This window comes from Triticum aestivum, chromosome 2B (genome assembly GCF_018294505.1).
Source record: "Triticum aestivum cultivar Chinese Spring chromosome 2B, IWGSC CS RefSeq v2.1, whole genome shotgun sequence".
Classification (NCBI taxonomy): domain Eukaryota; kingdom Viridiplantae; phylum Streptophyta; class Magnoliopsida; order Poales; family Poaceae; genus Triticum; species Triticum aestivum.
In genome coordinates this window covers 701,178,140-701,250,228 of record NC_057798.1, presented here as the reverse complement: position 1 = coordinate 701,250,228, position 72,089 = coordinate 701,178,140, and the positions used below count along the sequence as shown (strand labels likewise).

Here is a 72,089-nt window from a genome sequence, read left to right as displayed (position 1 = left end):
AAAATGGAGCCCGTCGTTGGTGCGGCAAAGAAGTCCAAGTTAGCCTCAAACGCGGACGTGATGATGAAGCTCATCATGAAGAGGTGTATGGATTACATACACAGACAAATGAAGGAAATAACAGATCAAGTAGCCGAGGTGACACACCCTTAATTCTGTGTTTACAACATTTTTGAATTTGCAAAATGATACGTCTCCAACATATCTAATTTTCCAAACACTTTTGCCTTGTTTTGGACACTAACTTGCATGATTTGAATGAAACTAACCCGGACTGACGCAGTTTTCAGCAAAACTGCCATGATGTTGTTTTATGTGTAGAAAACATAAGTTCTCGGAATGTCTTGAAAATCCACGGAGGCAATTTTTGGAAAATATAAAAAATACTGGCAAAAGAATCAAGACCAGGGGGCCCACACCCTGTCCACGAGGGTGGGGGCGCTCCCTCCCCCCTGGGCATGCCCCCTGTCTCGTGGGCCCCCTGAGGCTCCGCCGACCTCAACTCCAACTCCATATATTCCGTCTTGCAGAGAAAAAAATCAAAGAGAAAGTTTCATCGCGTTTTAGATACGGAGCCGCCGCCAAGCCCTAATCTCTCTCGGGAGGGCTGATCTGGAGTCTGTTAGGGGCTTCGGAGACGGGGATTCGTTGTCATCGTCATCACCAACCATCCTCCATCACCAATTTCATGATGCTCACCGCCGTGCGTGAGTAATTCCATCGTAGGCTTGCTGGACCGTGATGGGTTGGATGAGATTTACCATGTAATCAAGTTAGTTTTGTTAGGGTTTGATCCCTAGTATCCACTATGTTTTGAGATTCATGTTGCTATGACTTTGCTATGCTTAATGCTTGTCACTAGGGCCCGAGTGCCATGATTTCAGATCTGAACCTATTATGTTTTCATGAATATATGTGTATTCTTGATCCTATCTTGCAAGTCTACAGTCACCTATTATGTGTTATGATTCGACAATCCCGAAGTGACAATAATCGGGATACTTCTCTCATGTATTCACTATGTGCTAATGCTTTGTTCCGGTTCTCTAATAAAAGGAGGCCTTAATATCCCTTAGTTTCCGCTAGGACCCCGCTGCCACGGGAGGGTAGGACAAAAGATGTCATGCAAGTTCTTTTCCATAAGCACGTATGACTATTTACGGAATACATGCCTACATTACATTGATGAACTGGAGCTAGTTCTATGTCACCCTATGTTATAGCTATTACATGAGGAATCGCACCCGATATAATTATCCATCACTGATCCATTGCCTACGAGCTTTTCACATCTGGTGCTTCGCTTATTTACTTTTCCGTTGCTATTGGTACAATCACTACAAAACCCAAAAACATTACTTTTGCTACCTTTACCTTTATTATCATACTACTTTGCTACTAAATACTTTGCTGCAGATACTAAGTTATCCAGGTGTGGTTGAATTGACAACTCAACTGCTAATACTCAAGAATATTCTTTGGCTCCCCTTGTGTTGAATCAATAAATTTGGGTTGAATACTTTACCCTCGAAAGCTGTTGCGATCCCCTACACTTGTGGGTTATCAAGACTAATTTCTGGCGCCGTTGCCGGGGAGCATAGCTCTATTCTCTGAGTCACTTGGGATTTATATTTGTTGATCACTATGAAGAACTTGAAAGACGACAGAACCAAGATTTTGCCCTCAACTACGAGGGGAGGTAAGGAACTGCCATCTAGCTCTTCACTAGATTCTCCTTCTGTTATTAGTAAACTTGCGACACCTAAACTTGCTACTGCTATGAACTCTGATATGTTGCATGTTATTGATGATGCCACTTCTGCTATGCATGATACTTATGATGAAACTACTTCTGTGCGTGATACTACTTTGCCATTAGGTGAATTTTTTGATGAACAACTTGCTAGGGCTAGAGAGAATGAAATTACTGAAGATGCTATTATTGATGATAGTGATGATGAAAATTCTCCCAATGATTATGAGTTGCCTGTTGTTCCTGAGGGTTATGTTATGGAAGAGGAAGCTGCTAGAGCTATCTTTGCGTGTAAAGATAGATATGATCTTAAGAAATTATTAGCTAAATGGAAGCATCAGTCTCTTAATGCTAGAATGCAACTTGACCCTGCTTTTGCTACTTCACCTATCTGTGTTACTGATAAGGATTATGAATTCTTTGTCGATCCTGAAATTATTACTTTAGTTGAATCTGATCCTTTTTATGGCCTTGAATCTAAAACTGTTGTGGCACATCTTACCAAGTTGAATGATATAGCCACCCTGTTTACTCATGATGATAAATCTCGCTATTATTATATCCTTAAGATATTTCCGTTCTCATTAAAGGGTGATGCTAAGACTTGATATAATTCTCTTGCTCCTGGTTGTGTGCGTAGTCCCCAGGATATGATTTATTACTTCTCTGCTAAATATTTCCCTGCTCATAAGAAACAAGCTGCCTTGCGGGAAATATATAATTTTATGCAAATCAAAGAAGAGAGTCTCCCACAAGCTTGGGGGAGGCTTCTCCGATTACTTAATGATTTGCCTGATCATCCTCTCAAGAAAAATGAAATACTTGATATCTTTTATAGTGGACTAACCGATGATTCCAAGGACTACTTGGATAGTTGTGATGGATGTGTTTTCAGGGAAAGAACAGTCGACGAAGCTGAATTACTATTGAATAATATGTTGACTCATGAAAATAATTGGACTCTTCCTGAGCAAATTCCTAAGGCAATTCCTGAACAAATTGAGCCAACTCCTGAGCCTATTCCTAAACCCACTCCGAAGAAGAGAGGTGTTTTATTTCTCAGTCCTGAAGATATGCAAGAGGCAAAGAAATCGATGAAAGAAAAAGGTATTAAAGCTGAAGATGTTAAGAATTTACCACCCATTGAAGAAATACATGGTCTTAATATACCGCCTGTCGGAGAACCACATTGTCTTGATAACCCGACACAGGTAGTAAAGGTAAATTCTCTCTATAGATATGATAAAGTTGAAATCCCCTCTACTAAATTTCATAGCCCATGCTTAGATGAATTTGATGACTTTATGGCTAGGCAAGAAAGTTTTGATGCTTATGTTGGTAGAGAGTTAAAGAGTAATGCTTTTGAGATAGGACGCATGAGCGATAATATGGCTAGAGTTAAAGGTGAACTTAAACTCATTAGCAAATATGCTTCTATGGTTGCTACTCAAGCTGAGCAAGTACTTAAAGCTCAAAATGATTTGCTTGATGAATTAAATAATAAAATGACTTTGCTGTTATAGTGGCTACTAGAACTGGTAGAATGACTCAGGAACCTTTGTATCCTGAAGGCCACCCTAAGAGAATCGAACAAGATTCTCAGAGAAATAATTTAGAGGCACCTAGTTTTTCTAAAAAGAAGAAACAGAAAAACGATAGGACTTTGCATGCTTCTAGTGAACCTACTTTAGACACCTAAGAATCCCAATGATATTTCTATTTCTGATGCTGAAACACAATCAGGTGATGAACATGAACCTAGCGATAATGTTAATGATAATGTTCATGTTGATGCTCAACCTAGCAAAAACAATGAAGTAGAGATTGAACCTGCTATTTATCTTGATAACCCACAATCAAAGAATCAACGTTATGATAAGAGAGATTTTGTTGCTAGGAAGCACAATAGAGAAAGAGAACCATGGGTTCAGAAAACCATGCCCTTTCTTCCTAAACCATCCAAGACAAAGGATGACGAGGATTTTGAGCGCTTTGCTGAAATGATTAGACCTATCTTCTTACGTATGCGCTTAACTGATATGCTTAAAGTAAACCCTTATGCTAAATATATGAAGGATATCATTACAAATAAAAGAAAGATACTGGAAGCTGAAATTTCCACCATGCTTGCTAATTACACTTTTAAGGGTGGAATACTAAAGAAACTTGGAGATCCGGGGGTACCAACTATACCATGCTCCATTAAAAGAAATTACGTTACAACTTCTTTATGTGATCTTGGAGCCGGTGTTAGTGTTATGTCTCTCTCTTTATATCGTAGACTTGAATTGAATAAGTTGACACCTACTGAAATATCTTTGCAAATGGCTGATAAATCAACTGTTGTACTTGTCGGTATTTGTGAGGATGTGCCTGTTGTGGTTGCAAATGTCACTATTTTAACGGACTTTATCATTCTTGATATTCCCGAGGATGATAGTATGTCGATTATCCTTGATAGACCTTTTTTGAATAGTGCAGGGGCTGTTATTGATTGCAACAAAGGCAATGTCACTTTTCATGTTAATGGTAATGAGCATACGGTACACTTTCCGAGTAAACAATCTCAAGTTCATAGCATCAATTCTATTGGAAAAGTTCCAACTATTATTATTGGAGGTTTTGAATTTCATCTCCGTACTATCAAGAAAAAGTATGATATTCTTATTTTTGGGGATTTTCATATCCCCTTTGAGGTAACGTAGTTTTATTCAAAATTTCTCCGATTCCGTGTTATTCGGAATGAGTTTTTTAACAAGACTTGATCAACCTTGTTAGTGGATTCATTTTGATGATCATGAGATGGATGAAACTAGAAGGCACAACCTTCTGTACCCTCTTTTTACTTTCTGTTATTTAGAATAAATAAAGCAAAAATAGTATTATCCGTCTATTTTCTGAATTATCTGTGCATTAAAAAATATGACGAAAATAAAAGTGCTCCAAATGCCCTGCAAATTTAGTATGATTTTTTATGGAATATTTGAGGATTTTAGGCACTGAAATCACTGCAGGAGGGGCAAGCACCAAGCCACGAGAGTGGAGGGGGCGCCCACCTACCCTGGGCGCGCCCCCATATCTCGTGGGCCCCTGGTGGCCCCCCTCCACTTATGCCAGCACCCACACACTCCATCTTCTTCCCAAAAAAATCCCCATCCAGCTCAAGCACGAGTTCTAGCTCATTTTGCCACGATTTTTGATCTCCTTGCTCAAAGCTCCATTCACAAAACTGCTTTTGGAGATTGTTGCTTGGTATGTGACTCCTCCATTGGTCCAATTAGTTTTTGTTCTAGTGCTTTATTCATTGCAAATTTTTGTTGCATAGGTGACAATGTTCTTGAGCTTGCATGTTGAATTTATGAGGTCGCAAGCAATTCTAATGCATGATATAGGCTCTAGGCACTTGTAGGAGTAGTTGCTACCAATCTTGTTTAGTTTTATTCACTTTTATTTTGAAGTTACTAAAATTTCAGAAATTTTTCAGAAAAATAATTATGTCTAGGAGAATGTACCAAGGTGGTTCCTTGGTAAAGAAAGGACCCAGGATTGCTATACGTGAGCAAGATGTTGAATTACCGAGGGACGCTGATGAACGAGCTTGTGAGTGGCCATTTGATGATTTTATGATCGAAGCAGGTTTAAGGAGGAATTTGACGCGTATGTGCGTAATGCTGAGCTGGAGGACTTCCTACAAGATAAGTGTTCTCAGTACTATCAATTGACTCATTCCTTTGTGCGGAGGTTTAAATATAACTGTACGCGTAATTCTCCTAGTGTCCTATTTGATATTTATGATACATTTTATACCATGGACTTAGAGGATTTTACAACTGCTTGCAAACTTCCACAGTGGGGTAATATTAATGATCCTCACAAATCTGAATTTAGAGACTTTATTGCTAGAATTACTATGGGAGAATCTAGGGACATAGCACAAGCTACCATAGGGAGCATTCATTTTCCTGTTATACATTATTTTGCTCTCTTCATTGGTAGATGCATTAACAGTAAAGACGAAGCATGTCATATGTGTGTCCCCGATCTCTGTGTCCTCAAGAGTGTTGTGTTAGGTTATAAAGGTTCTAACTAGCTTGGGGGCAATAGTTGCACGTAGGTTGCAGAATAATGGTAGAGCTGGAGATTTATTTGGAGGAATTTATGCAACCCGTGTGGCTAATTATCTTGGTATAGCCCCACGAGAGGGGGATGTGATGATACCTCCTGCTTATTTAGATTATGACGCTATGGTCAATCATCATTTTCTTAGGAGGAATGAACAATTCCTCCATTATCGACTAATCTATAACAGACGCAACGTCGTCCATGTTACTCTTCCTGCTCCTCTCCTTTTTGATTATCAGGCAAAAGGAAGATATGTTGTTACCAGGGAGGAAGCAGCTGAACACGAGTGGAGAGCGGAGGCAGCTCGCCAACATGCCACTGCTCAGGAGGCGGTTGCTGCTGCATCTCAGTACGATCCCTGCTACAACTACGGATATCAGCCTGGCGGTCCTTGGTATTAGACCAACTTAGGCCAAAAGCCTAAGCTTGGGGGAGTACGTATTTCTCACCGACTTTACATTCATATTCACACACTAGTCGTCGGTGCTCATACTCTTTCATTGTATTATCCATGTTAGTTTAATTTTCTTTTTCGCTTTCTTCTTGTGTGTTTGATAAACCGTAAGAAAAACCAAAAAAATTAGTTAGTTTAATTTCCATGTAGTAGAATTAAAATGAAAACCCAAAAAGATTTATCGTTCTTCTTTTACTTATTGGGAGCTTTCTCGTGTAAATAGTTTTATTTTCTTTTCTTTCCTTTGGGGGTCGAGAAGACCATATTGAAATTGGTTAGTGGCTCTCATATGCATGATTGTTTATTTAACTTAGAGACGATATTATCTTGTCTTCTCTTTTGAGTTGAATGTTTGCAGATTCCAACTTAGTCCAATGCACGTGCACTATTATTATTATACACATCGTTCGGTTGTGCAAGTGAAAGGCAATAATGATGATATATGATGGACTTACTGGGATAAGAAAAGCTGATATGAACTCAACCTCTCTTGCTTTTGTAAATATGATGAGTTCATTGTTCCTGATTCAGCTTATTATGAGGTAAACATATTTGCAATGACATTTAGAGATTATAGTTGCTTGTGTCATGCTTGATTAGCTATGAGTTATAATGTTTTACCTTGCGTGCCAACATGCTATAAGAATGATTATGATGTGGTATGATGGGATGGTATCCTCCTTTGAATGAATTGAGTGACTCGACTTGGCACATGTTCACGCATGTAGTTGAAACAAATCAACATAGCCTTCGTGATATTTATGTTCATGGTAGATTATATCCTACTCATGCTTTTACTCGGTGTAAATTAATTTTAATGCATGTTTATGACTGTTGTCGCTCTCTTAGTTGGTCGCTTCCCAGTATTTTGCTAGCCTTCACCTGTACTAAGCAGGAATACTGCCTGTGCATCCAAACTCCTTAAACCCCAAAGTTGTTCCATATGAGTCCACCATACCTTCCTATATGCGGTATCTACCTGTCGTTCCAAGTAAATTTGTATGTGCCAAACTCTAAACCTTCAAATGAAATTCTGTTTTCTATGCTCGAGTAGCTCATGTTACAACTAGGGCTGCCTATATCTTCCATGCTAGGTGGGTTATTCTCAAGAGGAGTGGACTCCGCTCCTCATTCACGAGAAAGGGCCGGTAACTGGGATGCCCAGTCCCATGATCCAAAAAGATCAAAGCAAATCAAAATAATTAAACAAAACTCCCCCAGGGCTATTGTTAGTTGGAGGCACTCGTTGTTTTGAGCAAGACATGGATTGATGCTTGTTGGTGGTTGGGGGGGTATAAACCTTTACCATTCTGTTTGGGAACTGCCTATAATGCATGTAGTATGGAAGATACAGCCATCTCATGGTTGTTGTGTTGACAGCGAAAGTATGCCGCTCAAAATGTTATTCAATCTCTATTTTAAAATCGAGCTTTGGCACCTCTATGAATCCCTGCTTCCCTCTGCGAAGGGCCTATCTATTTACTTTTATGTTGAGTCATCACCCTTCTTACTAAAAAGCACCAGCTGGAGAGCACACTATCATTTGCATTCATTATTATTTGTTTATATTGGGTATGACTTGACTGGATCTCTTTTACCATGAATTACAATGTTTAGTCAGTCCTTGATCTTTAAAGGTGCTCTGCATTTATGTTTTGCGGTCTCAGAAAGGGCTAGCGAGATACCATTTTGCGGTCTCAGAAAGTGTTGTCATCCGAGTTTTATTATTATGGCTCGCTAGCTGATTATGCTATTGACATGAGTAATTGTGAGACCTAAGTGTTATTGTGAGTATGGTTAGTTCATAATATTTGCTGAAACCTGAATGCTGGCTTCGCATGTTTACAACAACAAGAGCAAACAGAGTTTGTAAAAGTTTTTCTTTATCACTTTCAGTTTATCAACTGAATTGCTTGAGGACAAGCAAATGTTTAAGCTTGGGGGAGTTGATACGTCTCCAACGTATCTACTTTTCCAAACACTTTTGCCCTTGTTTTGGACTCTAACTTGCATGATTTGAATAAAACTAACACGGACTGACGCTGTTTTCAGTAGAACTGCCATCATGCTATTTTATTTTTAGAAAACAAAAGTTCTCGGAATGTCCTGAAAATCCACGGAGGCACTTTTTGGAAAATATAAAAAATACTAGCAAAGAATCAAGACCAGGGGGCCCACACCCTGTCCACGAGGGTGGGGGTGCGCCCCCTGTCTCGTGGGCCCCCTGAGGCTCCACCGACCTCAACTCCAACTCCATATATTCCGTCTCGCGGAGAGAAAAATCAGAGAGAATGTTTCATCGCGTTTTACGATACGGAGCCGCCGCCAAGCCCTAATCTCTCTCGGGAGGGCTGATCTGGAGTCCGTTCGGGGCTCCGCGGAGGGGGATTCGTTGTCGTCGTCATCACCAACCATCCTCCATCACCAATTTCATGATGCTCACCGCCGTGCGTGAGTAATTCCATCATAGGTTTGCTGGACCGTGATGGGTTGGATGAGATTTACCATGTAATCAAGTTAGTTTTGTTAGGGTTTGATCCCTTGTATCCACTATGTTCTGAGATTGATGTTGCTATGACTTTGCTATGCTTAATGCTTGTCACTAGGGCCCGAGTGCCATGATTTCAGATCTGAACCTATTATGTTTTCATGAATATATGTGTGTTCTTGATCCTATCTTGCAAGTCTATAGTCACCTATTATGTGTTATGATCCGACAACCCCGAAGTGACAATAATCGGGATACTTCTCGGTGATGACCTTAGTTTGAGGAGTTCATGTATTCACTATGTGCTAATGCTTTGTTCCGGTTCTCTATTAAAAGGAGGCCTTAATATCCCTTAGTTTCCGCTAGGACCCCGCTGCCACGGGAGGGTAGGACAAAAGATGGCATGCAAGTTCTTTTCCATAAGCACGTATGACTATTTACGGAATACATGCCTACATTATATTGATGAACTGGAGCTAGTTCTATGTCACCCTATGTTATAGCTATTACATGAGGAATCGCATCCGACATAATTATCCATCACTGATCCATTGCCTACGAGCTTTTCACATCTTGTGCTTCGCTTATTTACTTTTGCGTTGCTATTGTTACAATCACTACAAAACCCAAAAACATTACTTTTGCTACCGTTACCTTTATTATCATACTACTTTGCTACTAAATACTTTGCTGCAGATACTAAGTTATCCAGGTGTGGTTGAATTGACAACTCAACTACTAATACTCAAGAATATTCTTTGGCTCCCCTTGTGTCGAATCAATAAATTTGGGTTGAATACTTACCCTCAAAAGCTGTTGCGATCCCCTACACTTGTGGGTTATCATAAAACCATGCCCACATTAATTAATCTTTTTTATGTAATGTAGAGATTGTTAGAGAAGTTGAACCAAAATGGTGTGATGTACAAGCCAGCGGCTTCTGTGGCTTCCAGCAACAATGATACAGACGAAGAAGTGGATTCCTTTCAGAATGGTCCGCCAGAAAAAAAAAGAATTCGTGTACAAGGATGACTCTGACGGTCTAGGGCCGGTGATTGATTTGACACGGCCTGACGAGCCTGTTGGAAACCAGAACAACGATGATGAGGAAGTATGTTTTCATTTATTTGTCTTCATTTATCTCAATTATGCATCTTCATTTTCGTAAACTAAACCTATCACACTATTTCTTTGTTAACCAAAAAACACCAGCCAAGTTAAATGTTGACAAGACAATGAAGCCTACTGATAAGTGCGGCGCAACACCCGAGAACCCTTGGATCATAGGTAATTCTGATCGAGCAGAATTGTCCGACATTGACATTTCTGCAAGTTCTATTGACAGGATGGTGGGTAAGAGCAAGGGGAAAAAGTCTGCAGCAACCGCAAAAGAAGATGATGTTATATCCAGGAAGCGTCTATGAACTGTTCCCAAGAAATTTGAATCCCCCTTTGCACTTGACAAGCCCAATAAGCGAAACGCACGCGGTACTAAGCCATCCGGCAACACTACCGCAACTAGAGGTACCGTTACTAGCTAACTTAGTGCTTAATTTACTACCATTTCATGTACTCACCATTCCTGACGTTCATAATTTATCATGCAGCTCTGTTTAATGACCATGACGTGGAAGGCTCTGTTAAGGATGATTTGACGCCGGAACTCATCGACGCTACTGTTAGGTTTGTGGAGGCAGCTGCTCGGTCTGAGAAGAATATGACAAAAAGACTTTACTACAATCAACGTGGTACCTCTGTGAATGTGGAGAGTATACGACCGGTACTTGAGCATACATGGCTGGCGGATGACGTAAGATCTATTACCATGTCCTGCTATTTAAGTGCATAACCTAGGTGTCACCTATGAACATAAAATGTTCTATTATTTTACGCAGATTATCGATGCTTATCAGACACATTTGGCTCTGCGCGTTGGTCATGATCAACACCTCTGTCCAGCCTGGAGGTCCAAATACCTTGTTGATCGTGCTAAGGCACGAGACAACCCTAAACCGTCAAAATACAACATGGATAGTGCGCTGAGCAGAGCTGGAACAGTACGTAGGGTTCTGGACGAGTATACCGTCCGTGATAAGTTACGATATGATTACAAATTTGTTCCACATTTTAGTCGTTTATCCCGCTGAACGTCGGCAATACACACTGGATCACCATGGTGATGCACAACCGCAAGAAAGAATTTCGGAAAAGGATTCGCTTTATCCTCTCGAGTTCTCTCTCGACACTGTGAAAGCACTGGTACTTTCTCCAACATCGAGCATTCTTCATATGAAATGTCATATGGTTTCTCACTACTACTTTCTTTGAAATAGCAACTAGCAATGGCAATTGATATGGAAGAGGCAAACTGTATTACACCTGGCAAATATCCAGACGTCACTAAGTGGCCTATCACAGCTCAGATGGACATGCCACAACAAGAGGACGGGTGACTTATGGTTCATCATTTTCTACTTACGAAAGACATGTTCGTGTGCACGGTGACTAATGTTTGCATATATATTAGGAACTCTTGTGGCCTTTTTGTGATTGAAGTTATGGAGCATTGGGATGGGGAACGATGGACCGCTGATTTTACCCAGGTAATTTGTCCTCTCTGTCCGTACACTTGAACATGTGTCGTATAATACCAACTTCTATTCATTAAACCTTCTTCTAAAAATTGCACGACACGGTTAATGCAAGGAGAAGGCGTCTAGTCGCCGAGTTGGTTCTCTCACCTACCAACACGCTCGAATGTGTGAAGAACAAAATTCACGACATCGCAAAGAAAAGCAAGGCATGAAGACATCATACATGATTAAAGATTCTAGTTTTAGTCGTATGTTTTAAGTCCGGAAGCACGTTTCCTGGCATGGACAACTTTAATTTTTGATCATTCATGTAATAAGCATGATACCTTGGATTTTGTTTGGATTTTTGGTCGCTTACACATACATGTGTATGTGTAATGCTGTCAGACTATACGTTTCGTACCAATAAATGTTTGCTTCCCTTCATTTGTTCCACCTTAATGTTTTTTGCTGCTGTGTTCATTCTATTCTTCCATGGAAGAGTAATTCATTTCCTTTTTACTTTTGCATATTTTTTTGATTTGATTTGGCATTATTCAACAATAATAAAAAATTCAACAAATTCCTTTTTGCTTGCCTGAGAATCAACCTCGGCTGTCGTGCCATCCGGTGTGGGATCCCGCGCCCGAGACAATGACAGATCCAGTCCCCGCGCGGGCGACCCTGTCGACGAGCGCCAGTTGGCGCGGGGGGACGCGCCAGGTCCGGTCCCGCCCGACCGCTCGGTGGAGACAGCCCGCGTGTCGGACGTAGATGGGCCACCCATGGATCCTACGGTGGGTGGAGTAGGCAGATCCACCTGGGATCCCGTGTGCATGATTGCCGCTGGATCTCTCGGGATCGGCGTCCATAGGTGGATCTTCCTCGTGTCGTGGGCCAGACTCCTTTGGCGTTATGTGTTGCATGAAATCACGTTCATAGTTTTTCTGCTGCATTTTTGTTAGCCTTTTCCTTTTCTGCATCATGAAGATCAGGATCAGTAGCACCATCAATCACATGATCAACTACTCGTTCGCCCCCTTGATCAGTAGGATTTGGAGCTCCGGTGGAAGCAAAGGAATTTCAGTGCTTAGCCGAGAACCCGCATTAGGATGCAGGTCAGACAAGGGCAAACTATTTTGAAAGTGATATAATTTATTAGTTAATATAATATACTTAGGCCTTACAAAATTGAACTGGCCACAATGCAGATAGGACTTGATCATTCAGTTCAACAATGAACCACAAAACATACTTAAAATTCATCACAAATCTCCTTCAGCTTCTTGATCTTATCAACGTACCCATGTTTCTGTTTGAGAAAATCTGCAATAATATACTCAAGTTTTTTCTTCTCTTGCTTCAGCTGGTCCCTCCCTCTAATCACTTGGTCTCTCTAGCACCACCCGATCCCGGTCTTTCTCAGACTTTACCCTCAGGACCTGATGTAGATTGGCACAACCATGGTCTGCCATCTTATTCTTCTCCAGCTCCTCTTTGAGATCGCTAAGTGACAATCTTGCATTGCCCAACTGCGTGAGAGCATCCTCCTTATCAGCCACCAGTTTAGCAAATCCATTTTAAAAAATCGCATCTCTTCCTCTGTCCTCCTCTTTTCTCCAATTAACTTGAATATTTCTTCAGCATTCTTAACATTCTGTCTCAGCTTGTCATCATACATGCTCCATAGTTCTCTGAGGCAGAACTTCGTAGCCACTGACCACTCCGTGTCTACCCATTCCACATAGTTACATTTCACTTCTTCCTACAGTATGAAAAAATATGGTCTGAATCATATATGCACAAATGCACTACAATTACATGCAATGCACTACAAATATGGCCTCGATCATATAAACAAAAAATGTAGCATGCAATGACATATATATATATATATATATATATAGACACACATATATATAGAGTGACACTATTCTAATCCTGGGATTAGAATAACTATTTGGATCACAGTCAGCCCTATAAGAGCCCGACGGAATGTTCCTGAACTTCTGAACCGGGCAACGACAAACAAAAGGAAAAAACACCCGACCTCCCCCGATCCAGATCCCCCACCTCCCTCCCGCACCTCCTGCCCCAAATCGGCCGGTGCCCACCACCCGCCCCCGCCCCAACCGGCGCCGCCGGCCCCGCGCTGTCCGCACCCCGTCCCAGCTGACGCCGCCGCCAGCGCGCCTCCGTGCCAACCCATCCCTGGCCTCCCTCCCCTGCTTCAACCGCGGGGCCGGCCTCCCCCACTGCTTCAACCACGGTGGCCCCCTCCCCCCTGCTTCAACCGCTGCAGCAGCCCTCCCTCCACAAGTGTCGCCGGAAACCACCGGCGCTATCCACCATCGCCTGCTCCTCCATGAGCCGGCTCACCATAGCCTCCCGTCGGCGGAGACCCCGCACTCCACTTGGGCGTGAGCGGCCGCCTACCTCGCGCTCCCCAACAGCTAGCCCCGCCGCGTGCCTCGCGCTCCTGACCGGCTCGCCTCGCTGCCTGCCCCATGCTCCCCACGGGCGCAACCCATCACCGAGCCACCTCTCCACCACTTGCAGATGGAGGAGGCCTCGTCCTGCAGCTAGAGGAGGTCTCGACTTGCATCTACAGATGGATGCAGTGGGAGGTTACTCCTTCAAGCGGTATTCAACAGGCTGGAGCGTTGTTGCCCATCTACGCTCCCGCGTGCCCGTTCTCCCATCAATATCTAATTTTTCTCTCTTGTGTGTGAAACCAATATTTCCTCTACCAACTGAGATTCTAATTGTCTTCTGAACATTTCAGAGGACGTCAATGAATGGATGGTTTCTCAAGACTCCAACTTGAAGGGGTCACCTTTCATACACATGAATGCATGGCGCATATGTCAAGCTTCATTATGTTGTGGATGCTTGTCTTACACAATCTCTGGATAACATGCAGCGATAGTATTCAGAAATACATTTGATAACCAATGGAATATTTCTGCTGTCTAATGGCTCGGTGTTTGGCTTTGGTTTTGTCAATAGTGGTGTATCGGAGAGCCCATCCTACCTACTTGCAGTTTGATGCTTGCCCTGCAATGCTACTACAAATCTGCAGGCGAAAAAACAAACTTCACAAAAAAACAAGAAAAAGATGAGCACGGACGCTCGTCGATGTCCGTTGTGTTACCCTACTGATGAAGTAATTCAAGGAGCAGGTGGTTTCGTTTGCCTGAAGCACCAACATAAAAAAAAATCAGTTTTGGTTTTGTGTAGTTATTTCCCCAAGCTCAAAGGAGCACCAACCATCCAAAAAATGTGTTCTTCTACCTTTTTTCGTTTAGAGTGTGGTGAGGAATGAGAGATACAACATGTATTTTTTTATACAAAAGTACGCCTTTTTCTTCTTGATTGTTTATGTATTTAATGTATTACTTCTCATGGGAAAAAGTTTATCAAAGTTCGCGCAAAAAAGCTTTTCTGGTAAAAAGTATAGAAATTCATGGAAGTTTGATTTGTGTATGCTTGTGAGACTGAAACCTTTTCAGTTGATCTCAGCCAAAAAAATGTGGATATGTTGTGCGTGCGTGTATGTGTGTGTGTAGTACACCGAATTGAAAAGACTATTTTCTGTCATGTAGATCAAAGAAAGAACATAGAAAATTTAAAAATGTGGATACACACATTTTCTATGTATGAGCAAAAAACAAGAAAAAATCATAATTTCTCCTTCTTTATTTTCCTCTTTGTGATTGTGTGCTCTCCCTTTTGATCAAAAGTGTGTGCTCTCCCTGTGTTTTTATAAAATGTCCACAATGAAAGAAAATGTGCCCTCTTCCCTGTGTGGTCTGCGCATTTGGTTGCTTCACAAAATAGGTCAGCGAAGTTCTAGTATTATTGCTACTGAAAAAAGTTCAAAAATAAAAGAACAAGGAGTTCCCAAAGTTTGGTGGATGCATCAACACTAGAAGTTCATAAAAAAGATGCTCGGGAGGAAGTTCAACAAAAAACCCACTAATCCTAGAGTTCAAAAAAGAAGACTATGAAATTCAATTTAAAATAACATAGAAGTTCGAAGTATAAAAAAACTAAATTTATTGCAATAAGTTCACGTGCACCTCCGTGCATGGTTCATAATTTATATCGCGAGACGTCCGACCTCCAGTTACATATTTTCAAATGGCAAAAAATGATGTCCGACCTTCAATTGTGTGTAATTCGACGTATACACAAAAATGTGACATAAGTTCATGGTGAAAACAACGAGAAGTTCAAGTGCTACAAGGAACGCATTTCAGGAGAGAAATAAAAGTTTAGAAAAATAAAAACTTAAAAGGTTTGTTGAAAGAAGTTCAAGTGCTCTGTCCAGGGAAGTTTAAAAATTCTTGCGAGGGAGGTTCACCTTGTATTTCCATGTTTGATTTTTTTCGTATAAAAATCGAATACAATTCTTTACTCGAAATATAAAAAGGTGAAGTTCAAATTGAAATAACACAGAAGTTCGGAGTTTATTAAAACCTAGGATTTACCTTTTCAAAAAATAAAAAGCACAACGCCATTTTTTGCACTTTTGAAAAGAATCTCATAAACGTAAAAATGGTTGCTAGGAGTTCAAGTGCTCGGCGAGGGAAAGTTCAAAGTGTTTAGATGTCCAAAATACATTAAAAAATATGTTGTTTTTTGTGTTTTAAAATAATTCTCTCAAACCAGAGAGAAGTTCAACGTGATAACAATCGGAAGTTCACGTACTACATGGTGTGTATTTCATATAAAAAATACAATAAAGTGAAACAATGTGAAGTTCAAACATGCCCAAGAAGTTCAACTACTTCACATAGTGCAAAAAAAATAACACGTCAAAAATTAGAGTGAAGTTCAAACAGACATGCCCGAGAAGTTTAACTACTTCACGCAATGCATTTCCATTGACGATGAAGGCAGAAATCATGATCTCGTCGTTTTCTAATTTACTTCAAAACGTCAGGAATATCATTTGTGTAAGTTCAAGTCCTCGGTCGGAAAAAGTTAAAAAAATATTGTTAGAGAGGTTTGTACAAAAAGAATATCATTTGTGTAACACTGACGAAAATGGATGGAAAAATTACAAACAAAAATATGTCACATAAGTCCAACGTGAAAACAGCAGAAAGTTCAACTACTACACTGAATGAATACTGGTGTCCACAGCTTTCCAACGGTATATCGCAAGCCCTATTTGGGCAATGTTGACGGAAGTTCAACCTAGCACTAGGGGAAGTTCAGGTCGAACAACTCAGGCAGTAAAATTGCAAAAAATGCAATTTCATCACGACCCGAGAGCAAAATCCGCCAGCGAGCGAGATTTCTATTTAAAACCAATATTTATTTGCTAAAACACGTTTCTAGATTACGCTAACATCATATAGAACACTACTAACCAGAATAATTCGCGGGGGAAGCCACGGTTGCAAAAGATAACCCGAAGGTCGGGTTCGTACAGAAGGAAGTTCAGGCGCGTGTACAAACAAAAATACGTCACAGAAGTTCAACGTGAAAATAGCATGAAGTGCAACTACTACGCTGAATGAATTTCAGATGAAAATCTTTTAAAATCATTGCGAGTATGAAAAAAATGATCAACACGAGAAAGATGCGTGTTTACAGCAGCTTTCCATCGGTATATCACTTGGTCAATTCCAGTGAGTGGATGGAGAGCTAGGAGCAGTGGATAGAGATATACGAGCAAAAAAGCACGTGAAAAATAGAGTGAAGTTCATGTACATGTGCCGAGAAGTTCAGGTTCTTCACGCGGTGCATTTTCGAAGAATCAGTTTCGCGATAAAGGCAGAACGAATGTTCTCGCCATTTTCACAATTACTTGAAAATGGCTAGAAATCAGAGAAAACCATCAACATAAAAAAGTTTCGCATTTTCCGTAGCTTTTCAGCGGTATATTATTTGCTCCATTCCGATAAAGTTTGTAGAAATTATGCCAAAAATACGTTTTTATTCATTTTCCAATTTGACTTAAAACTGTAAGGAATTAGGAGAAACAATATATACAAACAAGTTTCACGTTTGCTCAAGCTTTCCAACGCCGCATCATTTGTTGCATTCGGACGTACGGTTAAAATTATCTCGAAAATACGAACTCGGTGGAACTTATACTGTTTTCTGAATTACTTTTAAACCGTTTCAACTTAGAAAAAACTTTTAACATGAAAAAGTAGCGCATTTTCACAAGCTTTCCAATGCCATATCATTTGCCTCAAATGGATTAGCGTTTTAGAAATTACATTGAAAATACGAACTCGGCTGTTCGGTTTGCGAAACTTTACGATTTTCAAAATTCCTCTTTATCCACAGGGAATTAGAGAAAACTTTGAACATGTCGAAGGAGCGGTTTTGCAGTAGCTTTCCAACGCTATATTATTTACCTCATTCCGATAAATTGTTTAGAAATGCAATCGAAAATACAATTCAGGTTTTTTGTATGAAGAAAAAACGGTTTTCAAAACTGCTCTTAAATAGCTTACATTTTGCCAAAAATTTAACTTGGATCATGATATTGGTGTCCATAGCTTTTCAACGGTATATCGCAAGCCCCATTTGGACACTTTTTAGCTGAAGTTCAACCTAGTACTCGGGGAAGGTCAGGCGCGTTACTCGGGAAGTTCATGTTGTGATCAGAATATTATTCTGATACCGTGATCAGAATAGTCTTTATGCATATATATATATATATATATATATATATATATATATATTAACTACAAGTATATGCTATTATGTGCTAAAACAAATATTAGACCATAAAAAGACAAAATAAATACGGACTTTGCAAATGCACAAATTAATTGAAATTGTATGCAATTTTGGGCAGAACACTGGATTACCGTGAAGTAAATCGAGCATGAGCTAATGTAAACATATTTTACAGTACGGAACAACATACCTTCTGACCACAGGCAAGAAAACGTCTGCCAGTGTCCAAGGAATCAAAAGCAACTAGCCTGGCGCAAGGTTCTCGATGCAGACAACGAGAAGATAGATCATGGGCAGTGCCACTCCATTCATAGCAAGGGATAGTCGTAGGAAGCTAAACAAAACAACAGAGATATTGCACAAATCAACGCCCTGCATTAAATACCGGAAATGAAGAATCCTAACCCTAAGCCTAGCACTATCTGGAGATTATATAGTAGGAGCGTACCTGCAGGCTAGTCACGGATTCGCCGTCCGAAGAAGAGCTCGACTTGTCGCTCCACGAAACCATGGCGCAACACGACCAGCGGGAAGACGTGGATCGGTGGCGGCGTTGGCGGTCGCAGTGGATAGATAGAACACGCATGGAGATCGCGAGGGAAGAACCGTCCCGACCAGGTGGCCAGCGCGGCCCATTTAAACGGGCTGTAATCAAAATAAAAATTTGTTAAATGGGCTCGGCAACGGGAGCGGCCGTGTGTCACGCCGTCTAACGGCATCCGTCGCCCCCCCTCCACGTCATCGTGACAAGCGGCCCGAGTTACACTACAAGCCATAAAATGGTGGGTTTTTCTTTTCTTTATGAGGGGGAAATGGTGGGTTTTTGGGTACGAAGTCTATACTCTAGACCCAAGTGAGCTGGTATCTTCTATATCTAAATGGTGGTGAACCAGAGGAGTGAAAAAAATTAATTATTACCACACATAATTACATCTTCTATATCTAAACAACTAGCCAGCACTAACATATTTCTCTTAACATGCAAGTTTGCCACCTCATCATTCAACATGCATGGAGAAAGGTCCGCCACAACATGCAAACAAAAGATTCCCACAACAACATATACATGTTCCACGTAACCATTTCTCTATGAATATATTGCAAAATATTCCCGCGACAACGTGCCGGGTATCGTCTAGTTTTCTAATATAATATAAATAGAGTGGACAATACAAAAGATGCCATCATTACAATGGCTAAAATGCTATCCATGTTCCATGATTAAAGTCCCTAGTGACCGCTTCCTGTTTAGTCCATATATGCTACAAGCGCTATCTCAAGGTCCTGGCCTCTTGCAAGAGTATATATCATGTATTATGTATGCAGTAACACGTTGTAAACACCTCACTATTAGATCACTGGATTCATCCGAACATAACTCTAGCAAGTGTTCTACTCTTCTTCGCCCACCACGCTTCTGCACATGATAACAGGAAAAGTTAATGAATGACAAGTTAAAAACAATTATGACCTACAATGCGTACAAACACTTACTTCTTATTTAGTTTGCATTTCTTGCTGTGTTTAGTGTGCCCTAGCAATTTGCATGCGCCGCACCTGATTCTGATCTCATCGTACGAAAGTGGCTTGCTATTTTTTGACATAGGGCGGTTCTCATCTACCTTAGTTGCACCTTTCGTTGATACTTTAATAGGATCTTGAACTTCAACTATGTTGCCTTCACCATCATCTACATATTCAATTGCACACCTACCGAGATCAGCCATTTTCTTACTCAAATTTTCCTTTAGCTGATTATACTCTTGGCTCTTAGCTATCATGGTCTTCAAACTCTCCTGTCACTGATCCCACAAAGCTGGGTGTTTGCATGCCGCATGCATAGCTTCTGAAGCCAACACACTGACCTGGCTATATTTCATTCTTTCAGCTGCCCCAGTCCATCCAAATCCCAACAGATCGCTTCTGCGCCTCGCGGGCAGTCCCAACCTTGTGTCTTTCGTGAACCGCACAAGAACTAAACACTTTGGTATTTCAGATATATTCAAGTACTTTAGTACATGGAATATGTGCTTGCAAGGTAGACCCTTTCGAATCATTCTTCTGCAGCCGCACCTTATAGTTTCTGCGGAATTTACTGGAGTGTACTCCACCCAAAAACGGCTCTTCCAGTTATTCTTCCAGGCCACAATGCACTGCTGTGATCCGTCTCCGAGCTTTATTTATACAATCTCCATGCCTCCAATCTTCCTAAGATCAGCTTGCAACATATAGAAGTTTGCTGCAGTGAAGATGTGAGAAGAAGCTATCTCAAGTTCCCTCGAGCTAGTAACTGGCACCGGTAAACTCTGTGAGGCCGTGCAGTCATCTCGTGCCTCATTCTCACGGATACGTACATCAACGGCGTTATCATTGTGCAAAATCATATCCATCAGGGTCATTTCACCGTCTAGGTGGAGGTGAAGGCATGAGTCTAGACTTTCACTTCTCTGGTTGCTTTTCATGCCAAGCCAAAACCCCTCTGTCAGATAAGCCGCCGCCCATAGTCTCCTCTTCTTATACATCCATCTCAACCATGTTACTGTTTTTTCCTACTTCCATATTTTGGAAAATGCGTGCCATCTCTCCTCAAACGTGGTTGTGGACGTGCTGTAGTACAGAAGAGTTCGGAACTCCTTCAAGGACTTGTGACTGAGGTGAATCTTCATTTTTTTGTTCTATATGCCATGTACATATACGGTGCCACACGTCTCGCAAGACTAGGCGAATTGCCTTGATCATCGCAGCGTCGGCGTCCATGATAACACTCTTCGGCATCTTTTGACACATGGACCTCAAAAAAGTCTGCAGCAGCCACACATATGTCTCTTCGGTCTCGTCCGAAAATATGGCACAAGCAAAAACAGTGGTCTTCCGGTGATTGTTAAGACCAACAAAATGTATGAATGGCATACCATACCGGTTCATCTTGTACGTGCTGTCAAATACAAGCATGTCGCCGAAGTCCTCATAGTCATGACGAGACTGGGAGTCACACCAGAACATCCTATTCATATGTCCTTCCTTGTCTAGTTTGTACTCGAAAAATAAGCTAGGATCCCTCTGTTTCCTACTGGCCATGATGCCTATGACTGTGGCAGCATCACCTTTTGAAAGCAGCTTCCTCTTCTCCCTGGCGCAAAGGTTGTATATTTCACGCCTGGTAAAACCAACACCGCCATATCATATATGTTTGCTAATGAACGAATCCATCACTTGGTGAATTCTAATCCCTGCAGCTCCCATGGACAGTATCTCAGCTCTTTGGTACTCTTTGATTTTTCTGTGGGACCAAAGAAAAGGTACCTCATCCGGTCCTGCCAAGATATGGCTATGCTTGTCCTCAAAACTATCAACATACCAAACCCCATGCTTTTGGTCAAGCTTCACGGTCAGGTGCGCTTCACAGTGGCAGCGTGTCTCGGCTCTAAGCCTATGGCTGTGTCCTTCCTCGGTTAGCAACCTGTTGTCATGTTTTCCTTGTCTGAAACAAACAAACCGCCTATAACGCATATGATGTGACTCAGTTTTGCTATACCTGGCCTTATTCTTTCGAATGCTGAAACCATTATCTCCAGCATAGCTGTTGTAGAAATCATACGCAGCATCGTGAGACATAAAAGTCATTTGTATTATCTGCATGAAGACATCCCTCTTATCATCTGCACTGGCAGTATCTTGGACATTCTTTTTCCCCTCATCTTCTGTCACCTACACAATCATAACATAGCCATGAAAAAAGTTTTCTATGGTATAACATTACTTCCATACAACATTGATTACATACATACCTCACTCATGATGAACGACGACTGCGACTCCCCAAAATCAGTTGCAGCTAATGATTCATCATCAAGGCATGTCTCCGCGTCGGATTCACCGTAATAGTCATACGCATTATGACATTCTGAAATGAGCTGAAAAAAATAACACAAATACATAAGTACTTATCATATAATATTCCAGGATTAATTCACTTTGCATGCATGCCAACAAAAAATTCCACTTCCTACCTCACTAATGTAATCTTCATTCGAGATCTCCGAGTTGTTTTCTTCACCACCATCATGCTCATTTTTTTCCTGACAATCATCATGTTCATCCATCTATAAATTTTCAACACAAAAAAAAATATTTTCGGATGCCACCAAAAAATTACAACATGATAATGCCACTCACATTAAGATCTTCGTTCCCATTCTCTGACTTATCTCCACGATCTGAATTTTCATCATCTGACCAATCTTCTATCCAGTCTTTCATCAGTTCTCCAAACTCCATGTCATACATCATACCAGTTAACTCATCGTCCGCCATTTCCTACAACAAATAATATGTATCATCACATGTGCAAACATTATCGATGCTGACATATATAACACCTAGCGCATGATCACGGATGTTAAATAAACTACCCCAACCGAAGAGCGCCCCAACCGAGGGCGTTCAGATCGTGCACACAACCGACGCCAGCGACCTCTGACCACCCATGGAACCTCCCCCCTCTCCACACCGGTCATCGGCGTTAAGGTACGTCAACCCTAGTAAGGAAGATGCCCACGGATCCAGTACGTGATCACTTTGGATCGCGAGAAGCAGCGCTACCCGTGATAGCATGCGCCGCTGGATTCCTAGCCCACGGCACGAGTCGTCGGATACCTAGGTAAGCCGCCGCATCAAATAACGGAGCCGTCGTGCACACAACTGACGGCAACCGACGCTAGGTTAACCCTAGAAAGAAGAAACCCACTTTAGCCCACGTGATCACTGTCTATATCACGATGAGCAGCACTACCAGAACAAGATCTGCGATGGCCTGGACCGCCGGAAAGCTAGGTTACCCGCCCCGCTAGGTTAACCACTACGACAAAAACAGCGGCAGTTCGTTTGATGATGCCGCGAGCGAGACGAACGTGGGGAAACGGGATGCGGTACCTGCAAGCGCTGGAGATTCACGACGGTGCCACGTGCGCTCTCGGACGAGATCGCCGGCAATGAGATCGCCGCCGCCGATAATCTTACAGAACCTCAACAGAATGATGGAGGAGCCGCGTGAATGATGGAGCTACGTGATTGATGGATCGGTCGTCGGCAGGTCGTACCTGGTCGTGGGGTCGTGTCATCCTTTTTTTTCGGGATGTCACTATATACATACGTATGAGTTATACGGGTTATACGGGGCTTGGATATGGGCAGTGGCGGGCTGGAGAAAAAATAGAAGGCGGGGGTCAAGAATACCCCTAGGAAATTGAGTTAGGGGGTGCACCGGAGCAAAGCTCCCTGGGCAAATGACCCTTCCTACCACGAGTATTTGGGTGACCATATAAAACCTACAGTTTTGGCTCTTTACGGTGCCTACCAGGCCGATTCGTACAGGAGTCCTTCAAATTTGATTAATTCCATAATCTGTTCTTCCTTTCCAAGTTAGGAGTATTTATTTGGCTCGATCGTGTTTGCCCGTGAGCCGTGCCCCGTCGTCGTCTACCTTCGCCATGGGTAAAAGCTCGACCACGGCAGTGGTGCGTGTACCGGAAACCATGTCATCGAGCAGCTTCAAGGAGCACACGGACACACTCAGTTTGGAGGTGACCGACTACCACGAGAGTATTTGGGTGACCATACAAAACCTACAGTTTTTGGCTCTTTACGGTGCCTAGCAGACCGATCGTATATATAGGAGTCATTTGATTAATTCCATATAATCTGTGCTTCCTTTCCAAGTTACTATTTACTTGGCTCGATCGTGTTTGCCCGTGTCCCGTCGTCGTCTATCTTCGCCATGGGTAAAAGCTCGACCTCGGTTGGGGTGCGTGTACGGGAGACCATGTCGTCGAGCCGCTTCACGGAGCGCACCGAGACGCTCAGTTTGGAGGTGCCCGACTACCTTCAGATCAAGGACATGGGCCTCGGAGAGTTCGTTACCTCGCGCGTCTTCCCAGTCGGTGGCTACGAGTGGGAGATCAGGTTCTACCCAGGCGGAAAAGACCGGCACTGCGCCGGCAACGCCTCCGCGTACGTGTTCTGCCGCAGCCAAGTCACGGACGTGAGCACCCGGTTCACGTTGAGCATGCTGCACACCAAGGGCCAGGTGCAGGTAGCAAGCTTCGACCCGAGGAAGCGCGTCTTCTCGCCAAAAGCAACGAGATACAATGAGTGGGGCCACCCCAAATTCGTAGAGAGGGCCAAGATGGAATCGCTGTCGCAGCTCGGGGACGGCTGCTTCACGATACTGTGCGTCCTCACCGTCGTCATGGACGAGCCACCGTCTCTGGAGCTGCCCAGCCACCTCGAGCGCATGCTCGAGGACGGGCGGGGCGCCGACGTGACGTTCAGCGTGGCCAACCAGGAGTTCCGCGCTCACAGTTTTCTCCTGGCGGCGCGATCGCCGGTCTTTGCGGCGCAGCTATTTGACCTAATGGAGGGTGTGCGGCGAGTGGAGATTGCGGACGTGGAGCCTGCCATATTCAAGATGATGCTTCAGTACGTCTACACGGAGTCGCTGCCACCGTACGACGACGAAGGCGGAAACAACATCAGGGTGATGCAGCATTTACTAGTGGCAGCAAATAGGTACGATCTAGGAAGGTTGAAGCTGGTGTGCGAAGAAGAACTGCGCAAAAGAATCGACTCAGAGAACATCGCAACCGTGTCGGCGCTGGCAGATCAGCAGCAGTGCAAAGGCCTCAAAGTTGCATGCATGGACTTCAAATCGTCACCCAAGTAATGGCTCATGTCTTGGCGCGACCGAGTGATAAGTTTCTTGGAGCACTTCATCACAAGTGTCTTCACAAGGTTTGCCCGGTTCCGAGCGATGACGGCGGCACGCCTTCAGCACGCTTTAGTACTTGTAATCGTCGCTAGGTGGTCACAGATCTGGATATAATTTTTACTTCTGGTATTTTCTGTACCGCTTTGATAGTTGATGAATAGATTGAATATTTTTCTGTACCGCTTTGGAGGGGGAGATTCAAGGACCAAAGTAATAATCGCGAGGATAAAATTGATTAAAAAGATACCTACAAAATGTTAATGTTAATTGTTCTTTGTTTTGCATAACAATAATTTTGTGCGGAGGTGTTCTTAAAAATAAATTTTGTACCAGATATTTCTAAACCACAAATGTTGAAACACCATCTTCAGCACCATATCTGAAAGGACATGAATCACATATAGCCTTTGTAGAAAGACTCGTGCGAAACAAATTTAAAAGTAATAGAGGTATATGTACGATATTTCTTTTTTGGAACAACATGTATGATTATGGATGACGATAACTGCCACACGTGTGGCATCTAGGGGGTATGTGCCGCATGCCCCGTGTGGCGTCGACACAGGCCCGCCCGCGCGAGCACGTCCGGACGCACCCCGCCACAGCCCGCATGTTCGGTGTGCGGCGCGATTCGCCCGCACAAGCACGCCCGGGCGAGCGACCACGCGGCCCGCACGACCCGTCTCGGCCGTCGCCCCTCCCCACTTGTGAGCCACACGCCCCGCGTGGCAGTAACCACGCGTCCCGCCGTGATTGCCATGGTCCAGACCCTCTTCCATGTTCGTTTAACTGCAGTTGCCATGTTGTTGAACTACAGTTGCCATGGTTGTTCAACTGCAGTTGCCATCTCAGGTCAAGTGTCGGATGCCATTTTTGGGCAACTGCAACTCTTGCCATGTATGGTCTGGTCTACTACAGTTGTCATGATTTAAAAACTTTAGGAGTTGCCACCTACTAACACTAGACAGTTTCCATGTAGCACTACAAAAACATGGCAAAAAACATGTTTCGGGTAAAAAGAGAGTTGCCATCTGCTTACAAGGACACTAGGAAAGTTGCCATGTACCCTGCAAAAACACATGGCAACTAATAGCTTTTGGTGTGTGGGAGGAGACGGGCATGTGGGCGACGGTGGTATCTTTAGGAGTTGCCACCTACTAACATTAGACAGTTGCCATGTAGGGCTACAAAACAGACGTGGCGACAATAACATATTCGGGTAAAATGAGAGTTGACATCTGCTTACAATCAAAAATAGGAAAGTTGCCATGTACCCTGCAAAAAACATGGCAAATGACAGCTTGGGTGTGGGAGAGTGGGAAAATGGGCAGTCGTGGGAGATGGGGATAAGAAGTCGTGCGCGGCGTGCGGGCGCAATAGCAGTTCCACCGCACGCCCCGACTCGCAACCGGTCCCGTCCGAGGGAGAAACAGCATGCGGGCGAGCTACCTACACACCACACACCGAGCTTGTCCTACGTAGCATATCAAGTCCATCTTTCGGTGTCAAGATTCGTGCAAAAAACAACCAACAACGATCCAGGCGTGTGGGCGAGTTAGAGACGTGCCACACGTGTGGGCGTTAGTGTTTCCGATGATTATTTATTAGGTATTAAAGACCTTAAAGCTCTATTACTCCTTCGATCCTTTAGATGTTGGAAGAAAATACTTTTGCCGTGATGGCTTTATTTATAAAGTCGAGCATCTGCCTTTTTCTATTAAAAACTCGAAAATTTGATCTTGATGGGGGGTTTTTGATCTCTGTCAGCCAAAAGTCCATAATGAGCTCTTTATGGTGATTGGCGTAATACTCGGAGTACTACTTACCCGTATGATTTTTATTAGCCGTTCGATCTGGTGGGGGTTAAAAAAGGTTAAATTTAATATGTTTATTCCAAGAAGGGCATAATGGTTAAGGATGAAATATCTTTTTTTAACCGATCACCTCCATGACAGAACCACGTCTAATAGATCCAGATCGAGGTCGTCCTCGTCGTCGCCCTCGCCCCCTTCAATGTTCTTGTCAATTCACCGTCGTCGTCCTCACCCTCCCATCCTCCCCCTCATTGTCCTTGACATGCCCGGTGATAAGAAGAAGAAGAAGACACCACATCTGCGACGGCTGAACCGGTGGCGACGTGGGCGGCGCTATAATCTGGAGGAACTCGATGCCCGTCGATCCCATCTCTTCTCGGCTGCCATCCTATGGTATGAACCTGACTTCTTGGATCTGTAGCCTCCACTTCCTACTTATTTAGTTTAGTCTTCATGGAGAGGAGAGATGGTGGTTTTACAATGGAGAAGATGAAGAGGAGGCGGGTGGTTTTGCAATGGAGAAGAGGGAGAGGAGGACGCGGCGGCGGTTTAGGATTGGACGAGAGCGGCAGCGCGCTGTGATTGGATCTAAATTAAAATCAATCTTATAAATAATTTACCCCTTAATTAAGAAGCGACCTCACATTAACGGTTTCTAGTACTTTCTTTTAGTTACTATATATCTATTAGTAGCTAATTATCTGCCGTTAGATCGAGAATAACAGATGGCTTAATTAAACTAATGCCGACCACCCAATGCCCTTTTGGAAATGACCAAATCACCCTCAATGGATGGTCGGGTCTGTTTGGAACTTCCGTGTTTATTTTGGGAGTACAAAATACTTCTTCATTTTTTGGACACAGTACAGACACAAGCGATCATACACTCATCATTATGAACACACACGCACACCCTACCTAGTGCGAGTACCGGGATTTAAACTCTGGCGGGCTGGGATACCACTGTGCCTCAATCATCCAACCACAGGTTGGTTCGCAATACTCCTTCATTTTTTGTTTGGAAATATTTTGTATAAAATTTACGCTGAGTAAAGGTCAAAATTTTCGCCGATGCCCTTGACCTTTACGCCGGGCCTACAGTTTTGCCTCTTTACGGTTCCCTACGACTCTACGAGTCCAATCGATGAGAGTCCTTGATTTCTTTCCATGAATTGATCTCCCTATCCAAGTTCTCTACATGTCATCAAAAGAAGACGCCTAGTCCTAGACGTGCAAACTCCCTTCAGGTTGTTTTCCCGTGAATGCGTTCTCGCCTACCTTCTCCGATCCATGGCAGGAGAGCGCGTACCTGAGAAGATAACGTCGTCGACGATCTTGGCAGAGACCACCGCAACTCTATGTCTCGAGGTGAGCAACTACCTGCAGCTCACGGGCATGGGCGTCAGCAAGTTCGTTTCTTCCCCGGCCTTGAGAATCGGCGGCTATGACTGGCGCATCGACTTCTTCCCGGACGGAGAAAACGAGGACTGTGCCGGCAACGCCTCAGCGTTCCTGACCTATCTTAGCCGAGACGTGGACGTGAGCACCAAGTTCAGGATGAGAATGCTGGAGAAGAAGGGCCGGTTACCGCCGGTAGCAAGCTTCGACGTGTCGAAGCGCGTCTTCTCTTCGGGGCCGTACAAGGACGATAGCTGGGGCCACTACAAATTCGTGGACAAGGCCAAGCTGGAATCGCTGTCGCAGCTCGGGGACGGCTGCTTCACGGTACTGTGCGACGTCACCGTCATACATGATTCGCTACCGGTGGAGCTGCCTTTCGATCTCGAGCGCGTGCTCAGAGACGGGCGACGCACGGACGTTACGTTCCACGTGGGCCGTCAGAAGTTCCACGCCCACAGTCCTGTCCTGGCCGCACGGTCGCCCGTCTTTGAAGCTCAGCTCTACGGCCCCATGGCGGACAAGGACATGGGGCGCGTCAAGATCGTCGGCGTGAAGCCTTTCATCTTTGAGGCGATGCTTCACTACATCTACACGGACTTCCTGCCGCCATGCCACGACGAAGGAGGCGATAGCGCCGCGGCCATGCAACATTTACTGGTCGCGGCCGATAGGTACGGGCTGGACCGACTGAAACTGATGTGCGAGGAAGAGTTGTGCAAAAGAATCGACGCGGAGACCATCGTAACCATGTTGGCGTTGGCAGATCAGCACCACTGCAAGCGACTCAAGGATGCATGCATAGAGTTGTTTCCGGCCGCCGCACGTGGGCGTCCTCGAGGTAAACGGGTCAAGTCAGCCACATCCATCATCACCGCCAAGCTCCGTCGTGGTCTAAGAAGTGACACCAAGCTCCGTCGTGTTCTTAGAAGTGACAAGGAACGATATGTTGAGATGGCGCTCCCGTGAACCTCTTCTAGCTAGCTAGGCGTAAGAAATCCGATGTGCGCATGCCTCCCGCTCCAGCCGTCCTCCAGGTGAGTGCGATTGTTTCAGCGGAGCTCACGGAGGGAGGAGCGTCCTCTTCGCCAGCCTTAGTGCTCGTGTCTTTTCTAAGTATGTCGATTCAGTTCAGTGTATGCGCGTCGTCGTCGGTCATAGATGTGTTTTGAGGAACGTTTCTCTGTTGGTCTGAATGTCGGTTTCAAATGGCCTGCGCCTAGAAATAAAATTGAAGAAAGTGCCCCCTCGCTCGTGTGTTTGCAATAGACTAAGGAAAGTGTTTTGATTGCTCGTTAATTTGCAAATTTGCATTCGTTTCATCATTTTCCTTGTGTGTCTGGTGGGCTTCTTGTTCGATGGAACATCAGGGTTCTCTCTGGCCGTACTACATCGCAGAAAACTTTTGGCATTGTGATTGATTTTACATGTACTGCTTCGTCAGATGTCAAAACATGGGTAAATGTTTAGGCTGCTCATAGTGGGAGAGTAACATAAGTAGTAATATGCATGCCACACAGGCAAAAAGGATGATGTGTCAAGTAACTAATGAGGAGAGATAAATTGAGTAACATAATATGTTACCATTAATAGCAGTTTTCAATGAAAAAATGATTCTACAAAGTAATAAATGAAGTTCTCTATGTTATCATACATATAACACTAATCACTATGAAAATAGTAGCATAGACTAGTAACATGTGCATGTTACTGGTCTAAGTTACTCACCACTATGACCAGCCTTGTGGACCTAGTGATGAGCCCCGGTGCTCGAACTTTGTACATATTGGCTTTCTGAACTAGACATAACCAGTTCTGCGCCATGGATTTTCTTAGGCAATTTCAACTTGTACCGTTATGCTGAAAATCCTAATAGAGATGAGGCCAATATGAATTACATATTTATCTTCAACTAGCTGGTTAGCTTGGTTTAATTGAGTTGCTCATTAAAAAAAGAGCGTTTTGTTAGCTCGGTTTCATTAAATTGCCCTTAAAGGAAGATCGTTTTACATTGGAGCGACAGGCAAATAGATCCTCAACCACGAACATTAGGACTAATATTTTCCTTCAATCGCGGGAATAATTAAGTTCTAAAATACTCCCTCCGTATCGGTCCATCTTAGTTTGTGCACCGCAATCAAGACGAAGAAAAAAAAAGAAACTTGATGTTTATTTGCTAATTAATACCATTGCATGCAGAGAACTGATCACGGCACGTTGTGCTAGATAGTCTCAAGTCATTGAAGGCATACGCGCCTCACGTCTCCTATTTGTTGATTGCTTTTTACATGGCAAGAAATAGGGACCGAGGTGGGGAATTAGTGCATCATACCTAAGTGTTTGGGAATTATCCAATTTTCGTAATGTGCCTAATGCATTGGTACGAAGAAAGTGCACAAGTTCATTTATAGGCAAGACAGCTCTGCGATCAAAGGCGGAGCTTGGCCCCAGGCTACCCGGGCAATGGCATGTGGTGTGCAAAACTTCCCAGCCCATATGTAGGGAAAAGGAAAGTTGGCATGCCGCGAAATCACTATTTAAATGGTATCCCTTGCAAAAACTCACTCCTCTCCGAAAGTACCCTTCTGAGTTCGAGCTCAAATGAGCTGGGATGAACAGTAAAATAAAAATTCAAAAAAAAAACTAATTCTTTTTTTGTAAATTTCAACAAATATCTAATTGATTGCAAATTTTTCTTACAAGATCACATTCGTGGAAGGCGTGGCAAAAAAAAAAATCAGTGCCCCAAAATGATTTCGAAAGTATTTTGTTTGACACATGACATGTAGGCCACTTTTTGCAACTTGGCAGTTTCCCCTATTGTCGTAGATTCATTTTTTAAACGTTATATCTCTTGAACTGTGCATCCAAATACCGAACCGTTTTCACCATTGCATTTCTCGCATCATGATCTTTGAATCTAAATCACATGTTAATATGTTGCGATGAACTTTTCGTTTCACAAAAAAAAACAGAAATAGAAAAAGAAAACAATAAAAAACAAAAAAAAATCCAAAAGAGGAAAACCAAAATAAACCGGTTCATGGAAAAATGAATACCGAAAAATGGAAGAATAAAACCGAAGCCCAGAAGCACGGTTGTGGCTTTTCACTTTGTTTTTGGAAGCACAAACTGTGATTTTACTTTTTTCCCATAGAAGTGCAACTGTACTTCTCGGGGAAGCAAATATGTGATTCGTGTGGAAACACATTTTTATCCTGCTAAACAAAGTTGTGCTTTCTCACGAAAGCAAACTTGTGCTTCTCGTGAAAGCATAGTTTTTTCTTTCGAAAGTCATAGTTGTGCTTCTTGTGAAAGTCAAACATGTGCTTCGCAGTCTCGCTCCTTGATATACTCAAAGCATTGTGCAATAGAACGTCCAATATACATCAACACACTACAAGAAAAACATTCTAAGCCGTGTAAGTTTCATACACGGTAAAGGCCATTTTAACCATGGCTTAGCGTACGCCGTGTTACACTTGGTTTAAACGTCATGGCTTAGAGTGTTTCGGCTTAGGGTATGAAAGCCGTGTTTTAAACATCGAAAACACAACTTATTTGTAAGCCGAGTATAATATGCTGGTAGCCGGCGTATATAGGAGATCACGGCCGACAGCACCTAGCGGTGGCGCTACGTGGCGTGGCTATAAGCCGGGTGTTCCACGGACACCTCGGCTTATATATAAGCCGGCGCGCCCATGTAAGCCGAGTGTCGTTCCAGCTATTACGGTTTATACATAAACCGAGTGTCACCTCACGGTGTTCTGTATCGTCCGGGGATCCAGGTTGCTGGCACGTGTTACCTGTAAGCCGTGTAATTTTTGCCGACCCAGCCGTTCTCCTTGTTCAAACGGTGATTCTCTGTATCTCTGGCAGACGCCCCAGGGCGCTCGCCTCCTCTTCGTCCGCATGCCCACCGGGCCGCGTCCCATTAATCCGCCGTGATCGTGGACTGATGCGTGTACAGTTATGACGTTATGGCCCGTCGCCATGCGCCCCATCCTCACCCTAGCATCTCGCTTATTGTGCCTAGTTCACGGCGGCTGCGCATGCCAAACCACCCTCGAGGACGAGCTCGCCGCCGTCGACGACGTGACGGTCTTCTGACGGCAGAGGAGCTGCGGCTAGGTGAGTGCCGGAGCGCGGCGGAACCTCGCCTAGTTCGCGCTAGCGATGTTCTCGCTACGCCCATGGTCGGCATTTCTTTACTACTGCTCTATTTCGGCCAGCTCGTGGGACGTGCAGCTGCTCATCTGCCTTTGCTGTGAAATCGACAACCATGTTGTGTGCTCCTCTGCTCGAAGTTTCACCCAGGCAGGGCTCAATCTGCTTGTGTCCTGATCGTCACCGCCGCCGTCATCGGCGTGTGCAGGATGAATTCCGAAGTATTGGCACACCAGAGCAATTCCCTTGGCGAACAAGAGCTCTTTTTTCACCGCAGGTTTATTTGAACCAGAAATGTATGTACTACCCTTAAAAATCAACGGTGGGATCACACATATACTGCTCCGTCCCCAGTAGCAGTATAGGGTACCGTAAAAGAGCTCCCGCATATACCCTTGAGACTGGACCAACAGTTTTGGCTCTTCACGGTACCTGCGAGCCTCCGATCGTATCATGTAGAGTCCTGATTGCTTCCATGTTTGTTTTTCCTACCCACGTTCTCTCCCGAAAATAAGACGCCAGTTTCCCGAGGCCCTCGGCCGTTTACCTTCGCCATGGCTAAAAGCTCAACGTCGGCAGCAGAGGAGCGCGTACCCGAGGATTCCGAGATCACCACGTCGAGAAGCATCACGGTCACGGAGAGCACCGCGACGCTCAGTCTGGAGGTGACAGATTACCCGAAGCTCAAGGGCATGGGCGTCGGGCAGTTCATCAGATCGCGCGTCTTCAAAGTCGGTGGGAACGATTGGGAGATGAGGTTCTACCCGGATGGCTGCAAAAACCAATGTGATGACAACGCCTCAGTGCTTGTGTACTATCTCAACGCGCGCAAGGAGGAGCTTGTGAGCACCTGGTGGGCACTTAGCATGCTGGAGAAAAATAGCCAGGTAGACGTGGTCAGCCCCATGGTGGGGAAGTGCGCCTTCTCTCGGAGGAAACTCTCCAACTGGGGCTATCCCGAATTCGTGAAGAAGGCCAAGCTAGACTCCCTGTCGGAACTCGGGGACGGCTGCTTCACCATACATACTCTGTGTCCTCACCGTCATCATCGACGAGTCACCGGCGATGGAACTGCCCCGCGACCTCGAGCGCATGCGCAGGGACGGGAGAGAAACGGACGTCACGTTCCTTGTGGACGGCCAGGAGTTTCGCGCACTCAGGTCCCTCCTGGCCGCGCGATCGGCCGTCTTCGAGGCGCAGCTATTTGGCCCCATGGCGGACAAGGATATGCAGTGCGTCAAGGTCGTCAGACATGGAGCCTGCCATCTTTGACATGATACTTCACTACATCTACACGGATTTGAGGCCCATATGTGATGATGAGGAAGGCTACAGTACGGCAGTGATGCAACATTTACTCGGGTTGGACAGGCTGAAGTCGATGTGCGAAGAAGAGTTGTGCGAAAGGATCGACGCGGAGACCATCACAACCACGACGGCGTTGGCGGATCAGCACCACTGCGAGCGGCTCAAGGATGCATGCCACAAGTTTGAATCATCCCAATTGACAGAAGTTTTGTCGGTGACCACGTTGACCGACTGGCGGGTTTAAGCACCTCCCACTGGCTTTGCAAGAAAAACCCGGGGACAAAAGGAAGCCGTTGAGAAGAAGAAATTGATCGAAGCTGGAAATTTAGATATCTGTATGAAAAACTAATGTAAATTTCTTTTGCATAAATAACCTTAGCCAAGTGCGTTAGTTGTGTGGGTAATGTTTTTGTTTTTCAGTTGAGAACCTCTAGGGATTTAGGTATTGCAAAATTAAAGCTCATAACTTATGGAGCACCTACATGGCTTGGTTTGACTGAGTTGTTCAACAAAAACAGAAGATTAATGTTGGCCTTCTATGAGTTGTATGGCATCTTCGACCACCGAATAAGAGCGCTTTGGCACGAGAAGTGATAGCTCAGAAAAAAGAAAGATGAATGTTGGCCTTCTACAAGTTGCTTGGTATCTTCGACTGACGAAAAAGTTACTCCCTCTAGGGAGCACTTTGGCATGAGAAGTGATAGCTATGTATGGCCAAATTATAACGATAGTTCATTGAATCTCTTGTTTGATCAATCAGAATTCCAATAACAAGGGGATAGTTTGATGAAACGGGTTGCCTATTAGTTTGGTATAAGAATCTCCATCTCCCTTGTTTTTTTTTTCATTCATATACACCTACCTCTTAAGCCTCTCAACATGGAGGAAATTCCTAGCGGAAATCATTCGAAAACAACTACCCAAAGTGCGGCATACCACCATGGCTTCTGATTTTCCAAATCACCTGCGAGAAAAACACAAAGGCTGACCACCACCATTTTTGCTAGTTGGGTGTTCGCCAAATCCATTCTCAAAAAGAACAGAAAAAAAAAGACCTTTAAGCAATCGTGGATGACACAACAGACTGCTCCTACCTCTGAGGCCGATTACATCAATCCATCGGAGCCTAGAGGTTCTCAGATAAGCGAGAATAGGGGAAACAGAAGAACCTTAATAGCACCTGTCCGTTGCCATAGTTTACACTGAAGCAAACTTTGGCAAAAGAACAATTGTAGAGCCGCTGCTAACAAAGTGCAAGCTCAGTAGCGCCTCTGCATTTTAAGAAAGAAATGCAGAGGACCCACTTACCATCCAGACGCTTGTATATATTCGTCATCTTCCTAAAAGGCTAAAATGTATATGCATTTTTTTCCGTTCTACTCATTGCCATAAGCACTAGCTGCAAGGTCAAAAATATTCTATGAATTTGTTTCTCCTCTGAACCTTCAACATATAAAGTCAGAGAAGAATAAAAAATGAATAATGCTAGTCTGCTCTAGGGTTCGACCATCCACAGAAAGACCCCACTTTACGTTGAGATTCTTGTAAGCCTGGCCGAAACAGCATAAACCAAACAACAGGATTTATGTCGTCGTTGTCAGCCTGCTTTCTTTGCTGTCAACCTTCAGTTCATCTTCCTTCACGGCAGATTGAACATCATCTGGGATGCAAATATCACGGTCACATCAGTTTGTTAGCCCTTGAAGTGAAAAAGAAGTCCATCAATTTATTTGATGTTCCAAGCAGAGTAAACTACCTAGGGGATTAGGGTTTGCACTTGAGGCCTCTGCCGCTGGTGCAGTTCCTAAGAAAGAAGAAATTATGGACACTTTGACATGGCAGACAAGAAATATTTTGGCATGTGCATATATAACTGCAGTAATTGTGGCATTGAGATTGCATTATTCACGGGAGTGCACAGAAAAAATGATCAAGATGTTCTAAAAAAAATGAAGCTTCTTATTTTGTATTATACTTTAGTAGCATACAGCCAAATAAGTCTAATCATTCATTTCCACTTTGAGCAGATCTACAGAAATCTCACTCATCATAATTTTTTTGTTCATAAAATGAGGACTCAAAAGTCATTCAAGGTATGATTAGAAAGACTAATCAGAAAGGTCGGGTCTTGGTCTACCTGAGGCCTCTATCATTGAGCCATCAACTCCTTTCAGGATGCTAGTCTCTGTCTTTGGTTCATCAGACTGTTCTGAGTTATCTGAATTTTCACACCCAAAGAATTAGCTCAGGATAACTGTTAAGCGCATCAACCAAATAACAATAAAATTACATATTACCTGATGGTTCCTTAAAAATATGTTGGTCGCTATTAGCAGTATTTGAGTGTTCTTTGGAGCCTACCAAAATAGCACCGTTAATTATTCATTAAGAAGCCATTTACTCATTAAGGGCATGAGCAAGCATACAGGGTCTAATGTGATACCTGATGTTATCTCAGTCTCATCCATGGCAGCTGGAAAACCACGCGGAGTTTGGCCTGCCAAGATAAGATCCAAAATCATGACATATGAACTGAACTCTTTTCCATATTAGAGGTAGCGTTTGTTCAAATTTTTAATTGCATGCTTCTTAACTGCATAAAACTTAGATTAACCTGGAGATTCTTTCATAACTACATCCACAAGAACAGTATTCGGTTTTTCAGGTAATCAAGTGCTGAGCATTAACATAGATACAATTAAAGCTCACAAGATCAAAACTTCACATAGTACACGAAGTTTCCTGAAAGTCATGCATAACTGACAGGGTTGACATGTTTCTGAACTTGTCGTGGGGAAGGACAGATTAGGATTTCAGGTCAATGTGGTTTTTATCTGAACCACAGCAGGGCATCTAATCCAAGAAGCATACCTGATGACTCCTTGCTTCCACTTGAAGATTCAGAATCACTGTTAAACTCAGGGACAGATTTTCCTTCAACATGCACATCTTGATCCACGTGTCTGCATGATACTAATACAGGCTGAGCAGGTTTAACTGTGACTGGCACCACAGTAGCTGATGGTTCTTGGCTCAAAGATCCAGTGTCTTGCTTGGGCAAAGGCCTTGATACATTCCCAGATATAACCGAAACAGGTGCTGCTGCAACAACCCCAGAACCAACGTAAGGTCTTGGAGCAGGAGGGATGATGTGCTTAGCAGTAGATGTCTCCACAGGCCTCCTCATCTGAAGAGGCTTTGCAATTGTAACGTTCTCTAAGTGGACTGGTAAGGGAGGAGCAGCTTGTCTGTGGATTGCAGATGCTTTCTTTTGAAGTTTACTTGGTTGGAGCATGGGAAGGTCAGGGGCAAGATCATCCTTTGGTGTTATTGGGCGTAGGTTAGTTTCATCCGGGATCCAACCTCTGAGCACCTGATTGTCCTTCAGTCTCACCGTAATAAGAGAAAACCCAGGACATTGCTTGGTCATCTTTCCAACAAAATGCTTGCCAATGATAACATCCTTGCCTAAATTACCTTGCACATGAGCACTACTACTGCTGGAGACTTGATTTTCACGAAACTTGACTGTACTACCAGACTCTACAGGTCGACTGGGCCTATCACCTTGAGTCTGCTGTGCAGGCAGAACATAAACTGTATGCATTTTAGTGTCAAGAGTACCACCTAATGTATGGTTAATATGCAGCCCATCATGTCGGATATTTGGGTTATACAGTGCGCTGCGAAGAGGTGGAATGCTCTGAATGGGCTGTGCCATGTGAGGTTGTTCATATGTAGAATACTCGTACTTCCTTGGGCGGCCACGCTTACGCTTTGCACCAGAGCTTGCAAGTGGCTCAATGGGCAGCGGTTCATTAGGCGCAGCAGCTTTATTCCCTTCTGATGTCATCTCTACTGGCTTGCTTCAACTTTTTGCAGCGGCAGCTTCACCCAAGAGTGCTGAGACTACCCTGTTGTTTGAATTTACCTTCAATCAGAACAGCAGTTTTTCTTTATAAAAGAGGCAAGAACTCTGCCGGTAACTGAATGCAAAAAAGGCAGTTTCTCATGATACTGTTTTCAGAAGCCACATGGCCACAGTTTGAAATCAATGATGTAAACTGCATGTTGAAAATACAAAGGCACACAAGCCAGTCAAACCGAATGCTGCTACAAACTTGCAAGCCAATTTTTGCCCATAACAGCAGATTAATAGATCCCACATTAAAAAAAACATAATTACTTTCCTTATTTAAAATGTTATGCAACAATCAATCCAAGTGGCTTAAATTCTTCATTTACTAATGTACCCACACATCTTAAATTCTAAACAGTGAGCTCCTAGAACGTACATGTCCTGGACATAAAACGCTTGATGCTGACATCTGAATGGCAAATTCTTATCAGTATCCCATCCAACGCATTAACATGTTAAGAAAAATCGAACCAATATCCAGACGAGAGGGGCACGGGTGAGAATTTTCCTCCCGGTCAATCTAGAAAATCATCCCATCTCGTCCTACCATGTGGCACGGCCCAAAACATCATCGGACAGGGTAATACGGATCAAAACAGAGGAACCAGAGTCAATCTGAGACTCGGAGAACCGATCGATCAGAAAATTTCGCAAAATAAAACTGCAAGAAACAAACCAGACATGAGCAAGCCATACATGCGTGGGCTAGCACAGATGGGAGTGAGCAATTACCCCTGAAATTACGACCTCCGTGCGCGCGCCGTCGCCTTCGGGGGTAGAGACGATCGTCCGCGGGCGGGGGAGAGGAGGAGAGGGGAGGGATGCCGGGGACGGGGCTGGCGGCGGAGGAGCTCGGAGGCGCTAGGGTTCTCCTCGCTGGGGGGAAGGGAATGGCGGGGGATCGGAGGGGGGGCGGACGATGTGGCTCGATTGAAACGGCAGGCAGCCTCGCCCCGCCGCACCATACAAATCGTGGCTGGCTGCGGAGGAGGCGGGGGACTGGTGGCGCTGCTAGGTCCACCTGCCGTTGTCCGGCCCGCGAACGTGGGTAGATATCACATGGGCCGACAATTCTCTGCAGGCCATAATTAAGGAAGGTCATCATCTTGTTCTAAAAAAAAAACCTTCAATTCGTTCCCAAAAATCTGCTGAATTATTTTTTTACTAAAAATAATTATTTGACTTCGGTTGCCGCTAAATAAACTATGGAGGCTGCTAGGCGGCAGCCGGCCGATCTTAGGCAATGATCAGTCGCCTGGCTGGTCGTTGATTTGGGTTGGTAATATGATGTGGGCCGCTTGATAGGCTGGTAACAGGACCACGCCATAGCTTCCATCCTAACATTCCCACGTCTCCCCGGAGCGCCTCCAACCATCAGGTAAGCTGCAACACGGCATCCCTGCTGCCCGCACGCATGCGTAGCTCGCTTGCACTGGCCGCGGCTCTCAGATGTAGCAATCACGTCGTCGGATAGCTCGCAGCAAAACGCTGGCGAGCTCGCCACGCACTGGTCACGACAGCAGCGCCGGCGGGCTTTGGGTTGCAGCAACAACGTTGTTGCGACCATCTCCTGAAGTACCGACGATGCTCGGACGACCCGATGATGCACCATTGCAGCGGCGACACTTCCGTAGCACCGCGTGACACCCTCATGGCAACCTCGCATGGGCTCCATTATAGCACCGACAGCTCGGTAGTGCTTCATCGCACTACCGATGGCTCCTGGTAGCAAGAGGTGCTGCGAGATGGTGAGCTCTCCCTGGTTGCAGCACTTGCCACCTACTTGAAGCATTACGCGGAGCGCTGATGACCCTCTATTGTAGCATCGTTGCGCAAACCCATTTGCAGCGTCGGTAGTCTCTTGCATCAGCGGGTATCATCTCTTGGGTGGTGATACGTCTCCGTCGTATCTACTTTTCCTAATGTTTTTCCTCTTGTTTTGGACTCTAATTTGCATGATTTGAATGAAACTAACCCGGACTGACGTTGTTTTCAGCAGAACTACCATGGTGTTGTTTTTGTGCAGAAATAAAAGTTCTCGGATTGGAACGAAACTTTACGAGGAATTTTTATACAATAAAAAATAATTTCTAGAGCCAAGAACCACCGGAGGGGGGCACTTGGGTGGGCACAACCAACCAGGGCGCCCCCTCCCCTCAGGCACGCCCAGATGGGTTGTCCCCACCTGGTGGCCCCGTAGACTTCAACCCTGATACTATAAAATCACATTTTTGGAGAAAAAAATCAGAGAGAAAGAATTATCGCGTTTCACGAGACGGAGCCGCCGCCACCTCCTGTTTTTCATCGGGAGGCCAGATCTGGAGTCCGTTTGGGGCTCCGGAGAGGGGAATCTTCGACATCACCAACCCATCTTGAAAGTGCAACTATTCCTGGGTGGTTTTGGTAATTCCTAACAACATATAGCTCATTGAACTAATGTTCTTTCAAGATGATCATTTCAGAAAGTTAAATGATTGGAATGGCATGGACTAGGAATGTGGACCCCTCAAAATGCTAAGGACACATATTGGCTCAAGCTCAAGACTCTACATTTTCATTTTAGTGATCCAAGATCACATTGAGCCCATAGGATAAGCCAATACTATTAAAAGGGATGAGGTGTTGCTTAATCACTTGCTTGCTCAAAATGCTTAGTGATATGCTCCAAAAGCCCTCAACCACTTTCTTATTTCCACATATATCCCAAACCAAAAGTCAAACTCGGCCCCACCGATTTGATCTATTCGGCGTCATCGAGTTCATTTGACATAGCCATTGCCAGAAATCCTAATCAGTTCGGTCTCACCGATAGGGATCTCGGTCTCACCGAGATGAGATTGCAAACTCTCTGTTTCCCTTCGTAATGTTTTGGTCTAACCGAGATGAGCGATCGGTCCCACCGAGTTCGCAATGCAAACTCTCTGTTTCCCTTTCATAACGTTTCGGTCTCACCGAAATGAGCGATACGGTCCCGCCGAGTTTGCCTGACCAACTCTCTATTTGCCTATTACAGAAATCGGTCTTACCGAATTTATGTGATCGGTCTCACCGAGATTATGTTATGCCCTAACCCTAATGAAATCAGTCCCACCGAGTTGACATGTCGGTCCCATCGAAAAGCCTAATGTTCACATTTTGAACTAAATCGGTCTGACCGAGTTTCATGATTCGGTCTCACCGAGTTTGGTGAATTGTGTGTAACGGTTAGATTTTGTGTGGAGGCTATATATACCTCTCCACCCACTCTTCATTCGTGGAGAGAGCCATCAGAACGTGCCTACACTTCTACCATACATTTTCTGAGAGAGAACCACCTACTCATGTGTTGAGACCAAGATATTCCAATCCAACCACATGAATCTTGATCTCTAGCCTTCCCCAAGTTGCTTTCCTCTCAAATCATCTTTCCACCAAATCCAAATCTGTGAGAGAGAGTTGAGTGTTGGGGAGACTATCATTTAAAGCACAAGAGCAAGGAGTTCATCATCAACACACCATCTATTACCTTTTGGAGAGTGGTGTCTCCACTAGTAGAAAACAGAGCATACGTTCGGGCCAGATAAGCCCATTAGTCCCGGTTCAGTCACGAACCGGCATGAATGGGGGCATTAGTCCCGGTTCGTGTCTCAAACTGGGACTAAAGGCATTAGTCCCGGTTCAAATGAGCCCTTTAGTCCAGGTTTGAGACATGAACCGGGACTAAAGGGTGGTGTGCCCTTTAGTCCCGGTTTGTGTCTCAAACCGGTACTAAAGTTAGCCCTTTAGTCTCGGTTTGAGACACAAACCGGGACTAAAGGGCCCTTTTTCAAACTCTACCCCCCGGATCGCCTTTTAAGTTTTGTAAAAAGCAAAGAAAATGATAAAAACTTCAAAAATTAAAATCCTTCGAGATGTAGTTATGTTACTACATCTACTAGTTATGAAAATTAAAAAACTTAAATTTTGACACGTTTTGCAAAAAAAGTGTTATGAAAATATAAAACAGCCATATCTTTTGCATACGATGTCGAAAAAAATGCATAATATATCAAAAAAATCAGCACGAAAATCCGCATTCGATTTTGACCGCCTATGGCGTGTTTGCAATTTTTTAGAATCCCCAAATTCTAAAAGGAAAAAAGTTATGCCCAATTTTTTTCTGAATTTTTGTTAAATCTGGTCAAACTATGGTCAAACTACTTATTCAAGAAGTATTAGTATAATTATTTCAGTTTTTTTAATTTTGGTCAAATCTGGTCAAACTGTGCTCAAACTATAGTCAAACTATGGTCAAACTTATTATTCAAGAAATATTAGTGTTACTAAATAATTATTCAAGAATATTAGTGTTACTAAATAATTATTTCAGTTTTTTTTGAATTTTGGTCAAATCTGGTCAAACTATGGTCAAACTATAGTCAAACTATGGTCAAACTTAGTATTCAAGAAATATTATTATTACTAAATAATTATTGCTTTTTAGAATAATAGAACTCAAACAGTGAAACGTGTGACTTCATGCTCAAGCTAAACTCCTGAGGGTTAATAGGATTGACATCTTACTATTGTGAGGAAAACAACAAGTGCAGACTTGGAAACGAGGGGGAATAGAACCCGGAGGTTAAGCGTGCTCAGGCTGGAGTAGTGAGAGGATGGGTGACCGGCTGGGAAGTTAGATGATTTGGAATGGTGATGGGTGATTAGAGATTAGAGGTTAAATTGAGCAGTGATGAGGGGGATGAGGGGTGATTAGAGATTAAACTGTAAAATAATTCAGAAATTTGAAAATCCTGAAAAAAAATCAAAAAAAATCGTAAAAATACCTTTAGTCCCGGTTGGTGTTACCAACCGGGACTAAAGGTGGAGCTCCAGACAGCGGCCACGTGGAGGGGCTTTAGTCCCGGTTCGTGTAAGAACCGGGACTAAAGGGGGGTGCCTTTAGTGATGACCCTTTAGTCCCGGTTCGAAAACCGGGACTAAAGGCCCTCACGAACTGGTACGAATGGGGCTTTTTCTACTAGTGCTCCTAGATTGGTTAGGTGTCACTTGGGAGCCTCCATCAAGATTGTGGAGTTGAACCAACACTACTAGGGAAAAGGCTACTAGCAGCGCAGGTAAAATGGCTACTAGTAGCGCGGGTACTCGCGCTACTAGTATCGCGCTACAGCTAAAAGTTAGTAGTAGCGTGGGTCGAACCCGCGCTACTACTAACTTTGTTAGTAGCAGCGAGGGTTCAATCCGCGCTACTGCTATTGTGAACCGCGCTACTACTAATGAAATAGTAGTAGCGCGTCTATAGTCCCAACGCTACTAGTATCCTAAATACTAGTAGCGAGTGGTTGTTCCCACGCTACTACTAACTTATTAGAAATTAAAAAAAATAAAATCAATCAATTCCGTTCTATCACACAATTGACGTATCTACTATCAAAGTTCCTCATTGTAATGGCAACTCGTGTATAATTCATATCTTTTATATAAGTAAGATTGTAAACACAGTGTTGTGTGTGTCAGCTACCTACAGCTACCTACTAAGTGATTCTTGCCATGCAAATTCAAAACTTCACCACTACTTCTAGACGTCGGAGACTGAGATACATTGTTATGGTCCGATCCAAAAATTGGCTCACTCGTCGATGCGTGGCGCCCTCCCGGCCTGATCTCGCGGCCTGCAGCTGCGACGAAACACAGCGAGCAGCCTCGACGAGCCGCACTTGACCGATGGCAGCCGCCGCCTTGAGTTGTGACGCCGTCATGTCCCTCGCCCTAGCCCTTAGCTCAAGCAGGCCCCGATCAATGTCGGCCTCCGCCCTTGAGTTGTGACACTTCTGTTTATCATACTTATCCTGAAAAAGAACCCAGCTAGCTCATCTTAGTTACTAGTGTCAGAATGTACTGCAGAGCAGAATAAGCAGAGAACATGTTGGCTAAATCAAGACATTCTTAAGAACCCTCATTGCCTAGTTAGATAGATATCACAATGCAATAGTGGTGTGAAAATTTGGTTAGCAACATGAGTGTACCTTCAGTGACCGACCTCCTTCTTTAACTTACTATGTTTCTGAACCACATTCTCGTAGGTGTCCTGTAATTCAACAATGCAAAGGTCATATATTTACTTGCAGCTAACAAATGATTGACTATAATAATGTAGTGCAAATATTGCCTGGCCACTAAGTATTGCCCTGCCATTCTCCTTGACAACATCTGCAGCTTTCCTAAATCTCTCATATCCCTAGCTAGATTACTTTGATACTAACACATCTTTACAAGGATAAAACAATTTAGGTTATCTGATAACAAACTAGCTAAATTACTTTGAGACTAACACATGTTTACAAGGATAAAACACTGCCTAAGAGTGTGCAAACACTCGGATTTGATTGCAATGAAGTTACTTCAACAAACATCACTTGGGCCAAATTGATGTCACTGATATGCAAATACTCCTGACAACCAATGTTACCTTCGCTAGAGTGTTCTCAAAGCTTGCATCTTCTTCTTTAATAATAGCTTTAATCTTCTTTTCATTGTCCTTCAGCTCAGGAAACACATCACCCATCACTCGGACAAAAATATCTACAAGGCTGTACAAGAAAGATACAAAATAATGGCATATCAAATACCAGCTTCAAGAACATAGTTTAAATTAGCTAGAATCATGTGTGACATGGTTTATTTTCTTGTTGTCATATGACATCTCTACAGTCATCCTCATAAGCCTTACATTGCATGTTTAGCATCCCGAGTAAACAAATGGCTAGCAAATTATACCATTAACGAAGAAGTACATAATACAATAGATGCATGTTACAGTTCTTACGAGCTAAAAAATCCTTGCTTTGCCATCAATTTTTGATGACCAAAGTGAATAGCACGTCTAAGTATACGCCTTAGAACATACTCTCTTCCCTCATTTCCTACAGCAAAACTCCTATTAGAACAAAGAAACATCATTGTATACCACAAAACAAAGCCCTGAAACATTGTAAAAATACTGCTAAACAACATTCCTCAGTAGGGACCCATCTGAAATCTAAAAAAAATGGTTCGCAATGAACTAAATCCACACAAATTTAGCATCTATGACTTCATATTTACATGAAGGGCATTAATGCATTTCTTCCTAAAACAGGAAATGCATCTGAGGTCCCCAAACTAGTGATTTTGACACACGGATGCCTAAACTAAAAAACCAGTCAAGTTCAAAACAACTAGCCTCCATAGAGTGACTAGTCATTTTGGCTGAAGATGGGCAGCATAGTGATCTATCTTTTTTCATTCAAATTCTTCAAAATTGGAAATGTCAAACAATTGGTGACTTTATTATGCCCATAAACTTCATTTTATTCCAGTGGCATAACTATATATAGTTAAAAAGGATCAAAATGGTGATCAACTAATGCTAAATTCTCTGAGAAAACTAACACTAACAAGTACAGTTTGCTTAGTCTGGGATGAACTGTTAGAATTTCTGAAGGCGCCTAATTAATTTATCTTAATCCCAACGAATTAGTGTTAGAGGAAGGACACCACAAACAGGTGGAATCCCGGCGAACCTAATGATTCATTCAACTCAACTCTGCTTTGAACAAGTTGGCCTCATTTAAATAAGAAGAATTGGAGAAGCGGACTTTCAGATCGAGAGTGACGGGTACAGTATCAAATTTATCATTTCTTTGCAAGAGAGAAAGAGAAACTAGATTATGATCGGAAGAAGGTGGGTACTGGTGGAGCTTGTAGGCGTTTTGGGTAGTCCTCTCCTGCCTCACCTCACCTCGCCGGCTGCCTCATGCAACAAGTCAGCAATGCTGGTGTGTGTGTGCGTCCGCGTCTGTGCACTGCAAGGAAACCAAAGCTGGCTGCGCATGAGGGAGGGAAGGGAAGGAAAAAGGAAAGGGAAAGGGAAGCAGATCGAGATAGTACCTTGGCGGCCATGGCGTCGTCGGCTGAGCGGAGCAGAGCAGAGCGGAGCGGACGGACGGAGGTCCTGTCGAAGCGCGTGAGCTCGCGATTGGAGAGATGCAGCCGACGTCACGGAGGTGGAGCTCCAGGTCCTAGCCCTCGGCCATGGATGTGGAGCTCCAGGTCCAAGCCCTCGGCCATGGACATGGCGGATCTAGGACTGGGAGCCGTCGCCTGACCTATTCTCTTCTTGTTGTCTTCTGGTAAGGGGAGGGGCGAGGGTGGCGGTGGCGGTGGCAGCGATCGCGAGGAGGCCTGGCCAGCCGACTGCAGGGCACGGGGCTGCACACACTCTGGATTGGGAGAGGAGAGGAGGTGGAAGAAGGCCGGCGGTGGAGGGGATAAACATGGAAGGAGTCCGGGGCTTGGGTGGATATTTTTTGAGAAAAATGTGGGCGGGTGGACGGTGGGAGTATACTAGTAACGCGGGAGCCTCACGTACGCTACAACTATTCACATAGTAGTAGCGCCGGTTTTATAATCCGCGCTACTACTATGATCTGTTCGCGGGGCACGGTTGAAGATATTTACTAGTAGCGTGTTTTTTCTGGCCACGCGCTACCGGTAAATATTAGTAGTAGCGCGGGTCAATATAGCACGCTACTAGTAAGTAGCAGTAGCGCGGGAAAATATAGCACGCTACTAGTAAGCGTCTGTCTATAAGCTTTTCCCTGGTAGTGCAAGGAGTTTGTACAGGCAAGGAGATCGCCTACTTCGTGAAGATCTACCCTAGTGAGGCAATTCATTCGTGGGCGATGGCCATGGTGGGATAGACAAGGTTGCTTCTTCGTGGACCCTTCATGGGTGGAGCTCTCCGTGGACTCGCGCAGCCGTTACCCTTCATGGGTTAAAGTCTCCATCAAGATGGATGTACGATAGCACCACCTATTAAAACCACGAGAAAAAAATCTCCGTGTCTACATTGCATTTGTTCCCTCCAAACTCCTCCCTTTACCTTCATACGCAATGATTTACATTCCGCTGCTATACTCTTAGATTTGCATGTGTAGGTTGATTGCTTGACTTGTGCTAAGTTGCTAAAATCTGCCAAAACTTAAAATTGGGAAAAGGCTAGATTTTTATTTGGTCAAGTAGTCTAATCACCCCCCCCTATAGACATACTTTCGATCCTACAAGTGGTATCAGGGCTTTGGTCTCCATTTGCCTTGATTTCCATAGCTTTGGTGATCATAGCCTTGGTTTCACAACCTAGGAGAGTATGGCGTCTAGCGAAGGAAATTACCACCGTAGAGGTCCTTACTTTGATGGTACTAATTTTGCTAGTTGGAAGCATAAGATGAAAATGCATATTCTTGGGCATAACCCCGCCGTTTGGGATATTGTGTGTATTGGCTTGCAAGGTGAATTCTTTGATGGGAGAGAACCAAACCGTGAAGCTACCGCGGAAGAGTTAAAGATGATGCAATACAATGCTCAAGCTTGCGATATCCTCTTCAATGGATTGTGCCCCGAAGAATTCCACAAAATGAGTCGTCTTGAGAATGCAAAGGAAATTTGGGATACTTTGATTGATATGCACGAAGATACCGACTCCGTCAAGGAATCCAAATTGGATGTGCTTCAAAGTCAGCTTGACAAATTCAAAATGAAGGATGGTGAAGGTGTCGCTGAAGTGTACTCTAGGCTTACTCTCATCACAAATGAGATTGCCGTCTTAGGATGTGAAGAGATGGCCGATAGATTCGTCATCTAGAAGATCCTAAGAGCCTTGGATGGAAAATATGATACCTTGTGCACATTTATCCAAATGATGCCCAATTACAAAGATCTTAAGCCAACATAAGTCATTGGAAGAATCGTTGCTCATGAGATGTCACTCAAGGATAAAGAAGAGCTTCACAACAAGCCAGGTGGTGCTTACAAAGCCTCATGTGATGCTCCTACATCATCAAGTGAGAAACAAGACTTCAATGAGGAATTGAGTCTAATGGTGAAGAACTTCAACAAGTTCTAAAAGAGTAGAAGCAAGGAAAGAAGTTCCAAGTCAAGATCCTACAATGACAAAAGATCTTCGAGTCGTGAGCGTAATTGCTACAATTGTGGAAGACCCAGACACTACTCCAATGAGTGTACGGCTCCCTACAAAAGAAGAGAAGACTCACCAAAAAGGAGAAGTGGAAGAGAAGAATCACCTCCAGGAGAGAGAAGGAGTAGAGATGATCGTTATGAACGAAGAACCTCTCGCAGAAGCAAGGATTCGGAAAGGAAGGACAAATCATCAAGGAGCTACACAAAATGAAGACATTAAGCTCACATTGGTGAATGGGTATCTGGCTCCGACTCCGACCATCACTCCGAGAGAAGTTATCACTCCAACTCCGAATATACTCAAGATGAAGGTGTTGCCGGTCTAGCACTTGTGTCAACCAACTCCTATGACATATTTGACTCACCAAATGAAGGAATTGGAAGATTCTTCATGGCTAAAGGCCCAAAGGTAGCACACCCCGAGTATGTGGATTTCAATAGTGATGAAGATGACTTGCTAGGTGATGATGATTTACTTGTTGACAACTCTAGTTATGAGAACTCTGGTGAAATTGCTATTAATCATGCTAATCAAGATAAAATGAATGACGATGATAAGAAGGAGATTGAGTGTCTAACTAAAGAACTAAACACTCTTAAGTTAGCTCATGAAACTACCTTAGAAGATCATTGAGAGCTTTTAAAGACTCATGAGAAGCTACGCTTTGAAATGCTTAACCTTGAGCAAGGGCATGGCTTCTTAAAAGCAACCAATGATGATCTGCATAAGAAAAGTTCTTCTTACATTGCCAAGCATTTACTCTTGTCTACTTACATGCCACAAGTAAAATCTAGCAACAAGAACAAAAAGATTCTTCTTCTAGTAGTAACAACAATCATGTTAAATCCAATGTTGTTGCTTCTAGTAGTTCTCTTGATTCCACTAATGATTCTCTTAGCCAAGTTACACTTGAGCAAGAAAATAGCTTATTGGAGGGAATTATAGAGAAAGGTGCTTACAAGAGCCTTGCCGGAAGTAAGCAATTTGAGGAAATTGTACGCAAGCAAGGAAGGCACCGAAAGAATCAAGGTGCTGGTTTTGAACGAAAGTTCAATGCCAATGGAGTTGAGTGGGAATAAGGTCAATACCCCAAGACGAAGTTTGTTCCTCAACAAGAGAAGTATGATCCTACTTCTTTCAAGGAGACACAAGCTCAAAATGATCTTCCACCACAAGACCACAAGCAAAAATGCAAGGACAAGCTTCAAGAGGAGATTGATGCATTTGAAGAAGCTCCCGAGGCCTTGGTCAAGTGGGTTCCCAAGACTACATCAAGTTCTACTTCATCAAGTACGACTACAACTCCAAGGGTTCCCATCAATATGATGTGGATCCCGAAGAAGAAGAACTAGAGAGTTCTCGAGGGTGACTCCACCAACATACTTCACTCATAGTATTTTGGCAAGGACAAGTGCAAACAACTTCCACATCTTGTACTAGTTCAAGGAGTCACAAACCCTCTTGTTGGTAAGACAAGGGACAAGGTAGCCTAATGCTTTCATGGACATCATCATGTATGAACTTCACTCTATGTCTATGGATATCCTTGTTTGTTCCTTGTGGGACTAACCCGTGCAGGTATTGAAAGTGCAACTGACTCCAATGGATTGCTCCAAATGATATACATCAACATTGAGCATCCACATCTTCAACATCTACATGAAGTCATCATCGACAAAACCCAAGGTTAGTTCATCCCTCTTAGGGGGATATCACATTGAGGGGGAGCTTTACTCTAAATATTGAGCTAAATCAACTCTAATGGTGTGAACACAACAATGCTTTATGTAAATGTGGTAACCCCACTTGTGCTTAAACGATGAGTATGACCTATGATCAAATGTTCTCATTTGATTCCTAAGCAATACTCATATATAGATGACCGAGTCATCGCCAATTGCTTGATAGATGCTAGAGTGTTTGTGCATGCTTTGTCACATATTTCATTTGCCATTTTATTGTGTGAGCATGTTGGTTGCATATTTTACTCATTCGAGGACATCCATTTGTTGCTTTGGTTGTTTGGCTCTTTTTCTTTTGCCAAATGGATGGACAAGAATGCCTAAGAACTTCCTCTAGCTATCTATGATTTTCTCGTCTCAAACTCTATTCTTGCTACATCACAAAGTTTGATCAAGTCAGATTCGAACAATCTGTGTGAGGAGCACTTGGAGTCCCCGATTCGTCATAGACTTAAACTTCCAAAACCTCTTTGTGCATTTCGGTCTGACCGATTCATCCTTTTCGGTCTGCCCGAGTTCACTGAGTTGATCTAGGTTTTCAATCTCGATGCAACCGATTAGAACTTTTTGGTCACACCGAGTTGCAGTAACCGCTTGCAATTCTGCATCACGGTGCCACCGAGTTGTTCCACTTGGTCACACCGACAGGGTCAGGATATATATATATCGTCGGGTCAAATTTTGGAAATTTCTCCAAAACCTATCAGCCCGCGCATGTCCTGCTCTGCCGCCTCGGGTCTCCGGATCGTCCTATCGTCGCTAATGACCTCCCATCGCTGGTCTCCATCACCGTCGGCGGAATTCAACCCCGCCGTTGCCGCCGTAGCGAGCTCATCACCGAACTAGGGTATGAGTTCGAATCTTTGTGCTGTTCTTTACTTCAATTCTTAGCACAAAGAAAATGGCATGTTCCTTACCACGTATGAGATCATCTTGTCTAGCAAAAACATCCCGTAGATTAGATTCGATTAAAAAAATTTAGGGTTAGGTTTCCGCCGAACTCATCTCGGACCGTCCAAGTTGTGGAAATCGGTCTCACCGATTTGGCTTAGACCATTGCACTTGCACTTTTCGGTCTGACCGAAACTTGCAAATCGGTGCGATCGAGTTCAACTCTCAATGAAACCCTAGCAATCTTAGAGTAATCGAACTATGTCTCGGTCTAACCGATTTCACTAGTTTAGACTCCAAAAGTTGCTTCGGTGTCATCGAGTTTAACAAATCGATAGCTCCAAAATGCTTTCTGTGGAAAACTAAAACTAAGTTTTTGACTCATTTGTTTTGGAAAATCTCTGCACTTTGTGATGCTCATCCACTCTATCTCATCTATTACTATTCACGGGGTCAGCTGTCAGCTTGCAATGTCAGACATGTCAGATCAGAGTGATAGCCAGAACAAGTCAGAAGAGCAGGTGAACCTGAGTGAGGGCAGTAGTCCCTCTAGTAGCTATGATGAGGGTAGCAGGAGCAGCCCAAGCAACTTGCCCAAAGCAGCTATATGGACAAGAAGGAAGAGAAATTCTGACTCAGAAGATGAGGATTATGTTGCTGTTGAGGAAGAGGTCAGCTCCAAGAAAAAGGTGCTGAAAAAGGAATATGTTGCTGCTGCAACTAAGCTAGGACTGCACAAGAAGACACCTGTCAAGGGAGTTCCCATGTCTAAGGCCAGAGCCTTAACTCAGGATACAATTCAGTTCACTCTTGAACCAAAAGAGGCTAGTGAGGGCAAGAAAAGAAAAGAAAGGGTCAAGCAGACCATAGCCAGAGTCATTGGGAGATCCTCTATAATGAGAGATCCTGATCAGGAAGATGAAGAGGAAGAAGATGAAGGAAATATGCCCTAGAGGCAATAATAAAGTTGTTATTTATATTTCCTTATATCATGATAAATGTTTATTATTCATGCTAGAATTGTATTAACTGGAAACTTAGTACATGTGTGAATACATAGAGAAACAGAGTGTCCCTAGTATGCCTCTACTTGACTAGCTCATTAATCAAAGATGGTTAAGTTTCCTAGCCATAGACATGAGTTGTCATGTGATGAACGGGATCACATTGTTAGAGAATGATGTGATGGACAAGACCCATCCATTAGCTTAGCACCATGATCGTTTAGTTTATTGCTATTGCTTTCTTCATGACTTATACATGTTCCTATGACTATGAGATTATGCAACTCCCAAATACCGGAGGAACACTCAGTGTGCTATGAAACGTCACAACGTAAATGGGTGCTTATAAAGATGCTCTATAGGTGTCTCCAATGGTGTTTGTTGAGTTGGCATAAATCGAGATTAGAATTTGTCAATCCAATTGTCAAAGAGGTATCTCTGGGCCCTCTCGGTAATGCACATCACTATGAGCCTTGCAAGCAATGTGACTAATGAGTTAGTTACGGGATGATGCATTATGGGACGAGTAAAGAGACTTGCCGGTAATGAGATTGAACTAGGTATGGTGATACCGACGATCAAATCTCGGGCAAAAGTAACATACCGCTGACAAAGGGAACAACGTATGTTGTTATGTCTTGATAACCCACAAGTATAGGGGATCAATTGTAGCCTCTTTCGATAAGTAAGAGTGTCGAACCCAACGAGGAGCTAAAGGTAGAACGAACATTCCCTCAAGTTCTATCAACCACCGATACAACTCTACGCACGCTTAACGTTCGTTTTACCTAGAACAAGTATGAAACTAGAAGTACTTTGTAGGTGTTGTTGGATAGGTTTACAAGAATATAAAGAGCACGTAAATAAAAACTAGGGGCTGTTTAGATAAAGACGCAATAAAGTTAGTATAGCGAGTGTGAAAAAGTGGTGGTAGGAGTTGTGAGATTGTCCGTAAGCAATTGACTACTTTACTAGACCGGTAGCAAGTTTAGGTGGGAGAGGCCACTGCTAGCATGTCATCCCTGACTTGGAATTCTATGCACTTATGATTGGAACTATTAGCAAGCATCCTCAACTACTAACGTTCATTAAGGTAAAACCTAACCATAGCATTAAGACATATTGGTCCCCCTTCAATCCCGTATGCATCAATTTCTATGCTAGGTTGAAGCTTCTGTCACTCTTGCCCTCCAATACATAGTCCTATCAACATACAACTAACCCTATGGTGTGATCCACGTGCACGCTCATATGATGGGCACCAAAGGACAACAACATAACCATAAGCAAATGAAACCAATCATAGCAATTCACCAATTACCGATAGGACAACAAAAATCTACTCAGACATCATAAGATGGCAACACATCATTGGATAATAATATGAAGCATAAAGCACCATGTTCAAGTAGTGGGTACAGCGGGTTGCGGGAGAGTGGACCGCTGAATATAGATGGGGAAGGTGATGACGATGTTGGGGAAGATGACGGAGGTGTTGGTGTAGATCACGGTTGTCGTGGAATGAACACGTCAGATGTCCTAGTGAGAGGACTTAGTCGTGGAGCCATCACAACGAGATTAGCAAAAAGGGGTTAAACCGGACAAAGGACACGGGGAGTTTATACTGGTTCGGCCCCTTGCGGTGAAGGTAAAAGCCTACGATCCAGTTGTGGTGGAATTGATGGGGTCTCGATGACACTACAAGAAATATGTCAACTAGTGACCTTCTGTCAGTGACCCTGGAAGAATTGGTCATAGATCTATAACCATTTCAGACCAATTGGTCAAAAGCTGTTCGGGGGGCTCCAAACCCTAAACCACTGCGACCATTTTGGTCAGAAAGGTCGTAATTTCCTTACATGAAATGGTCACAAAGCAAATAGTGCAGGTCCGCTGCCTTATTTCTAGTTGTTAACGACCAATATAGATGGTCATAGCCTTGTAGATTGTGGTGGGTTGTGATTACTAGGCGCCATCTCATCAGTTCTGCCTATGTGTCATGTCCATTTGTCAATTTTTGCCCTAGGTTGTGAAGCAACCTATATTTCTGTTATTCCAGAAATTCCCAAAAAATTCTCATAAATTGTTTGGATCATACCTTCATCAAATATGTCAAAAACCTTCCTTACGTAGTTCAAAAATAACTCAACAATATTCATTTTCCTATCCTGTTCAAAGCAGCACTTTGTGAAGGAAGTACCACTTTGGCATGTCCAAATGGTATCCATTTTCTATAGTGCTTTCTTATGCCCAAATAACCATCCTCCACCAAATGCCAGCTCAATCCATTCATTATTTTGAGCCCAGCTTCAACATTTGTATTTATGTCCAGTGTGGTACTTTGCAAAGCAAGTACCACCTAGGCTCCTCCTTTTGAGGTGAAAATTTGTGAAGACGGTCTTCTTAGTAACTGATCATCCTCAGCGAAAACTCACGCCCATTAGCCATGTGCATTTCCCGTACCGCAAATCAAACACTTGGCTGCTTATTCATGTTTGAGCATCGATCGGTCTCCTCGTGAGAATCTTATGTTGTGATTTGCTTCCTAGCACCTACCTAGGGAGTGCCCAACCCACTAGACATGCCTAGTCCACCCAGAACATATGGCAACGCCACGGTGACGCGGTGACCACGTGGCGGGCATGCGAGCTTACGCGCTCTAGAGTTGGGGCCCTCGGCCACCGTCCAAACCTCGATGTCTCGCCATCAAATCATGTATTTCTGATTAAATAGATACTTATTTACCTAGAAATGATTTTTGGAAAAAAATAAAGAGCAAACTATGAGGCAGCTGCAGTTCAAATTTGACCCGCTTCCAACTGAATCGACGGGAATTTGTCTTTTTCACCAGAGGTGGATCAAAATTTTTGACACCCAACCATTTTGTAAATTATGCATTAAATATGTCCTAGTATTTTATAAAATTGATTAGGTCCAAATTTGCAACAAATATATGGTAGGTCCTTCACAAAAAAACTCATTTCGGGCACTCGGAAAATGGAAAATGAATTTTCCGTGCAAATAAAATGAAAACTCCCTTAGGCAACATTGTTTGGAATTCCAAGATGCACCCTTGTGCACAATATGAGATCATTTTAACAAACTATGCCATGAATGTGACCATAAGATTGATCATTTGGCTTGAAAGTCATGAATCTTCACACTTGATAGCTCATTTCTGAGAACAATTTTTTAAAATAATTACCGTATTACAAGTTTATTATTTTTCCTAGAAACTTGGTCACATATAATGACACAATGCAAAGGTTTTCCAATTTTTTGATTTTTTTTGAATTTTTTATGCCCGTTTCAAAATGCGGTCAAAACGGCGGGCTTGACCGTTCCTAGCTAGTGGTTGAATCTTGGAATTTTTTTGGTGTTTCTCTGATTAAATAGATACTTATGTACCTAGAAATGATTTTTGGAAAAAAAAGAGCAAGCTATGAGGCAGCTGCAGTTCAAATTTGACCCGCTTCCAACTGAATCGGCAGGAATTTGTCTTTTTCACCAGAGGTGGATCAAAACTTTTGACACCCAACCATTTGGTCAATTGTGAATCAAATATGGCCTAGTATTTTATAAAAATGATTTGGTCCAATTTTGCAACAAATATATGGTAGGTCCTTCACAAAAAAAACTCATTTCGGGCACTCGGAAAATGGAAAATGAATTTTCCGTGCAAAGAAAATAAAAACTCCCTTAAGCAATATTGTTTGGAATTCCAAGATGCACCCTTGTGCACAATATGAGATCATTTGAACAAACTATGCCATGAACGTGGCCATAAGATTGGTCATTTGGCTTGAAAACCCTGAATCTTCACGCGTGATAGCTCGTTTCTGAAAACACTTTTTTAAATAATTGCCGTATTACAAGTTTATTATTTTTCCTGGAAACTTGGTCACATATAATGACACAATGCGAAGGTTTTCCAATTTTTTGATTTTTTTTGAATTTTTTATGCCTGTTTCAAAATGCATTCAAAACAGCGTGCTTGACCGTTCCTAGCCAGTGGTTGAATCTTGGAATTTTTTTGGTGTTTCTATGATTAAATAGATACTTATGTACCTAGAAATGATTTTTGGAAAAAAATAAAGAGCAAGCTATGAGGCAGCTGCAGTTCAAACTTGACCCGCTTCCAACTAAATCGGCGGAAATTTGTCTTTTTCACCAGAGGTGGATCAAAACTTTTTACACCCAACCATTTGGTCAATTGTATATTAAACATGGCCTAGTATTTTATAAATTTGATTTGTTCCATTTTTGCAACAATTATTTGATACTTCCTTCACAAAAAACCTCATTTTGGGCACTCGGAAAATGATTAAAAATAGCTAGAAAGATCATAAAAGCATACAAATTGGTCCTTATCCATAAAATGTGGTCTAACTCTAGTGAAAATTTGTGTGGTGCTCTTTTGAAAAATATTTTTGATAGCTTCTTCACAAAATCCCTCAATCTTTAGTACTTGAAAACTATTTTAAACCATTGACTTTCCGAACCAATCAGAACACTTCCCACGGATTGATGACATGGCGTCCATCCATCCATCCATCCATCCATCTCTGCGTCCCACATCGATCTACAGAAAAAAGAAAAAACGAAAACAAAAAGAGATACCCCCCACCCGCAGCCCAAACCCTAGCTCAGATCGATCCCCCCGTCGCACCCTTCCTCCCATCTCCGTGCCGTCGCTGCTCCCCTCCCGATCCTCCTCATTCACCGCCCTGACCTCACCTCCCCCACCCGCTCCACAGCTCCGCTGCTCAAGCTGGGCGCCCCCACATCGCCGGATCCGCACCTCCTCACCCACCACAAGGCCGGATCTGCGCGCCTTCCCCCGTTGATCCGCGTCGCCCTCGCTGCTCCGACCATCCGCAGCTCAAGCCCGACCGACGCGGCTCGACTCAGCAGTCGGCGTCATATCGTCTCCCTCCCTCCCCACTCAACCGCCTCGACCCCGCCTGTCCGATCGGATCCAGCCAGATCCCGCGCGGCGGCCATGAAGAACCTGATCTTGCTCGTCAATAAGCTGCAGCGCGCCTGCACGGCGCTCGGCGACCACGGCGATGAGAGCGCCCTCCCCACCCTCTAGGACTCGCTGCCGTCCATTGCCATCGTCGGAGGCCAGGTGCATGCCCCGTCCGTTTTCTCCCCCCTCCCCCGGATCTGGTGCCCCAGCTATGTCTGCTGGATCTCGCAACCTTGCCGCCCAGCTTGGATGTCCGGTTTGGCCGCCGTTTGGCCGTGGTGATGCGGTCTAGCTATGCTTGGATCTGCGGTTGTTGTAGGGGTTGGCAGCTAGATTTGGGCCGCTGTTGCTTGTTGGAATCTTCTGCTGTATAGTTTGGTTGCACGTAGTTGCCTACATGACCAGTAATTGTGTAGTGCTAGGAAGCTAGGTACTACTAGGTACTACTACCACTTGGTATCAACTAGGGGGCATGCTGTTTCGCGTAATGAGGATCCTCCTAGTTTCGAGCAAGCAGTTCTGCATGAACTCGCGCTGTTAAGAGTGGTTCAAGCGCATCTCAGTACAAGTGGGTATACAATTACCAGATGCGGTTCTGTGTTTTGACATTTGAACTCCTTTGGCACACTGTAGAGTTCGGGCAAATCTTCAGTGCTGGAGAGCGTTGTTGGAAAGGATTTCCTGCCCAGGGTTCAGGTATGGATATTCAAGCAGCAAGAGCTTGTCCATTTTGGCGTCCTGTTTTGTTTTTCTGACGCATTGATTTGTTTTGTTTGGTTTGATTCTGCAGGCATTGTCACCCGTCACCCGCTGGTTCTGCAACTCCATAGGATTGATGGAGACAAGGAGTATGCAGAGTTCATGCATGTCCCCTGGAAGAGATTCACTGATTTCGGTAATTCCTCTATTCTTTGTCTTATTTCCAAGTGCTATGCTGATGATGATATTAAGATTGATGCATGATTGAGGGGCTCTCGTGATAATAGTGAACCATATTAGTATATATGGAATGTAATTTGAGTTCGTGAGGCTCATAAAAAATTCCAATTTGATGTCAGAACCCACTGTTATTCAAACTGTTTCTCTAAGTCATAGTTTGTTATTTCCCGAAACATAACTGAAGCATTGCAATTGTTGGCAAAATTCTCTGTCAGGTGCTTCTTTTAATATCTTTAAATTTGTCTGTTAGAGATAACAGTACCGATTGTACCCGTTAAACAAGCATCTATTCTTCCTGGAATGTTTGTCTATCAGCTAGTATGATGGCATATTAACATCTTTCTCAGGGTGCTAGAGTCACATACTCTTGGGTTCCATGTTAAAACGAACTAATGGCTATATATCTTAGTAATATTAAACAAAGCTATATGGCTTATCTTTCGCTGCTACCGCCCATCTCTCTCACCATCATATCAGGCAGGCAGGCGGGCAGCCTACAGACTCATCTATTTCCACTACTGTTCTAGACAGCGTGCGGCATGCAGCAAACATTTCGTTTCCCTATCTAATTTTGGGAATTTTAGGCCTACCACTCTTGTACACTTAACCCATCCATTTATATAAATAGGCATATTAATTGGCCTGTGCATTTGGCAGATATAGTAGTGTTTGTACTAACAGATTGAGCACAAACATTATTTGTTAAGAGGGCCCTGCAGTTATATTTTGGCTGCCTTTTGCTCCTTCATTTTTGTGTGTTTGAAAATCAATACAGCTGACATGCTTTACTTCTTTTACGTGCAGTGATTGCTAAAAATGACAGGGATGAGATCCACCGCCAAGAATGATGCATAGCTTAACTGCTGTCGTAGTCGATTTCCAACAGGGAATACCTTTATAGACTCCAACCTTCACAGTTCTCGTTGATTCATCTTGCTAGCAACTGAGTAGCTTTTTTGCATACTTCTGTCAACAGCTCAATGCCACCAAATGTTTTTTTTGCCATTCTTCTCTGTTATACAACATCTGTTATACATCATACAGTGATGAGCTCCGCATACACCAACCATTGTACAAACATATCATTATTGGTAGGAAATTTTTGAACCTGCAGTATGTCACCTTGTTTTCTAGATGGGCAATAGACGCCGTCGTACTGTACTATAATAGTGTCTTATTGGATGTTTTGCTTTGTACAATGCTTGCACTGGAAATGTTGAACTATCAAGCCAATAGACGTCGTCGTACTGTACTATAATAGCGTCTTATTGGGTTTTAATTTGTTTTGCTTTGTATAATGCTTGCACTGGAAATGTTGAACGATCGAGCCTCTTGTACTCTATTCTGTCGTATGATTACAATTGCATTAGTATTATTGGATCTATTAATTTTAGACTACATGTTAGATCGGCTTGATTTTGAGATGCAGCGAGACTTGATGTTTCTGAATTTCACGTTCTTACATTTCTAAATTTCGCGTTCTTACACCTATAAATCTGCGATACCAGTTGTCATTTTGTGTGGAGGGCTCTAATTTCACGTTCTTACATTTCTGAACATGTCACAAGTACGACACCACAAAACCTTTGTTTGAGTTCACGAACCACGGTGATGGTTTTGTGTGCATGTTAACACTACCATCTAGTGACATGTTGCCACCTTCGGTGGGTCCAAAAGCAAGAAGCAAGAAGAAAGCAAAACAGCTTGTTTGTCTTGATGCATGTAAGCAGCTGCATCAGCTAGGAGTACTTACTGACTCTCTTTGTCTATATGTTGAAGAGCCACCACTGGAATCTGTGAACAAAACTGACGTTCTCACATCTTTGGCTGGTGTAGGTGAGTGATTACTAAGCTCTAAAATGTTGTATATTTTTACAAAATATTGATTCCTGAGTTAATTGTGATAAAAAGGAACTTGTATTTCTGATGACAATCTTTTATTGCCTTCACGAAGGTACATCCAAACGAGAGGAGCTACATGGTACAACTAGAGTATGTGGGTTGTCTGGTACCTGGGCATCAGAGAGAACTGCTGTTAAGCTTCAAGGCTACAGAATGAAATTTCTTTGTTACCAAGTTGGTCAAAAATACTCCGATTTTGTTCTGTTAATTGATAAAACTATAGCACATGAAGCTGCTAATTTGGATATTGATCGGTCAATGTTTGATTTTCTTCTGCAGGAGGAAGGAGTTCTAGTACCAAAGAATGCAAGCAACACGCAACAGTTCCAGGATCATCGTAACATTTTTGATGCAATGGATGTACAACTTTCAACACCAACCAGGGGAAAGAGATCAGCTGGATCAATGATAGCTGCCAGTCTTGATAAACCAGGTATGTTTTGTTTGTCATCCCAAGCATGAGTTCTTGTTTCATATCTGTCAATGTTCTTGTTTCAGTTCTAAATATAAATGCAAATAGCTTGTGAATGTCAATCTCATGTATCAGGGTCCTGTTCTTGTAAACCTTATGTAAAGCTAAAATTCTTGCTGTGCAGGGTGACTAGTGATGCAAGACACCAAGCAGTAGCAGGCAACCAAGCAGCAGCAGGGGGAGGGGCTCTCTTGAACGTCGCCGCTGCCACTCATTGCTACTGTCACTGATTGCTGATGGATGATCGCTGTTAGTTTAGCTCGGCCGCTGTTTGTTTAGCTCCTTGGTAGTCCCTACTGCTGCTGGTAGAAATAGAAATAGTACCATGTTGTTCGGTCATGTAGTCCTACTGTTCGTTTAGCTCCTACTCGGGCTGCCCTTTGTTGCTTTATTTCTATGTTAATTTAGTCTGTTGAATGTATCTACTATCTACTTTGTGGCTGTGGCTGTTGAAAGAAATAAAATGGTTTGGATACATGCGTACATGCTGATATGTCAAGCTGGAATAGCTGCCCTTGTGATGTCAAGCTTCTAAATGTATGTTGTGGAGGCCCAAAATAAATTGGATTGTAAAAGGGCTGAGGCCTCAAAAAAGAAATGAATTATAGAAGGCCACGCCCTAGAAAATAAAATGGGCCAGGCCCATGTAGCTAGAGAAAATTAATAGAGAAAATATATAGTAAAAAGGCCGAATTGTTGGGCTAGGCCCATGTAAAAAACTGAATTGGACCGGGCTGAATCTTGTGCCACATCAGCTTGCCACGCTGGATGACTACATGGCCTGGGGAGGTTGCTAGTGACCAAAACGCCACAGTGGACATATTTTGGTCGTAAACGTCTATGACCTTCTCATAGAGAAGGTCGCTATAAGTCAGTTTACGACCCTCAGATTTTGACCTTCTGTTTTTGGTCACAAAAAGGTCGCAAATGAAAAACCATGACCTTTCAGTGACCAATAGTGGTGGTCACAAGTTACATATTTCTTGTAGTGTGAGCAGGGAGCGAATCCGCTTTACCTATCTCTCCAGTTGTTGTTTCTTGTCCCTGAACTGCCGCCGGGTCGTCCCTTTATATACACAGGTTGACGCCTGGCGGTCTACAGAATACCGACGCCGGCTCATACATGTGTCTGGCTTGGTTTCTACCTTTTCCTAACTTACAACACAAGTTACATATCTCATGGCGGTTTATATCTATGGGCCCTAATCCACCCTTGGGCTCTAGGCCTCAAAGTTTCGATAGTAAAGCGCCATACTCCTTATCTTCATGGGCTTCAATACGGATGAGCATAACCAGGCCCCTCCTGGGTGGTTTATACTCAGTAGTTATATCCCCAACATTAGGCCCCAGATTGATTTGAACCTGTTCATGTCAATCTTCAATCCATGGAAACACTCCTTGATCTTCAAAGAATCTTGTAAACCGCCATGACATCATTTCCTTATGCACTTGGTAAACCGTCGTGACATCATCTTTTAAGATTGCAGCGAATCATCATGACATCATCTCCGTATAAAAACCCGCAAATACTTCCTTTTCATTAATGACCCTCCAAAAACTAAAGCGACAGCTGTATTAGATATCCATTTTTTGGTTCCACGATTCTTGCGCCTATCACTTATCCCTTTGCTTTATAAATAGGGCCAAGGATCATTCTTTCTTTTCCCCTTCGTGCCCCTTTGCCTCATCATCTTCCTCGCGTCGCCTCCGAGCTCGTGCGCAGTCGCCGCCGTCGACCTTCGCTTCCGCACCGCCAACGGCCGCTGCATCAACATGTTCGAACCAGAAAACGTGACGCTTCCTCCACTGTTCGGCAACGTCAGTAAGTACTTCTCTTCTCATATAACAGATCTGCATTAGGGCTTCCGCTATTCATTAGTGTTCTTCACCGTTCCTCGCTTTCTTCTTTCGCGTAGTTTGACCTGAATCTGATAGTAAAGGCGAGCAACAGTAGTTTAGCAACCTTTCTAATCACAGAAGAGACCTTTCTCTATATAAGATCCCATCTGAGCATATGTGTTCCTTTGCTGCCGCGATTTTAGGTTTAAAATTTATCCCCTTCTTAGAACTGCGATAGATCCGAAATTACAACACCAACCTGTGAACTCTGTTTGTACAACACTTAGGAATTTTTCAGATCTGTAACTTCCATACCATTGTAGGCGGTTTATACTTTTATAATATGATAGCCCGCCAGGTACCATTAGCCCTCCTTATAAACCGCCAACTCATCTTTAACATAATACTCCGGGTTATCATGCGCATAGGCTTCAATTTGTTTTTCCTGTCTTCTAAACCGGATTATCTGCATCAATCAAAATCTTAAACCGAGCTTGGTTCTCTTTTCCAGCTTCCTGTTCAAATGGCCAAAATGTTTATGCTTGCAATTGGGTCCCTTCCTGGGTTACTGAAGAGCAACTAACTGGGTATGTTGTGACTGGCGCTTTAGCGAGCAAGGAAACCATTCACTGGAGAGTCCCCGGTTTAGAAAATCCTCCTGAACCTCAGAATGGAGAAGTAATTGTTTTTATTGATCATCTGAATCGAGGGTTCAGCCCACCCAGATCAAAGTTCTTTCGTGATGTTCTTGCTAGCTTCCAGATCCACCCTCAAGGTATTGGACCAAACTCTGTGTCCAATATATGTAATTTTCAAGTATTTTGCGAAGTCTATCTGTAAGAGGAACCCACTATGGAATTATTTCGGGACTTCTTTTACTTAAACCGCCGTACTGAATTTATAGATGGGCCGAATACTAAACTCGGGGTGTTTCAATTCAGAAGAGAAAGGATGTTGACTTCCCTCACGCCAAACATCATAGCCACCCCAAGGACTGGAACCAACCTTGGTTTTACTACCGCAATACAGATCGAGACAATGAAAATCCTCTGCTGGGTTATCATGCATACCGGCTTACCAAAACTCATCCGTTCCCTCAGAGGTTGACTGCCAAGGAACGATCCAACTATGCACCACAACTCTCAAAACTCAGAGCCTTCATTGCAAACGGTTTAACGGGTGTTGACTTCGTCCGATGCAGGATATCTTGGAGCGTTCTGCCTTTAAGCCGGCGCTCCGGTTTAATGTGCGAGTACATGGGGGACTTGAAATATCCTCAACGTCATATTGATATTCAACTAACAGAGGATGAAGTTACTGAAGCTGTTAAGAAAATACTTGATGAACGGGTGGCTGTATGCACCAAAGTAGGGCTTAGCCCCTACTATCCGTCCAACAAACCGCCAGCTGTGAGAATTGTCTTATCTTGCCTCAACCCTTTCCTCCTTAATCATCCCTTTATAACTTGTTGTCCATCTGCGCAGGGTGACAATCCATTCTGGAAGAAGAAATCACAGGATAAACCGGCAAGAGCGCCTCGCATCAAGACCAAGGCTACCAAAAAGCCAGCAAAGAATAAAACCGCCGAGGCTGCTGATCTGCTTAATGATGAAGAGCTCGATGATCCGGAGTTAGAGGTAGAACTTGATTCTCTTGGTTCTTTTCTCATACACCTCATTGACAATGATTGTTATCAGGATGATGCGGAAGCTAGCCACGCTGATGATGTAGAGGTAGTTGTTCTATCCTCCGACTCAGATCATGTGGTAGTACCAAAACTTCGTCGAGCAGTCCGGAAAGTAAAACATTCACACCCTCTTGCTCATTTGGATCCACACTTTTCTTTGAAGACAAAGCAGCATGAAGCCCGCCACACCACTCGGCATAGCGGCCAACAAGTTACCTCCTCCTGTTTACCATATTCCCCGGTTCGCAAGCGTCGACAAGAGGTCTCTTGTTCTTTTAATACACTTTATCCCAAGGCGGGTTACTTCCGATATCCTCTTAATCCGTCTGATTCGAATTATCAGGGAACTTCCAATTCATCTTCCAGTGATTCATCAACCACACAGATGCCTCCACTCAAGACCGTTCCTTGGTAAGCATAGTAGACTTGGTTTTTATGCCTTGCACCAGTTTATTGTACCGACCTCTGTATTTGTTCTTTTTAGTGCCAAAGCTAGAACTTAGCAAAAAAGCCAAGCTGACTACACCAACTTATGATAATCCGACCACTGAACCGGAGAGGACCTCAGATGCTCTTGATCAAAATGCTGACATTGCCCTGGATGACCCGGTACCTCAAGGCCAGAATACCTTTGTTGACCCACCAGAAATAAATCCAACAAGCCATCATGCTGATCCGCCAGGCCCAGCTGCCAATCCACCAAGCCCAGCAAAAGTATCTGCTAAACCACCAAGCCCAGATAAGATTGTTGAAGGCACGGCTGATGATGTTGTGATTATTGGCTTTGGCCATACTGTCGGTGTCAAAACCGGTGAATCTCGAGTAGGGGGTCCGGAACTGTGCGTGTAAGGCTAATGGTAACAGGAGGCAGGGGACACGATGTTTTACACAGGTTTGAGCCCTCTCGATGGAGGTAATACCCTACTTTCGCTTGATTGATCTTGATGATATGAGTAATACAAGAGTTGATCTACAACGAGATCGTAGAGGCTAAACCCTAGGAGCTAGCCTATGGTTATGATTGTTCTTCCCCTACAGATTAAACCCTTTGGTTTATATAGACATTGGAGGAGGCTAGGGTTACACAGATTCGGTTACAAAGAAGGAGATCTAACAACCGAATCGACAAGCTTGTCTTCCATGCAAAGGAGAGTCCCATCCGGACACAGGACGAAGTCTTGAGTCTTGTATCTTCATAGTCCAACAGTCCGACCAAAGTATATAGTCCGGCTGTCCAGATACCCCCTTATCCAGGACTCCCTCAGTAGCCCCTGAAGCAGGCTTCAATGACGATGAGTCCGGCGTGCAGATTGTCTTTGACATTGCAAGGCGGGTTCCATCTCCAAATACTCCAAGGTAGATTAAGGATCGTGTCCGGCTTTGCAAGATAATTTCCACACACCACCGTAGAGAGCACAACACTTTACAAATCTAATATGCTAACAATTTTTCACGATGTGCCCTTACGCCACGGCCTAGCTTAATATGAACCGTTTTTTCTTAGCCTATCACGACACGCACTGCAAGGCGGTTTTATTGGCACGCCTCATCGAAGTAGAGATCGTGTCCCCCTTATTGCGGGATTCTCATCAATATGGGTGTGGGCAACCCCACTACGCCTGTTGGTTTGACTCCGTGTTTTTAGGCAAGTCCCAAACGGGTACGCTGAGGATGCTTGATATTCACCCCCTTTATAGAGGGGCCGAGGCCTATCCCTCTCTCTTACCACGCTTGCGCATTTCCGCATCTCGAGTTCCAACACCCGAAGCTCAAGCTTAGGCACTTCGGATCTTCAATCATGTACGGATCCAACCTTCAAGGCCGGTGGATGGCCTCCTCTGTCATGGAGGAGGACATTGTGAAGCTTAGGGAGGCCAGATATCTGACCACCGACAACAAGCACAGGCTTCCTGCCCCAGGGCAGGTCATCCCCACTGCCGAGCCCAACGAGAGCGTTGTATTTGTTTCTCACTTCCTCCGAGGCTTAGGCTTCACCCTCGATCCCTTCGTGAGAGGGCTCATGTTCTATTACGGGCTAGATTTTCATGATCTAGCTCCGGACTCCATCCTTCGCATCTCGTCGTTTATTGTCGTGTGCGAAGCCTTCCTCCACATCACCCCACACTTCGGCTTATGGCTCAAGACCTTCAATGTAAAGCCGAAGGTAATCGAGGGGCGACACACGGAGTGCGGAGGCGCTGCAATAAGCAGAAACGCCGATGCCCCATGGCCAGAGGGCTTCTTCCCGGAGGTGTCTGATCTATGGAAGCGGAGATGGTTCTACATCACGGCTCCCAGAGGCACAAAGTGGGCGGCTGCCCCCGACTTCCGCTCGGGCCCTCCGCCTCAACTGGCGTCATGGGCCAATGTGGGACTGGATTGGGGGCCTGCTAATGACGTACCGACATTGCAGAGCCGCATTCGGGAGCTTCTTGAGAGGGACATCAGTCTTGTTAGCATAATTCAGGTAATGCTAGTCCAATGGATCTTGCCGTGCAAACGTCGGCCTCTCCGAATGTGGGAGTTCAACACGGAAGGTCCGCGAACTATTCAACACTTCTTCGGCATGACGCTCGAAGGGATGTATAGGTTATTCTTCGGACCACAAGTAAACTGTTCGGACACCACCGAGGATGCGGGCCTGAGCTGCAACCGTCCAGATACCCAAGTAAGTAACCCTGAAACCGAACACTTCGTTTATATTTATCACAACATTATTCTGAAAACCATCCACGACCAGGATTGGCTCAACAAGGCGGGGAGAATCAGGTGTCCAACACCATTTCTCAAAGGCTCGCCTAGTCCTGCAATAGCCAGGATGCTTAGATGTGTGCTAAGTCAAGTGCCCTCGGGGAAAGACAAAGGGAAGAATAGGGAAGCAGAGCTTCACACATTGCACATCCAAACCGGGGGAATTACTGTCTCCAGGAAGGAGGATAGTCGGGGAGGGGAATCTAAGGTCTCCTCCCTTCGCGGGAAGAAGAGGGCCGCCTCCGAACACTTGGAAACGGAGGTGCCTAGACAAGGGAAGAAAACTTCGCCAGGGGGGCCCTGCCCCGGAGGGCGTCCTCACCACGCCATGCCCGCAAACGGGCCAGCCCTCCACCGAGTTTCGAGTTAATCGTAAATACAAAGCTACTGCTTCCTCCTCCGAGAACAATAACCAGGATCCATCCTTTGCAGTCCGGCTAGTAGCTATTCTTGGCAGAGTTCGTCTTCGGGGGATCTTCTTTCGGAGATGATGGAGAGTGAAACCCCACCTGCCTCTCCGCCCCATGGGGCGGGCGACCCTGAGGTGTCGTCACGGAGGAGTCAAGATTCACCAAGGCCAGAAACTAACACTTCGGCCGCCCTGAGCCCGGAGCGTTCGGCTCCCGCAGGGGGCAATAAGAAGGGTCCGGTACAGTCCAGCGACTGACCGGACACACTGACGGGCCTTCTGGAGCAAGCTGCTCTCTCGGAGGATCACCGTACGTTAATGGGTACGGTGTTTGAGAAGATTTCATCTGCCACAAGCGGGTTGAATGAAGCTTTTAGGAGCCTGCTCAAAGGCTTTGAGGTACGTAATGAAATACCTAATTTTTTGGTTGTACCGCACGCGCCAAGTGTGCTCCATATAGATAGTAGCCCCTGAGACTCTAGTTGCCAGCCCTAGGCGGCAAACGGAGGATCACACTCTCAAGTAATGATCACACTGCATTCATGCGCATGTCGCTAAGGGTCCGGCGGTAGACCAGACCGCTAAATTTGCCGAACTGAGGCGACAGATTTAAGTTGTGGACGCCGACATCACGCTTGTGAATGAGCGGCTTGACGAGTCACAGAGTATGTGCTCTGTTTTCCTTATTTGTTTTAGGAAATATTAAGAGGAGCATAAATTTAATGTGATATGCTTTGGCTGCAGGCAGAGCTGCTGCCGTGGAGGCCCTGAGGGCGGAACTTGCCCTAGCCAAGGAACAAGCCCGGGCTAGCAATGCGGCTGACCTAAAGGCGGCCGAAGATTTGAGAGCCGAATAGGCTGCTCATCGCTGAAGCGGAGATAAAATAGCCGAGATGGCTCGGAGCTGAGAGACGCCGCCGGCCTATATGAGCTCCTTGAAAAGGAGAATCAGGCAAAGTCGACTGACCTGAAGAAGGCCCTTGATGCGGCCAAGGAGACACGTTCCGAAATTAGGGATGCACGGGAGGAGCTTCGACAGGCCGAATAAATCGCGGCTAGAAGCCCCTATTTGTTGCGGATGAAGTTCTTAGATCCAAAGTGCGCTCCTCTGGATCGGCTCTGGAGCGCTGCAGACGCGTATGCGGATCTGGCAAAAAGTACGGCTGATGTGACCAAGTTCTTCAAGGATCAAAAAGATAGTGAAGTAGAAAGGTTGTTCTGGTCGCAATTTAGTGCTCCAACGCGCCCGTTGCCATTGAGTGAGAGGATGGTCGCTGTGGCCAAGCTCCATAGGTTGTCTGGTCTTGCAATGAGGTCTGTAATAGACCATATATGGCCAAAGGGACCGAGGCCCGACAGTTATTTTGGTTTAGTGCAACAATTCCTTGGCGCCGTATCACGAATTGATTCCATGAAGAGGTCGGCGTGCATAGAGGGTGCACAGATGGCTCTTGCCCGTGTTAAAACATATTGGGCGGATATGGAGGCCACCATCATTGCAACCGAGAAGCCAGGACCCAGCCGAGCACTATTTTGAGGAGGTAACAGAAGGTGCTCGTTTAATAGAGTCTCAGTGCTCGAAGAGTGTCATGTTTGAGTGACAAGTCGTTCAATTGTAAAACAATTCTACTTTAATTATAGAGGCTATGTTTATACTTTCGCCCGAAAGTGTTATTGTGCCTCCTATGCGGCCGTTTGATGTATATATATAACCTGAAAGTTAGCAGTCGTTGGCTTCAGCCCCCACGCATATAATGCGGGGGTGTTCGCAAAAATGTGTGTAATCACACTTGATCCAACGTCTTGGTCCATTAAGGAGGTGATCGCACGTTGAACTAGGCAACCAGACTATATAGCTTTAACACTTTCACTTAGACATAGGAGTTTGACGGTGGAGCTACTATGTAGACCCTAGTACCTTCGCGTGCATCCGGATACGAGCACGTATCTACATGATTGGGAAACGGCCCTTCGTTAATGCGGAGGAATCCCAAAGATTCCGATGAGTCCTCGAGTGGTTGACCAGTCCCTCGCTATATCATGACAGTTAGTTTTCGGCTTTCTCTACTGAGGTGCTCATCCGGAATAACTAGGGCACAATCGTAGTAGTTCTCCTTTGGCCGCCATAGCCGATAGTACTAAGCGTAAGGCAGCAAACCCAGGAGCCGGGCAAACCCAACATTTGACCTAAGACATGATTTGGAGCTGATGCATATAAGGCCAAACTCGCGACGCCGAACACTCCCGAAGGTATTCGGACTTTATAACATATACTGGGCTGAGTAGCGCCCTTCATTATGAACCCTGTATTTCCAGGTACGTGTGTTAGTCTGTCATGGCGAAATGCCAATAACGCCAGTATCCCCTATGGGTGTATTGAATACCCATGGGATGTCAAGCAACAAGAGACAATAAAGAAGGTTTACACAGGGGCTTAATATAAAGAGAAACCTTTGAGCGGGGCCCTGCTGCATGTCTGCACCTTTGTCTCCGTTGTGCCGTGTCCTGGGAGGGTGTCGCACGAATGGTGTCTGTAAAAAAGGAAAACTCATGTAAAAGAGTATGGCGTAAGCGTGCGAAGAGTTGGTTATTGGTAGAAGTGTGAGACATTGGCATGTTAATAAGGTCAAGCCAAAGGGTGGGCTTTATTGCATATTTGCAGCCCCTGATGTCCTCTATGGGGGTACATGTATGGCACCCAGCTCAGGTTTATCTGGGCTGTTACCGACAGTGGTGCGCCGGACTCGTCTAACCGTGTCCGTGGTCTTGATGACCGATCATGCGTTCTGATAGGAGAGGCCGCTTAGTGTCCGACTGCTAGAGCCACCACATACTCTTCCGCACGTAAGGAATGCTCTGTGTTTCTGCTAACAGTGATGACGCCACATGGACTGGGCATCTTGAGTTCAAGGTAGGCGTAGTGCAACACTGCGTTGAAGCGAGTGAAGGTCGTTCTTCCGAGCAATGCATGATAACCGCTTCGGAAGGGAGCGATGTCGAAGAGTAATTCTTTGCTTCTGAAGTTGTCGGGAGAATCGAATGTCACCTCTAATACGAGGGAGCCCCTGCAGCGGGCCTCAACGCCTGGTATCGCTCCTTTAAAGGTGGTGTTACTTTGGCTGATTCTGGATGGGTCTATCCCCATCTTGCGGACAGTGTCCTGATATATAAGATTGAGACTACTGCCGCCGTCCATGAGGACACGAGTAAGATGGTATCCATCGATTATTGGGTCGAGCACCAAGGCAGCCGATCCTGCGTGCCGGATGCTAGTCGGGTGGTCCCTGTGATCAAAAGTGATCGGGCAGGCCGACCAGGGGTTGAGTTTGGGGGCAACAGGCTCTACAGCATATACGTCTCTGAGCGCGCGTTTGCGCCTTCTCTTAGGTATGTTTGTCGCGTAGATCATGTTTACTGTTTTTACTTCTGGTGGGAATTTTTTCTGTCCCCAAGTGTTCGGCTGGCGAGGCTCATCCTCGTCTTCACTTGGTGTTTCCCTTCCCTTGTGTTCGGCATTTAACTTGCCGGCCTACTTAAAGACCCATCATTCTCTGTGAGTGTGGTTTGCAGGTTTTTTGGGAGTGCCATGAATTTTGCACAATCTGTCCAGGACTTTGTTCAGGCTGGACGGTCCCTCTTTGCTGCCTTTAAATGGCTTCTTTCGTTGAATGGGTTGAGAGCCCCTGAATCCGGCGTTGACCGCCATGTTGTCCGGACTTTCTTCCTTGTTTCGACGCTTGTTTCTATTGCACCGTGGCTTCCCGTTGCCATCCCTAATTTTGGATGTGCCCGGGTCACTGGTGCCTCTACGGGCCAACCAGCTGTCCTCACCCTTGCAGAAGCGGGTCATAAGGCTTGTTAAGGCCGCCATTGTCCTCGGCTTTTCTTGGCCGAGGTGTCTGGCGAGCCACTCGTCTCGGATACTGTGCTTGAAGGCCGCTAGGGCTTCGGCATCCGGACAGTCGACAATTTGATTCTTCTTAGTGAGAAATCTATTCCAAAGCTTACGGGCGGAATCTCCGGGCTGTTGTATTATGTGACTTAAATCGTCTGCGTCCGGAGGTCGGACATAGGTCCCTTGAAAATTGGCCCTGAAAGCATCCTCAAGTTCTTCCCAACTTCTGATTGAATTTTCGGGGAGGCTTTTCAACCAGTGCCGAGCTGGCCCCTTCAACTTGAGGGGAAGGTATTTGATGGCGTTGAAGTCATCCCCACGAGCCATGTGGATATGAAGGATAAAATCCTCAATCCAGACCCCAGGGTCTGTCGTTTCGTCGTATGCCTCTATGTTCACGGGTTTGAATCCCTATGGAAATTCATGATCCAGTACCTCTTCGGTGAAGCACAGAGGGTGCGCAGCCCCTCTGTATCTGGACATGTTGTGGCATGCTATCGACTGTTGTTGTGTCCGGTGTTGATTCCGAACTGGTATTCGATCAGTCTGATCGTTTTGGTAACCGTGACCCTGTGCCGAAGCATGTCCTCTAGATCCATAGATGGACCTGGTCGCGCCGGCCTTTTTGTCCAGGAGCTCACATAAATTGTGTGCGGCGTCAGTAGCTGCTCTATTGTGGTCATGAAGTGATTGGTCTGGTCGATTGGCCGTATTGTTATTCGGCGGAATGGCTTCATCGTCGGATTCGGGCAGCAGTTTGCGCTTTGGGTAGCTCTTTATGTGCCGATCATCGCCATATTTTTCTTCAGTGTCTAGCACTTTATGCGGTTGATCATATCCTGCGCGGCTTTAAGCCTTTGCTTATGCTTCTTTAGGCTTCTCGCAGTGGCCATAAGCCTTCTGTGGAGGTTATCTCATTCCAAACGTTTTTCCGGGATGATGAATGCATCGTCGTCCGGACTACACTCTTCTGCAGAGGCGGGTTGATGAGTTAGGCCCTCGAGATCGTTGTGATCGGGCGTCTGCTCCGGGCTGTGTTCGGCATGACCTGGCTCATCCTGCTCCATCGCTGGGCCCATATGGTCGTTGTTGCCTTTGGAGTTGACTAGGGTGTCGATTTTTCTAGCGCTATTATCACTATTTTTACTATGGCTGGACTTAGAGCGGTGCCTGCGCCGTCGTTTTGGCTTTTGTCCCTGGGTTTTATCCTCTGTTGTGTCCTTTTTGTCGCCGTTGTCCTCCTTAGGCGTGTCCACCATGTATATATCATATGATGAGGTGGCAGTCCAGCACCCCATTGGCAGTGGTTCCAAATCGTCCCTGCGCCGATGTCCATACCGTCGGTGTTGTCGGAGTCAAAGTCAAGCATGCTTGTTACATCATCGATAGTGGCTATTAAGTGGGTGGTGGGCGGGCGGAGATTTTCTTTGTCATCTGAATCCCCCTCGAGCCGGACATAGTTCGGCCAAGAGTCCTGTGACAAAGAGAGAGACCTTAAAGAGTTTAGCACGTCACCAAAGGGTGGGTGCTGAAAGATATCCGCGGCGGTGAACTCCATGATTGGTGTCCAATCAGCTTCGATGGGCATGGATGCGCGCGGTCCTGGACCTACAGCCGGAAACAAGTCCAGGGGTTCGGCAACAAAGATTTCCTTAGAGGTGGAGTCCGTGTTCAGCCCCAACACCGATGAATATGCGGCCTCCATGGCGGGGTCCATCCACCCATCCTCGGATGATGCGCTCTGCCCCAGATTTAAGTCCGGGGCTGCTGCAGGTGCGATATCTCGAATATTGTCCGACGGCAGATCCAAGTCGTGCCCGTCGTGACCGTTCGGCGCTCCTGACAAAGGCCGGAATTCGTCGAAGATCAAGTCTCCGCGAATGTCGGCCGGGTAATTCAAGTTTCCAAACCAGACCTGATGGCCAGGGGCATAGCTGTCGATCTGCTCTAGGTGGCCAAGCGAGTTGGCCTGCAGTACGAAGCTGCCGAACACGATGATCTGACCGGGGAGAAAAGTCTAACCCTGGGCCGTGTTGTTGTTGATGATTGAAGGAGCCATCGAGCCTTGTGGTGACGACACAGTGGAACTCTCAATGAAAGCACCAATGTCGGTGTCAAAACC

At 44.4% G+C, this 72,089-nt stretch overlaps 3 protein-coding genes, 1 long non-coding RNA gene and 1 pseudogene across 6 annotated transcripts; 3 read left to right on the top strand and 2 right to left on the bottom strand.

Annotated features, from left to right (window-relative positions):
• The first annotated feature begins 23,534 nt into the window (after window positions 1-23,534).
• On the top strand, window positions 23,535-25,005 carry LOC123042172 (BTB/POZ and MATH domain-containing protein 3-like). Its single transcript, XM_044464682.1, has one exon. The coding sequence runs from the start codon at window positions 23,875-23,877 to the stop codon at window positions 24,817-24,819; it is 945 nt and encodes a 314-aa protein (XP_044320617.1). The 5' UTR covers window positions 23,535-23,874; the 3' UTR covers window positions 24,820-25,005.
• A 2,916-nt stretch (window positions 25,006-27,921) lies between these two features.
• Window positions 27,922-29,314, top strand: LOC123042171 (BTB/POZ and MATH domain-containing protein 3-like). The gene has a single exon (XM_044464681.1). It carries the CDS (start codon window positions 27,969-27,971, stop codon window positions 29,043-29,045), a length of 1,077 nt encoding a protein of 358 aa, XP_044320616.1. The 5' UTR covers window positions 27,922-27,968; the 3' UTR covers window positions 29,046-29,314.
• Window positions 29,315-32,754: 3,440 nt separating this feature from the next.
• On the top strand, window positions 32,755-33,943 carry LOC123042170 (BTB/POZ and MATH domain-containing protein 2-like; annotated as a pseudogene).
• Window positions 33,944-34,803: 860 nt separating this feature from the next.
• On the bottom strand, window positions 34,804-38,386 carry LOC123046806 (uncharacterized). Of its 3 annotated transcripts, none has more exons than XM_044470238.1 (7): window positions 38,203-38,386; window positions 36,423-37,482; window positions 35,995-36,048; window positions 35,849-35,908; window positions 35,689-35,769; window positions 35,308-35,355; window positions 34,804-35,211 (listed from the first exon to the last, which is right to left on the bottom strand). In XM_044470238.1, exons 2-7 carry the CDS (start codon window positions 37,402-37,404, stop codon window positions 35,135-35,137), a joined length of 1,302 nt encoding a protein of 433 aa, XP_044326173.1. In that variant the 5' UTR covers window positions 37,405-37,482; window positions 38,203-38,386; the 3' UTR covers window positions 34,804-35,134. The 3 variants fall into 3 exon arrangements, with proteins under 3 accessions (XP_044326173.1, XP_044326172.1, XP_044326174.1); XM_044470237.1 differs by having other exon boundaries at window positions 36,423-37,465; XM_044470239.1 differs by lacking the exon at window positions 35,308-35,355 and having other exon boundaries at window positions 36,423-37,465.
• Window positions 38,387-43,193: 4,807 nt separating this feature from the next.
• On the bottom strand, window positions 43,194-44,312 carry LOC123042169 (uncharacterized). The gene is made up of 4 exons (XR_006418719.1): window positions 44,273-44,312; window positions 43,916-44,036; window positions 43,473-43,684; window positions 43,194-43,295 (listed from the first exon to the last, which is right to left on the bottom strand). It is a non-coding gene; the product is annotated as an uncharacterized lncRNA (long non-coding RNA).
• Between the last annotated feature and the right edge of the window lie 27,777 nt (window positions 44,313-72,089).

Coding starts and splice junctions, on each gene's coding strand:
- LOC123042172 (XM_044464682.1), top strand. CDS start 23,875: ATGGGTAAAAGCTCGACCTCGGTTGGGGTGCGTGTACGGGAGACCATG.
- LOC123042171 (XM_044464681.1), top strand. CDS start 27,969: ATGGCAGGAGAGCGCGTACCTGAGAAGATAACGTCGTCGACGATCTTG.
- LOC123046806 (XM_044470238.1), bottom strand. CDS start 37,404: ATGACATCAGAAGGGAATAAAGCTGCTGCGCCTAATGAACCGCTGCCC. Junction 35,356..35,688: donor CTCAATGATAGAGGCCTCAG/GTAGACCAAGAC, acceptor CTTCTTTCTTAG/GAACTGCACCAGCGGCAGAG. Junction 35,212..35,307: donor TGCAAACCCTAATCCCCTAG/GTAGTTTACTCT, acceptor TTTGCATCCCAG/ATGATGTTCAATCTGCCGTG.